General features: G+C 34.9%; 2 protein-coding genes across 4 annotated transcripts; both read left to right on the forward strand.

The window, feature by feature from the left end:
* Positions 1-30771: 30771 nt before the first annotated feature.
* LOC110729320 (ethylene receptor-like) lies at positions 30772-38782 on the forward strand. 2 transcript variants are annotated; one of them, XM_021909049.1, is made up of 7 exons: positions 30772-30934; positions 31232-32182; positions 33629-33997; positions 34432-34698; positions 34808-34935; positions 35508-35705; positions 37982-38782. In XM_021909049.1, exons 2-7 carry the CDS (start codon positions 31277-31279, stop codon positions 38337-38339), a joined length of 2226 nt encoding a protein of 741 aa, XP_021764741.1. In that variant the 5' UTR covers positions 30772-30934; positions 31232-31276; the 3' UTR covers positions 38340-38782. The 2 variants fall into 2 exon arrangements, with proteins under 2 accessions (XP_021764741.1, XP_021764742.1); XM_021909050.1 differs by having other exon boundaries at positions 30793-30930.
* A 3417-nt stretch (positions 38783-42199) lies between these two features.
* Positions 42200-59750, forward strand: LOC110729321 (CAAX prenyl protease 2-like). Of its 2 annotated transcripts, XM_021909052.1 has the most exons (9): positions 42200-42314; positions 42409-42644; positions 47664-47723; positions 47881-48087; positions 54847-54958; positions 55439-55510; positions 56372-56434; positions 59046-59123; positions 59462-59750. In XM_021909052.1, the coding sequence occupies exons 2-9, from the start codon at positions 42417-42419 to the stop codon at positions 59596-59598; spliced, it is 957 nt and encodes a 318-aa protein (XP_021764744.1). In that variant the 5' UTR covers positions 42200-42314; positions 42409-42416; the 3' UTR covers positions 59599-59750. The 2 variants fall into 2 exon arrangements, with proteins under 2 accessions (XP_021764744.1, XP_021764743.1); XM_021909051.1 differs by having other exon boundaries at positions 42213-42644.
* Positions 59751-72089: the final 12339 nt, after the last annotated feature.

Genomic DNA, 72089 nt, shown 5'->3' on the forward strand with positions numbered 1-72089 from the left:
TCCCCCCTGCCCACACCACCCACCAGTCCCCCCTGCCCACACCACCCACCAGTACCCCTAACCCATACTAGGAGCCCACACCACCTTCACAAATCCACAACTACCCACCACCACTACAACCCACCACCGTCGAACCACCCCCACCCACGAACCAACAACAACATTGAAACAACACCAAAAATCGAAAAATAACAAAAAATCGAATAACAATACAATTATTTTCTGAAATTAATCAACCAAAAACAACCAAAAATCTAAAAAATAACCAAAAATCGAAAGATAAAAAAATGAAATCAAACAAAATAAATAATATACAATTATCTTCTGAAATTAATCAAATAACCTTACAATTCATACAAAAACTAATTATAATCTAGATCTAATATTACAACAACCAAAAATCAAAACAAAAAAACCTAGATCTGAAGGAGGAACGACAAGCCGTTGTCGTTGTTGCTTGGGCTCAAACCACCAGCAGAAGAGCGAGTCGTTGCTTGGCGAGAAGGAGGACGAAATACGAAACACCGAAATAGGCGGCGAGAAGGAGCTGAGGAACGAGGAACAAGGAGGAGACTTTAAAAATGGAGAAGTAAAATGCAGCAGAAGAAGAGAGGAGAGAGAAAACTAGAGAAGAAGAGAGGAGAGAGGAAGAAAGGCTGGGAAATGAAAGGTCCGTGTATTTAGATTTAGGTTTTGTTTTGTTTCTTTTTCTTTTTTTATTTAATTATAAATCCGTGTTTTTTTTTTAATTTAATTCCGGTAAACCTTCCGACGGAAATTATTCCCTCGGAATTTAAATGTTCCAACGGAATTTTCCGTCGGAACAGATTTTTCGACGGAATATTCCCTCGGATTTTTATATTACGAGGGAAATAAAATCCGTCAGTATAATTCCTACGGATTTTTCCGTTGGAAGGTCCATTTTCCGAGGGATATTTCCAACAACACAAATTTCTGTCGGAAATTTCAAAATTTCCGACGGAATTATAGTCCGTCGGAGATGGTCCCTCGGAAAATAGCCTATTTCTAGTAGTGATCTAAGAAAACTTCTTCGTCCTCTTCAATCATCGTCACTTCGTTAATAGCAGTTATATAAACTGCTTCAATCATAGGATCATCAATAGGTGTAATGACGAGAGAAGGATCAAAGTTTATTTGATCTTCTACGATGGTTAAGAACTCAGAAAGTTTATTATCATCAATCAAATCCTAGATAACTTCTTTGAGTTTCCAACATTCCTCAGTATCATGACCTCTCCCTTGGTGTGGTACTTACAGTGTCTATTAGGATCCCACTTAGGTGGTCTGGCCTCCGAGACTGGATCCTTGATAGGTCCTATGGGCATGACCAGTCCTTTGTGGTGTAGTTTATCAAAATAGCTCATGCCAAGTGGAGTAAACACTCTCTTTGACCTTTGAATTCGTTGCTTAAGAGTGTCTATATCATGTACTTCATTAATGGGAGAGGAAGAAAAAGGATGGTCGTTCTTCTTTCCTTTCGCATTGCTATTGTTAGCAGCTGCCAACTTCATAAGGTCGTCTTTGATTTCGATGCCTATATTATAGACAACTTGAAAGTGTTTAAAAGTTGATATTTCAGGTGCTTTTGGTACTTGTCTTGAAGGTTCTTGATGAACATTCTCACAGAGTCTTTTTCGTATGGGGCCTTGATCATCCTAGCAGAAATTTACTTCCACCTATTATAGAATTTGGTGAAGACTTCATTATGTTTTTGTTTCAAGATTTCAAGCTCTCTGTAATCAGTCTCTACTTGAATATTACATTTGTATCTATTAATGAAAACATGTGTAATACTATCCCAAGTAGCAATTTTCTTAGAACCTATAGAGAAGAACCATTGTTGGCATACTAGTTCTAAGGAGAGGGAGAAAAGCGATCGAGGGGAAGATCTTTTTATCAATCCCCTTGATCTCCATGGTTGTCTCAAAAGCCTTCAAGTGAAAGTAAGGATTGTCAGTAGCTTTGAACTTAGGGATGTCATTGGCAGAGAACTTCTGCGGAAGAAGGTCTTTTTCCACTGAGAGTCCCTTAGAGCTTATGCCGAGGTACTTATAGTCCTTGGAGATTTGACTTAGGCTGTCTTCGATACGGTTGATTGTCTCATGTGGAACTTGTTTATTAGGATCTTCAATTTTCTCCATTCGAATGTTGAGTCCTTTGACCATCTTCGCAAGATTTTCCATGGTCTTTTGAAGTTTGTCAACATCTTCCTGCTTGGCTACCATTGGGTTTCTTTTTCCTTCCAACCGTGTTCCTAAAGAAGATCTCTTGAATATAAGAGTTGTCTCGAACTAATCGTCCCTCTTTCCTTGACCAAACGTTGTGGAAAGTGAAACCGTGGATGTTTATTGTCAATTTACTTAACTCGAACTCGATTCAACATGCATAGATGGGGAAAGATCATGTGTATGAGGAGAATGATATGTATCGGGAAAGCATGAAAGAGGAAAGTATGCAGGGAGGTATAAGTGTGTAGAGAAAGTATGTGAATGTGGAAAGTGTTTAAGAAGGAAAGTGTGAGGTATGTAATGTATGAAAGTGATGTAAAGGGAAAAGATGTGTTTGTGGAAAAATATGGAAATTTTCGGGAATAGGATGGACCCTCAACTTCAAATGACAGAAGGGATGACTCATGCGTGGACCTAAGGCATGGTCATGGTGTGAAGAAAGTATGTACAAAGTGTGTGCAAAGAAGTGATATTTAAAAGGCTTGTGTCATGACCATGTGACTAGACATGTGGTTAGACTCATACAAGACCAGGCAAAGACCAAGTACGGACATCAAACTGGTTAATCCTAGCAGTGGGACTCGACACGAAGACACGGAAAGAAAACGGCTGAATCATCGCATAGCGATGGAACTATTGCGTGGCGTTGGCATCAACGCAGAGCGACAAGGCTGTCGCGGCGCGCTGAATATCAACGTCGTGCGTCACAAATCGAAGTGACACGCCAATAACTGGAACGTTTCAGCGATTCTTTCAAAGGTTTAAGTCTAAAGGTCTCCTAGGTCGAGCATATTTATACTAAATGAGTTCATTTTAATTAACCAAATTAGTTAAGCAAGGTCCTCTTAGCTTTAGGTTAGTATATGTAAACATATGTACAAGAATCAAACCAAAGCAAAGGGTTAGTGTAATCACAAACAAGGGGTTAGTTTAATTACAAACAAAGATATGCACAAGTAGTCACAACATGATGCAATGAGTTTGCCACCTAACCATGGCTGTAATTCTCTAAGGTCAAGGATTATGGTGTCCAAGAGGGTCCATGGTTAAGAGTCCGAACGAATCGCGCGAAAGACTTACCTTAGAAAGGTTGGCGTGATGGACAGGACCCCGTGAGTTAAACTGACCTCCATGGTTTGGTGAATTCAATAAACTCGGAGGGCACCCATTATTGCACGGAGTGTTTGTTAGGGTGGACGGAGCTTGAATTCCCAAGGGCTAAACCCATATGTAAAACACATATGGGTTCAGAAAGGTCAAAAAAAACTTAATCAGGAAGTAAAATTGTCGAGACGGTACTAGAATCGGGCGAAACACGAAGACAAAATTCTGGCGCAGAATCGGCAGATCGTATCGCAGGACAGTAGAGTCCAACGTTCGGCGACAATACTATCGCGTGACGTTGGTCACTGACGCCACGCGATGGTTCTAACGCTCTGCGGCAGTTTCTATTTTCAATTTTTCCGATTTTTCATAGCGTCTTTTTTAATTTAGTTTTGAAAAATATTTCCGGCTTTTCCTACGTGTATATCCTATGTTTTTGACGCATTACGGATGGTTTTTCCAATGCGAACCTTTTTATGCTTATGCCACAATGGTAATCAAAATTACGCACATGATATCTAGAATCTTTCAAGTCTCATTCACTCATTCTAAATCAATTGCTAAACAAATTAGGAATCAATTAGAAATCCTCCCAAGCAAAGTCGCCAAAAACTGTAGGGAGTATTTCAACTCGAGCCCTATTGTGCTTCATGCTTTTAGGAATGGCGGCTTTCCAAGGAAAATAAGCTAGAGATAAAAAAGTCGTCAACAAGTTTTAGGAACTTGTAAACTGTTCACGGGTAAGAAGGTTACACCCTATTCACGATCACAAAGATCGCTTACTCCATAGTGGCCCGGAACCATGACTGGATGTTCGGGGATGATGGTACGAATGCAACCTAAAAGAGATTGAACCCGCCCTAAATAGGCCTGTGAGGAGGGTATGCCCATCATTACGCTTTTTTATAAGAAACTAATAGGGAGTCGCCAATGAGTTTTAGGAAAACTCATAAACCTCGTTCATTCCTTTCTCCCAAGTAGGTTTCAAGGGATATTTAGCATGAATCATAAGTTTACCCATGCCCAAATTGGTCTACTTGTACCAGAAATGAGTTTCGGAGTGAGGGTCCTAAAATAATGTTCCTTTTAGAGAGGAATCGCTATTCTAGCCAAGTGCGACCTCTACTAGCTCTTCCTTTTTTCACAATTTCATTACCAAACAATATATGCAACGTGATACGTAAAACTAAGTTAATTAATTTTATTTACACACGTTAATCACATGAAGATTACATTGCAACGAATGTCGTTGTTCGTATTTAAGTCAAATTCGTGAAAGGAACAAAATAAACAAGATTCACCTTGGCTTAGTTGATAAAACAATCAATTAATTATCCAAATTCTAGTCTTGATTAACGCAAGAATACTATGTGAAATTAATTAATTAAAGTTTATTTTAGGTGATCAAACAACACTAATTAATTGATTAAAAGTTGTTTAAGCAAGAAAAGAAAGGTGATTTATCTAAGTGCTCGGGAATTTACCATATTTCCTTGCTAGATCTTCGTTTAAAACACTTATGGACTCCTTCTTGTTCGGGAACCTCCACCGTAAGAACAAACAATTAAAGGGTGAGTGTTTAGGACAAGAGGGATGATTATTTCATAAGTTCACAAAGTTTCTGCTGACTTTTAGGTTTATTACTGTGTGTTCAAAGCTTGTATTGAACCTCTTTTTATAGGGAATGGATGAGTTTAGGGTTTCGGACATTCTGCCGCAGCAGGTGGTGCGCGCAATTCAACAGGTTGCGCGCGGCTACTGCGCGCAAGTGATTAAGTCGCGCTGCCTATATGGTCTTCCGCGTGGCTTTATGGTAAGATTCAATTTAGTATTTTTATGAAATTCCGAATCTTCCGCAAGCGCATCATTGGTGGTTGCGCTGGGTGGCACACGTAACCTTGTCACTTGGGCGCGCCAGGCCAGTGCGACTCCTTGAGTTACGCGTGGTTTTTCCTGCGGCATCCCTAGATTTTAACCTAGGCACTTCTAAATCCGTCAAAATTAGGTTTAATCTTCGGGATTAGGCCTAATTGCTGATCGAGCTTAGTATAAACAAGCTTTGGTCCATTTCATTTTGGGTCAAGCTAGTTGGTTTATGTGTTTAGGCCTTAATCAATAGTCCATATGCATTCTTCACTCCAACCTAGCACAAAGATAGAATTATTTATCGTCATAGCACTTCCGGTCGGGACAGGGGACCAAAAGTAGATGTCTACAGTTAGCCCTCACTTTGATCGAGTCTAGAATAGACGATGATCAAAGTAGCCAAGGAAATGAATTCGAGACTCATTCTGCGAAGCTCCTTAGGGTTAAGGATTCTTTCAGTAGTGTTGAGAATGTCGAAACTATTCTCGATTCGCTAAGTGTTCAAGACAAGTAGCTGCTAAGACGAGAAAAGGTTTTTTATGGTTTTAGTGCGCTTAAAAATCTAGATTGACCCTTTGCTAGCATAGAATGCTTTTACAAGTAAAGGATGTCCTGGGTGATGTCATGTTATGAGAAGGTACCGAGTTTAAAAAAAAGTAAAGAGGATGATACCCTCTCAACATGTCATCGGCGGTCTAAAGTCCCCTCGATATGTCAATGAAACTTTAGTCCATGATTTTAACAAATTAAAAGATGATAAAATAGGGGTGTTTCGACATTTGTCGCCTAGCACTTGAATAAAAGATTGACATACGCTGTCAAAACAGATACTCGATGTCCACAAGATAGAAATACATTGTCTCAGGACTAGAGGCACATATCCAAATTTAGTGAAAGAGAAGAAAATCTACAACTCTCTCAGCAGTTTTGTCCACTAGATAAAAACACACGTCTCAGGACTGGGGCACGTGTCTATATGGGTGCGGCTTCAACAGGGGCCACTCTTTATACAGGGGGTGGACAGACACCCTAACTGTCCGGTAAAGCTAGAGTGCTTCCTAGCAAACCGTATTTGCTTCAACCGGGGGGCGTCTGACCCCGATGGTTCGGCGCGCTCATTGACTCATTTAAGCTAACGCCTAATGACAGAAACAAAAGTTCTTTCGTTTCTGACGGGAGGCAGATCACGTTGCTAGTGTAATTTTACGCAGCACATACGCCATACAATTTTACGCTGTATGATAACGCGGTATTTTTGTTATGGACGATAAATATACGAAAAACGTGAAATTTTTAAAAGGGCAGTACAGGAAAATGCCAAACTGCCTATGGGAGCTTTTACGTAAAGCACCGCTATGGGATATTTTAAGACGCTTCACGAAAAATATCCAAAACGTATGCTTGGGGCAGGCACAAAGCACGGTGTGCATGCATGATGATGCAATAAAAAAAACTATCAAAGAAGAAAATAAACTACAAAATGCAAAGCAATTAAAAAGATTTGATGATTCGCGCGTTATTACGTCTAACAATGCACAAAACTGTTAGAAAAAAAAAATCAAAACGGATCAAAATCCGGATACCGGTCTTTTAAATTACCAGTATCCACGCGCAACTAAGTAGGTCGCATTGTCCAAGCGCGCGCAAGTATCTGAGTTGCGCTATTGCGTCACGCGCAACTTAGTGAGTTGCGCGCAACATTTAAATCAGTAAAAAGAAGATCGAAGAGCTCTATTTCAGTTCGCTCTATCTCTTTCCTCTTTTCGCCATTTTTGACTCCTTCTCTCTCCACAAAGCTTGGTTTTTGTTGCTTTTTGAAGCCAAAGAAAGGAGATCTAACATCCCACTTGTTTTTGCCAAAATCCAATGTAAGTTTTCTTGTCATTTTTGCTTGTTTTTGGCCGAATTTGGGGAATTTCGAACCAAAAAGAAACCTAAATTTCGAATTTAGGGGTTTTCGATTCAATCCATAATTCTTGAAATTATTTGTTCCATGTTGTTACGGATGTTTAAGGAGTGTTTTGCAACAAATTTCATGAAAAATGGCTGAGTATTGAACCTTTTATGAGCATGTCTTTGTTCAAGTTCGTTCTTTACACTTTTCTTCAATTTTGAGTTCGAATTTTGTTGTTTTGCTTGCTCAATTGGTTTATAATTGTTGTTCATGAGATGAAGTTATAGGATTATGTCTACAATTATGCTCATGAATCATGTTTTGAAAACTTTGATTTCAAGAAATGGCGCGAAATGCACTTTTTATGTTTTTTTTTTTTGCCATTTTCAAGCTTCAAAATAATTGTTTGGTAAACGATAACTATATTTGGATGATTGTTATTCATCTATGAACTGTAAATTCCCAAGATTCATAGAAATAATCTCTAGAATAGTTAGTTGAACTAGTATTGGTTGGCTTTGTGGGTGTTTGAGCCCCTATTTACTGAGTTCAATTGCAGGTGTCGTAGTCCCCAAGTATTGGATGACATTCGACTTAGTATTTTGCCCTTTTTTTTTGGAACAGGTTCCGCGGGAGACCGTGAACGACATGGTGAGGACCCTTTGAGCTTTTCGAGCTGCTTATCGGAGGGCCCTTGTGGATTTGTCATGCCGTGATCATCGGATGGTTGCGGTAAATTTATTTTCTTTCTTTTTTTTTATTTTTATCAAAGTTATTACATGAATGTGTATTAATCTTTGAATTGGATTTTACAGGATGTGCAGTAGTCTTCCGGGAGCCGCCGGGCACGTTGATTCCATTATGTATATATTATTTTATTATTATTATTATTATTATAATTATTATTATTATTACTATTATTATTACTATTATTATTATTATTATTATTATTATTTTGATTATTGGAAAATGTTTTTATTTTTTATTTTTTATACAAACAACCTTTTGTACATACGACGTATTTTATATATATCGCCATTAGTCTTTTGTCGCATTTTTATTGTCCATAAATATGTGTAAAAAGAATTTGCAAAAATTTCCGAGGAAGGGAAAGGGTTCCCCAGTGGAGTCGCCACTGTAAGGAGGGTGTGCCCATCGTAGGGGATCCTTCTACTCTATGCCCATGTCCCTTTTTTACACAATCGACCATTAACCATCCCATAATGGGATGCGAGCGTTCTCAAGGCGCGCTAGTCCTTAGATGAAGTATTTGCAAGATATGTGCCATGAGTAAAATATTGGAGGATATGATCATACCAGGGGCTTTCCCCTTCGATGTCATTTAATTCCTCTATTGTGTTGCAATAAGCTGGTTCATCTCTTCTTTCAACGCATAATGGCATCATATTTAATTGATCAGGAATGTTGATTATTGAGGCTAATTTTGCTAGGGCATCAGCAAATTGATTTTCCTCCCTTAGGAGATATTTAAAATCAATTAATCAAATTGCTCGATGAGTTGCTGTAGGTGTGCTTGGTATAATATCATTGTGGAGTTTTTGATTTTCCATTTTTTGAGTATATGATTTACTATTAAACTGGAATCTCCATATATCTCTAATTTTTGCACACCTATGCTAGCTGCTGCTTCCAATCCAACAATGCACGCTTCACGTTCTGCGGCATTATTAGTAGCCTCAAAGTCTAGTTTGGCAGAGATTGGAGTATGTGCTCCCTCTGGACTTATGAGTAACACTCATACGCCGCACCCTTTTTGGTTGGATGCACCATCGAAGTACATTACCCATGTGTCATCTTGTGTCATGAGAATTTCTTCATCCGAGAGAGAGTGGTTTCTTCACGACTTGTTTGAATGGGATGTTGGGCCAGAAAATCGGATATTACTTTTCCTTTTATTGATCTTTCAGGAATATATCTGAGGTCAAATTCGGCTAACATCACCAACCACTTGGATGTTCTTCCTTGTATGGGTGGTTGTTCAAACAAAGACTTTATTAGATTGTGTTGAGAAATCACATGAGTGGTGTGGAGAAGCATATAATGTCGTAATTTTTTAGTTGCCCACACTAATGCTAAACACGTTTTTTTTTCTAAAGTGTTATATCTTGTTTCATATTGAATAAACTTTTTACTTATGTAGTATATTGCACGTTCTATTTTATTTACCTCTTGTGCGAGCATGGCTCCTGTGGCCGTGTCTGTGATAGTGATACAAAGTCTAAGAGGTAGTTTGGGTACTGGTGGTGCTAAAACTGGAGGACTTTTGAGATAGCTTTTTACCTTCTCAAAAGCCTCTTGGCATTGGTCGTCCCATTCATATTTTTCTTCTTTTTTCAATTTTTGAATATTGGCTCACAAGTCATTGTCAACTTATTAATGAATCGACTAATGTACTGTAATTTGCCAAGAAACCCCCTAATTTGTTTTTCTGTTTGTGGGGGAGGCATGTCAATAATTGCCTTTATTTTTGACAAATCGATCTCAATGTATGTGTGCTTACTACGAAAGCGCATTTTTGTGGGTTCAATCTCATCTTGTACTCTTTTATTCAAGTGAAGAATTTGCGTAAAGCTTTTGCATGACCCATTCTATCTTTGGATTTTATGATCATATCATCCACATATACCTCTATTTCCTTGTGCATCATATCATGCAAGAGAGTCGAAGCCGTTCTTTGGTACGTAGCATTTTTAAGACCAAATGACATGACTGTGTAGCAATAAGTACCCCAAGGGGTAATAAAGCATGTCTTTTCTTCATCTTCTTTTGCCATTAGAATTTGATTGTAACCTGCGTATCCATCCATGAAGGATAACATCGCGTGTTACGGCCGTATTATCCACTAATATATCAATATGTGGTAGAGGGAAATCGTCTTTGGGACTAGCTTTGTTGAGGTCCCTAAAGTCGACACACATGCGAACTCGTCCATCCTTTTTAGGGAGTGGGACGATGTTTTCTACCCATTCTGGGTAATTACATATGCGAATGAAAACCTGTGTCCAATTGTTTATGTATTTCTACTTTTGTTTTTAAAGCAACGTCAGGTTTCATTCGTCGAAGTTTTTGTTTTATTGGTTTAGACATAGGGTTCAAGGGAATGGTATGTTCCGCAATTTCCCTATCTATTCCAGGCATGTCCTTGTATGACCAAGCAAACACGTCTTCGAATTCTTTTAGCGTTGATATATATGAGACTCGATCGCTCTTCCGGATTTAAGGTTAAGCCAATTTTGACTTCTTTTTTGTTTTCATTTGTTCCTATATTAATCGTTTCAGTTTCTTCGATCACAAGATTCTTTTGTTCTCATTCATTCATTAATTCAATCAATTTATTAATAACATCATCTTCGTTAGATTGATTATTATATCATTCAAAAGATTCAAGAGAAGGCATATACTCAGAAATAGAGCTCATATTATTGAAATCAAAAGAAAGTACATCAAGAGAGGAATCCTTTTTGGGATCCTCATCCTTAGAACTAGAAAGTAAAGACTCAGTAATGGCTACAAGGCCTAAATTCTCAGCTTCCTTAAAATCTAAACTAGACTCGTCGTCAGATTCTTCAAATATTTGCCCTTGGCCTGTGGTGATTTCTAGCTTGTCACCCTTGTGGTTAGTCCACTTGAAGGTCTTTCTCCATCCATTCTCAAAAGTATTATTGAAAGAGGTGATCAATGAAGTAGGGTTGAAAGCTTCGTCTTGGATGGCATTTTAATTGGTTATGATAGCAACATGGTTTTGCTCTAATCCAAATAGCAAGTTAAAGGCTTTCCTATCATGGCACCCTGGAGTTGGGTGTTTTGATTGAGTGACACTTAATTCATCATTCAAGAAGTAGCAATCGTGAAAAATCTCGAATCCGGGCTTCTTGATACCTTCAAGAACTAGTGGTTCTGGAAAGTCATAGCATGGGTAATCCTTCCCCTCCTTAGTGAATTTTCCATTAAGGGTTTGATTGTAAGATGGGAGTAAGGAAATTATCCCTTTCTTGTTGTTGTTCCTACATGCCCTTATTTTGGCATCATGAGCTTCAAGTTCTTCTTTGGTTGGCTTATATCCCGATCCAAAGGAGAAGCTTTTATTTGGGATAGGAAGTAAGATAGATTTCTTCATTCCTATTCCAAAAGGCATCCTAGGAAAGTAACTACTCTTGGACAAGATGTTGTTTACTATTGGGGTGGAATATGGATCAAGTTGGAAAGGGACTTCATCCATTTATATTGTGCAGATAGCCTCCACGACAAATGCCCACATATCTTCTTCATCGTTGTCATGATTTATCTTTAAAAGAGATTGATCGTTTATTGTGACTTTGAGGGGAGAAGCATGTATAGTCATAGGAAGACCTTGATAGTTCACCCTAATCATTTGATGGAGCGAAGATGGTATTGCTCCAAGTTCATGTATCCAAGGACATCCAAGAAGAAGGTTAAATGTAGGTTTTATGTCCATGACATGGAATTTAACCATCTTTTGTATAGGGCTTGTGGTAACTGGTAGCTTAATAGTTCCACACACCGATCTCCTTGAATTATCGTAGGCCCTAATGCTATGTGTTGTTGCATGAAAATATTTTTTTGGGTCTATGCCTAGATATTTTGCTATTCGTAATGGGCATACATTAACGGCGGACCCATTGTCAACTAAAGTAAGAGGGATGTTGTATCCCTTGCACCCCATAGTTACATATAATGCATTATTGTGAGTTGTGTCTTTTGATGGCAAATCATCACTAGTAAAGATGATTGATTTATCAGATTTTTCGCTAGTAAGCAAGCTAACGAGATCCTCAGGAGTTGTGTCCGTACTTACAGACAAAGCAGTTAAAGCATTCATTAGAGAATTCCTATGTTCCTTAGAGGTACTTAGGAGTTCCCAAATGCTAACATTCGCCTTAGATTGACGAAGTTGTTTGACTAATGGATCCTCTACCTCAGGGTGAGGTGGTATTGGATTTTGAGTTTGACCTTGGTTGGTCGAAGATCCATTTGGTTGTGCTTGGTAGACTCGTCCAGAACAAGTTAGGTGATCAATCTCGTTTGGATTAGTTTTGGTACTCGTGAACCACTTTTCTTCTAGAGGCGTTGAATGTGCCTCCATTTCTAAGTGTTCCATGAGTTGTTCTTGATGTCATTGTTCATCTAGGGAAAGGTTTGACAAATCTTGTGATTTTCCCAAAAAATGATCCCAATCAAGCGCTCCACTTGTTTCAACTTGAAGACAAGGTGGAGGTGGGACACCAGCATATTTTGAGACATTTAGGTCTTTAAGGTCGTCCTCCCATAATCCACACACTTCATTAGTTGCCCCTATGAGTGTCGTGGTTAAAGGTTTCCCCTATGGGAGTGATGTAATCCAAGGGATTAAACTCATCACTCCTCACATGGTCCTCATCAATGTGAAATATTCCCAATGGGGAAACATTATTATTAGGCTTAGGCGTGGGAATTTTCCCATCGTCTACTAGATCTTGAACCTTGTGTTTCAAAACAAAGAAACGTTCGGTATCATGCCCAACACCCCTATGATAAGTACAACAAACATTGCCATCCTATTGAGGATTTCTTCTTTCTATGGGAGGAGGAGGTGTTGGCCCAGTTGGTGAGAGTAACCCCTTTTCATTTAATTTTTCCAATCGTTCTTTATAAGTTATAGGGAATGTGTAAATCTTCTTTCTCTTGTCCACCTTTTTCGAGGATCGTTATTATTATATTGTATGGACGTTGCAAAAACATCAATAGAGGATGAAGTGTTATCATTTCCCTTCTTGTAGTTGTTCTTAGGTTGATGATGATGAGGCTTGTTTGCCTTTTCTTTGACAAGATCATCTTCAATCCTAGTGGCCACGGAATAGACCTTTTGAAAAGTGTCTAGACCAAGGTAGCGTAGATGCTTGTTGTACTTTTCATGACAATTGTCAATGAACTTTTGTACTAATTCGAGATCGGGCGGCCTTCGGGCAAGGTGAGCCGCCTTTTCACGCCATCTACCATAGAAAGAAAGGAAACCTTCATCGTCGCCTTGCTTAAGCATTTCAAGTTCACGCAAAGTTGATTTGAACTCCACGTTACTCTCATATTGGGTGATGAAAGCCGAAACTACATCTTCCCATGTGTTTTTGAATTTGGCATCTATCCCATAGTACCACTCTCTTGCGACTGGGTCTAAAGATAAAGGGAATGTCAAAGCATAGAGCTTAGGATCAACTCCCTTTAGAGCCATGGTGCCAGTAAAACTCATTAAATGATTTTTTGGATTATTGGTCACCTTGAATATTGGAGTCTGTAGCTACAAACTTTTCAGGTAGAGTAAGCCCCACAAGAGGAGCAAACTTATTTGCGTCAAAGTACTTGTTCCCCATTGTGGAGCGAAAAACAAGTTTCTCCAACGTCTTCTCTCGTTCGGCTAAAGCATCCATAATTTGTTTTATAGCTAAAGCCTTGGCCTCTTTCTTTTCGGCCTTTTCGATTTTCTTAATTCTTCTAGCCTCGGCTTCTTGAGCCTTTTCCTCTTTCATGCGAATAATCTCTTCTTGGAGTTGTTCGAGGGTTGACATTGTTGAACTAGGATGAGTTGACAAAGGGAGATGGTTCGAAAGGGGTGGATTGTTTGATGGTAAACATAGAATGCGAGTGCCCGGGTGTCTTCGTTCCCAAGCTTGGTAACCAACCCTAAAGGAAGTACGAGAAGTTAAGAAAACTAACACGCTTGCTTTTGAAAAGAAAAGAAAGAGAAAAGAAGAAAAAAGACGCAAATTACATTAAAAAAGATATCATCGCCAACAACTCATAAATAACGATATTGTTTGGACAAGCCAATAGTTCATGAAGAATCAAAATGGTCTCGCAGCAGAAGGCGCGCACAAGCTACTAGGTCGCGCGCAGTTGGCACGCGCAGCCCCGGCACTTGCGCCAATGAGTTGAGCGCGCCACGTGTTTGAGCAGATTTTTTTTTCGAACAATGTTATTTTCTTTGTTATTATTTTTTGATTATTTTTTTGAACGTTTATTTTAATCATATGGTATCCCTTAAACGTGACTTAAAACTACGAAGGGACAACTTCGTAGTTGGGAACCTAAGTTAAGACTAAATCACATGATGAAAAACTATCCTATACACGTCGCAAATAATCATGTAATTACATAAGCATACGAGGAAACCATTAAATCACATAGTGCCTGTAGACACCTAATTGTCTTTCCCCAAAAACCAAACCCAGTGATGAGTACCTTTCAGGTCTTTGATTATCGAGTTAGGTGAAGAGTTGAAAAGTCTCGTGAATTTCCCTTTAGCCTTGACCATTTCTAACCTTTTCCTGAAATGTTTTAAGCTAACATTTATTTCGTGTCCTTAAACCCAAAATCATTCATTTTGTGTCTTTGAAAATCATTCATTTCATGTCCAATTTATAAAAACGTCCAAACCAGTTTATTTTGGTCCATAATCCTGGTCCAATAATTGTGTAGTTAGATGGGGCTTGAAAAGGGCTTTCTAACGATATATATCATAAGCCTAAATCTGACTTATAACGAAGGAGTTATGGCCAAAATACTAAACCAAGCCCAAACCGGACCTTTGTCTACCTTACCAACGACCTAATGATCATGTGGAGTGTCCAAATACCTTAATCCCAATCCTAAACTAATTAGGATTCATTAGGAACTTCTAGAAGTCTCTATAAGGTTCTAATCTATCCATTTCGAAAGATAAAGATCAAAGAGTTTGAAATTGAATAAAACTCCTCTTTTTGAAAGTCCTTTTTCTAATCGAATTTAAAGACGTTCAGATAAGATTTCGTGCCCTTGAAATTATCTTTCCAATGATATATCATAATCCCAATTCCGAGCTATAACCGGAACAATATGAACGAAATACCAAACTCTATCCAAAACCGACACTGTTCCACTATTTCGATCATATCTTTTATTCTACAGAAGATATCAACCTGATTCAAATTGGGTTGGAAAGTAGACTTCAACAGGATCATCACGCCACAGCAAGGTTGTCGCGCCGCGACGAGCCTGTCTTGCCGCGATGGAACCTGTTTTACTTTGATTTGATTTCTAACTCTTTTATGATCCTTCGACCCCCTCTTTTTCCTTATAAATAGAGGTCGTTTTACCCCGTTTTCAATCATCAACAAGCTTGATCACCAACAATCATCTTCTAATCCTCTCTCTAAGCTAAAAGATTTTCTCTCTCTCTCTTCTTTCTTGATTTCTAGCCTAGTCTAAACACATCCCAACACCTTCTTGATATTCTCTTCAATCACACACCATACCTTCTTCACGAGCCTCGAACACTCCTAGCCAATCTCGAAGTTGTCTTCTACCTTGACGTGAAAGGTTAATAGTTCTGAGGGTTTGGTCCCAAATCTATATTTCAATTCTTATTTATTTTACTTTGTTTGATTTAACCTTTCTTGAAGTTACTAACGTGTGTATTGTTTTGATAGAAAGAGGTACGAGGCATCAAAGTAAGTAATTCGTTACTTAATTATTCTTTTGATATAGAAATCATGTTAGGTTTTGATTTTTCTTTCTAGCATCATGTTTAGGGTGTTAATTAATATTGCTAATGTCATGCTTTCTAGTATCATGTTAGGATGTTGATTTTGATTTCTAGTATCATGTTTAGGTCAATGCTTTGATTATGACTTTTATTTAGTGACATGCTAAGGTTTGTTATTAATCCGTTTAGTATCATGCTTAGGATCTTGCTAATCATGTTTTAATTATATTTTGATGATATTTTTATTATGATGATGATTGTTGTGTCAATTATATGTTGCTTGATTATTCATGATTGATTGTTATTGCTTGATCACGCCCTTTCTTGCAGGTTTAAAGAGAATTTGTACTTGAAATCACGTCTAATAAGATAATTAATAATTTATTTTAGGCTAATACGACTTTAATTCAAGTGGTCACCAATAATAGATTTATTTGTGCATTAATAATTAACCAACATAGATTAAATAAGCTTAGGATAAACTTGTTGTATGTATGTTGATCGAAAAGCATACATGAATATCATAAGAATTAAGTAGAGGCCGATTTAGGGCGGGTTCAATCTCTTTTAAGTTGGATTCGTACCATCACCCCCAAATATCTAGTCATGGTTCCAGACCACTATGGAGTTAGCGATCTCCGTGATCGTGAATGGGGTGTAACCTTCACACCCTTGAACGGTTTACAAGTTCCTAAAACTTGTTGGTGACTCTTCTATCTCTAGCTTCCTTCCCTTTGGACGCCACCATGCCTAAAAGCATAATCATAGTGGGGCCTAAAGTTGAGTTTGAAAATTTTCCTACAATTTTTTGGCGACTCCACTGGGGAGGATTTCTAATTTTGATTCCTAAAATTTATTTTGGCAATTGACTTTAGAATGAGTGGATGAGACTTAAAAGATTCTAGATATTCATGTGCGTAATTTTGATTAACATTGTGGCATAAGCATAAAAAGGTCCGCATTGGAAAGACCATCCGAAATGCGTAAAAAACATAGGAAATTTACACGTAGGAAAAGCTGGAAATATCTTTCACAACTAGAATCGAAAAGATACTACGACAATCAAAACTGCCGCAACGTGTTGGAACTGTCACGAGACGGCTGAGTTTATCGCCGGATGATAACTTTATCGCGGCGCGATAGAGTTGTCGCTGCGCGACAACCTCTATCTTCTCGCGCCAAGTTCTTGCGACATCGCGCCAGGAGTCTGTCTTCTTGTTTTGACCGATTTTAGTACTTCCTCGACGATTCTACTTCCTGATTTAGTTTTTCCTTATTTTCTGAACCCATATGTGTTCTACATATTACCTTAGCCCCCCTGGGAATTCACGCTCCATCCACCCTAACGAACGCTTCGTGCAACGATGGGTGCATCCGAGATTGTGAATTCACCAAACCATGGAAGAAAGTCTAACTTGCGGGGTCCCATCCATCCGCGCGAACCCTTCCAAAGGTAAGGCTTCCGCGCGATGCATTTGGACTCATAACCGTGGACCCTCTTTTGACTACCATAATCCTTGAACTTTAGAGAACTGGAGCCATGGTTAGGTTGCAAACTCATTGCATCGTGTTGTGACTACTTGACTACTTGTGCATTCCTTACTTGTGCATATCTTACTTGTGATTAAACTAACCTTTTGTGTTGACTTATTTTCTGTAAATAAAGTCTTAATGAACTAACCAAGATTAAAAAGGACTTTGCTTAATTAATTGGTTAATTAATCTGAACTTATAAAGTCTAAACATACTTGACTTAGCATGACTATAGGCTTATACCTTCGAAAGGATTACCGAAAACAAGTTAAATTGGCGTTCCATTAATTGGTGCGGAAATTTAATTTGTGCCGCAGAACGCCAGGTTTACCGCGTCGCGACAACCTTGTCGCGCCGCGACAGTTCCATCGCTACGCGATGGTTCGGTCTTTTCTTTCCGAGTCTTTGTGTCAAGTTTAATGTATAAATGAGGTCTTAACTTAGTCTTTGCTTTGAGTCTAATCACATAATTAGTCCCATGGTCATTACACGAGTCTTGAACATATCACTTTCACTCACGAGTCTTAGCACACACTTTGTACATACCTTTTTCACATTATGGCCATGTCTTAAGTCCATGCATGAGTCGTCCTTTCCGTCATTTAAGTTGAGGGTCCATTCTATTCCCGGATTTTTCCATATTTTTCCACAAATACATTCTTTCCCTTTACATCATTACATACCTTACACTTTCCTTCTTATAACACTTTCCATATTCACATGCTTTCCCCATACATATTATTCCCCTCATACACTATGATCTTTTCCCATCTATGCATGTTGAATCGAGTGTGAGTCAAGTAATTGACAATGAGTGTCCATGGTTTCCCTTTCTACAATGTTTAGTCTAGAAGAGAAGGACGTTTAATCAAGGACAACACTTTCGTTCAAGTAGTACTCTTTGATAAACCAATTTAACAGAGAAAAAAGTTCGTAATAATGGCCAGTCAAGAAGAGTTTGAGAAGCTTCAAGAAACTGTGAATGGACTTTCTAAAATGCTCAAGGGACTCACCACTCGAGTCGAAGACCCTAACAAGCAAGTACCCATTGAAACCATCAAGCGCATGGAGGATAGCTTGAGTCAAATCTCCAATGACTATAAGAACTTTGGAATAAGCTCCAAAGGGGTCTCAGTGGACAAGGATCTTCTTCCGCAAAAGTTCTCTACCAATGACATCCCTAAATTCAAAGCTATTGACAACCCTTACTTCCACTTGAGGGCATTTGAGACAATCATGGAGATCAAGGGGATTGACAAGAAGGTTTTCCCCTCGCCCTTCCCACTTTCTCTTGAGCCAGTATGCCAGCAATGGTTCTTTTCCATAGACGCTGAGAAAATCGCTACTTGGGATTCTATTATACATGCTTTCATTAATAGATACAAATGTAATATTCAAGTAGAAACTGATTACAGGGAACTTGAAATGCTTAAGCAAAAAGAAAATGAAAGGAAGTAAATCAATTACTAAAGAACTCCATACCACTTCATACTAGAGTTTGCTTGTGCATATCGAAGGTGTCGAGCATCCACCACTAATCCTACAACAAAAATAAAACGACCTCTGTTATTAAGCACTTTCGGTGGTGCGGGTGGAAGGGGTGGTGATTTTGGTGGTGGGGGAGGTATTAACGGTGGCCGACGGGGAAAAGGGCAGGGAGGGGGCTAGCTGTGGTGGGAGGGAAGGGGATGGAAGAATGGGAACGAGGATGGGAGGGATGACAGAACGGGAAAGGGGAAAAGGAACGGGAAAGGGAGGGGAATTACGGAATTGGGATTTTTTTTATTAATTTTTTTTAATTAAAAAAATTATATTTTCATACCAATAAAATGATGACACGTGTCCATATAACCTATTAATCAGGTTACCAACAGGTTACAACTTGTTTAAAGCGGATACTAGGTAAAGGTGGTATTATTTAGAGATAATCAAAAGGTCGACTTGTTTTTAGCGGACGGGTGAAAGGTGGTATTATTTAAAGCAATTTTTCCACTAATATTTGCATAAAATATGATTATATTCAATCATTTCATATAGATAATTACAAAGAAAGAATAGGCACCAAACTGGGCAATTGTGTTTGATAATCCCTGACTTTGCCAATGTTATGCTTTCCAAGGAACCCCCAAGAGCAGTAAGATGTTCTTTTCCTATAGTTATTATAACTGCAGCAGCAAGCTCAGAACTTGTGATTATGTTTGTAGCATCCCATGCTCCTCCTAACCCAGCCTAACATAAGCACACATAAACAACAAGAACACAATTGCACCTGTAGACATAATAAAATTAAGTAGTAATTACATATAAAGACTGTAGCGGCAAGAAATTACCTCAACAACTACAGTATCAACATTCTGATCATCAAATAGAGTAAATTCTATAGCTGTAAGGACCTAAAATATTTCCATTCATTAATTGAAATAAAAAAAATTATAACAATAATTATAGGAGTGCAAATGAAGAGAAAACTTCCAAATGTTGAATGAAAGTAGGACATCAAGATATGTATTCCAAACCTTCTAACAGACACAGGAACTAATGTGTAATTTGTCAAAAACTATAAATACGAGACAAGTTAACAAGGACAAAACCTAGGAATGAAGAGGTCTAGTAACATAGGGTGAGAATATTCTATAGCATAAGAAACATAAATGAAGAATGAACAAGACTATCTATTTTCTTAACCACACAATGTCATCAACAGAGTATGTCTTAAGGTGGCCAATCCTCTCAGTGGTTAACTTGTACTAGATTTAACCTCCATACCATAGCAACAAACATATTTTAATCATTTAATGAGTCAAGGGACAAACAGCAAAAAGGTTGGTAACTCGGATCCCAACTCAATCTATAGACAAAAGAAGCAAATAAGGATGATCTACTGAAGATACACTCAAACAATTTCTACTACTTAATCATTGCTTTAAACTATACAGCTAATTCAAATAATCTGAATGCTAATCAGAAAATTCTAATCCAAAAACTTTAAACTCTTCAAACCCAAAATTGCTTCAATCTTTCGAAATTTCAATTAGTTTAAACCAATTCAATTCATTACCTTCAACTCATTAAAACCCATTTAATCCCTTGCAAACTTCTCTAGTATAATACCCTACATTAAGCTCGAATATAATACAAAACAAATTAAAACTTTAAGCTCTAATAGCTAAATACCCTACCTCAAGTCTTCGACAATCGGTTAAAAAAAAAAAAAAAAAAAAAAAGTCTTCAGCAATCGTAATTCGAAAATCTGGATTAGAATTTAGATTAAAAAAAACAAAACTATATAACAATCGACAATCTTGATTAGTAATTAATTTCAAAATATTCATCAAGCAATTGGAATAAGAAAAATTAAAAAAAAAAAATCAAATAACCCTAGATTTGAACAACAAATCAATAATCCAAAGAACTAACAAAAAATTTAAAGATTACCTGAAACGGAAAGGCTTCGACCCATTCCGTGAGTAGCAACGGCCACCAGGAATGATAGATGGAATGATAGATCGATAGACGATGGACGTGTGGATCGTTAATTCGTCACTCAACAATTGAGGCCTTCAGTGGTAAGTGTGTGGGGACGTTGGGTGGCCAGTGAGGCCTTTGTTGGCCAGTGGGTTGGAATCGGCGTGGGGTGGCCGGTGGGGCAATGAGTGACAAACTGGTGAGTTTTTAAGAAGGGAAAAATTGAGATCAGGGAATTGCTAAAGAGTAAAGGAGTTAAGGAGGATAGAGAGAAGTCAAATACTTCGTAAGAATGTTTTTATTTTTATAATTTGTTTTTTTTAATTATTTTTTACTCGTAACATTTACCACTAATACAAAAGTGTTACAACCAATTGCTACATAAAATCAAAGTGTTACAACTAAGTGCTACCTAATATTAAAGTGTTACAATCAAGTACTACCTAATATAAAAGTGTTACAACCAAGTGCTATATAAAACCAAAGTGTTACAAGAATGTTACTTATATATCAATTAACTTTACAACTTTGAAAGTGTTACCATTTTGTGTTACCTAAGGTCACTTTTGTAGTAGTGTGAGGAAGTCCTAAAACTTCATTTTTCACCAAAACTTTACCTACTTTTCATTTTCACGTCTTTCTTTTCGGGAGAAAGTCGGTACCCTCCACAAAAATGACGGAAATTTTTTGCTTTTTCTTCTTTTTCAAGTGCACGAGCAAAATGACAATACAATGCACACACAAGTCATGTACATTGAGTCATGTCATATCATCACATCGAGTTGAGTCAACACGCTATACACACGAGTCATGCACATTGAGTCATGTCGTGTCATCACATCGAGTTGAGTCTTCACACACGTGTCAAAACACATTAAGTCAAAAAGTGAGTCAAGAAAGCCTTGGGTCAACCTTAATAAAACTATAAATATGCAGGTACACTAAGTCCCTAGCGGGCGAGCAACCTTTATAGAAGATTTTAGGCAATCTGATTGAGCACAAATGAACGAAAAAACGCGAACAACAGAAAAGTCTCGTACATGATGAGCGAATTGTTTTTCTTTAAGCCTCGTGATGAGCAGTTTACCAAAGATCTTGATTTGATTGATGATCGGCCCGATAACGATCATATTTGATTGATGATCGGCTTGATGACGATCACATTATTGATTACCTGTTGATTAAACACATTTGAGTATTGATTAAGAACACTTGAGTAATGATTGATCATAATCACAAATTTCCTAAGATGGAAGATTTCTACGGAAATTAATTTGAGCTCAGTAAAATTTTGAAGAGTAAGGTTTTGCAGTAGGTTTTCCAAGACGCGAGAAACTATCACTTCCAAGGCATGAAGATGAGAAGATTTGAGAAGATGACTCAAGGCGTAGTGGTCTTTGACAACATTCCCTAAGATGTGGAGGTTGTCACTTTGATTTGAGAAGACGGCTCAAGGCGTAGTTGATCTTCGACAGCGCTCCCTAAGAATGTGGAGGTTGTCAAACAAAACAACTTTGACTCAACAAAATTGATTGTGTCTCGAGGCGCGGACGATTCACGTTGCAAGTTTCTCAAGGCGTGGGAAATTGTAGATCATTGGACATTTCTCAAGGCGTAGAAGCCGGCGATTGTGTCCCAAGGCTTGGATACTTAGTGTTATTCCCAGAATATGGAATTTCACTTGTGAGCTACTCGAGGCGTAGGAGCTCACGATAGGGCTCCCAAGGCGTGGAGACTATCTCATATTAGACTTCCCGAGACGTGAAAAATCATCAGTCAGTTGGCTGCTCGAGGCATAGGAGTCTACGACATGTTGCCCGAGGCGTGGAAACTTGTCACCTTTCCTTTGTGAGTTTCTCGAGGCATAGTGGTTCACGATGGAATTCCCAAGGCGTGGAAGATCATCATCCAATGGATCGCCCGAGGCGTAGAGATTCACGATAAAATTCCCGAGGCATGAAAGATCATCATCCAGTGGATCGCTCGAGGCGTAGTGGTTCACGATAGAATTCCCGAGGCGTGGAAGATCATCATCCAATGGATCGTTCGAGGCGTAGTGGTTCACGATAAGGTTCCTGAGGCGTGGAATTACCTCATATTAGAATTCTCGAGGCGTGGAAGATCATCATCCAATGGATCACTCGAGGCGTAGTAGTTCACGATAGAAATCCCGAGACGTGGAAAATTATCATTCGGTGGATTTCTCGAGGCGTAGAAAGCTACCAAAATTGTTTGTCACCGATACACTGGTGTCAGATATGCATTCCTTCTCCCTTAACTCCTTTATTTGTGGAACTAACACTTTTCAGCAGGTATCGGCGTTAAAAGAGTGATTTAGGATCGCAAAATGTTTTGAATCATTCTCCGTCCCTATCGACTTACTTTGACTAGCATTTTTGAAACTTGCGTTTCTCCAAACTCAGTCAAAGTGGGGGCTTTTGTAGACACCTGATTATGTCTCCCCAAAAACCAAACCTAGTGATGAGTACCTTTCACGTCTTTGATTATCGATTTAGGTGAAGAGTTGAAAAGTCTCGTGAATTTCCCTATAGCCTTGACCATTTCTAACCTTTCCTAAAATGTTTTAAGCCAAAATCATTTATTTCGTGTCCTTAAACCCAAAATCATTCATTTCGTGTCTTTGAAAATCATTCATTTCGTGTCCAATTTATAAAAACGTCCAAAACAGTTTATTTTGGTCCATAATCCTGGTCCAATAATTGTGTAATTGGATGGGGCTTGAAAAGAGCTTTCTAACAATATATCATAAGCCCAAACTGGACCTAGATCCACCTTACCTACGACCCAATGATCATGTGGAGGGTCCAAATACCTTAATCCTAAACCAATTAGAATTCATTAGGAACTTCTAGAAGTCTTTAGAAGGTTCTAATCTTTCCTTTTCGAAAGATAAAGATCAAAGAGTTTGAAATTGAATAAAACTCCTCCTTTTGAAAGTCCTTATTCTATTCGAATTTAAAGACGTTTAGAAATGATTTTTGTGCCTCATAATTTTTTATCCAAATATTAGATGGTTGGATAGCCCTTGAAATTAAATTTTCAATGACATATCATAATCTCAATTCCGAGCTATAACGAAAAAGATATGAACGAAATACCAAACTCTATCCAAAACTGACACTATTCCACTATTTCAATCATGTCTTTTATTCTACAAAATATATCAACCTAATTCAAATTGGGTTGGAAATTAGACTTCCATAGCTTTCCAACGATATATTAGTCATCTTATTCCAATTTCTGGATAAAAACAAAAAACCGCAAAATTGCAGGATCATCGCGCCTCGGCAAGGCTATTGCGCCGCGATAAGCCTGTCGCGCCGCGATGGAACCTGTTTTACTTTGATTTGATTTCTGACTCTTTTTTGATCCATTGACCCCCTTTTTTTCCTTTTAAATAGAGGTCGTTTTACCCCGTTTTCAATCATCAACAAGCTTGATCACCAACAATCATCATCTAATCCTCTCTCTAAGCTAAAAGCTTTTCTCTCTCTCTTCTTTCTTAATTTCTTAGCCTATCCTAAACACATCCCAACACCTTCTTGATATTCTCTTCAATCACACACCATACCTTCTTCACGAGCCTCAAACACTCCTAGCCAATCTCGAAGTTGGCTTCGACCTCAACGTGAAAGGTTGATAGTTCTGAGGGTTTAGTCCCAAATCTATATTTCAATTCTTATTTATTTTACTTTATTTGATTTAACCTTTCTTGAAGTTACTAACGTGTGTATTGTTTTTATAGAAAGAGGTACGAGGCATCAAAGTACGTAATTCGATTACTTAATTATTCTTTTGATATAGAAATCATGTTAGGATGTTGATTTTTCTTTCTAGTATCATGTTTAGGGTGTTAATTAATATTTCTAATGTCATGCTTACTAGTATCATGTTAGGATGTTGATTTTGGTTTCTAGTATCATGTTTAGTTCTATGCTTTGATTATGACTTTTATTTAGTGACATGCTAAGGTTTGTTATTAATCCGTTTAGTATCATGCCTAGGATCTTGCTAATCATGTTTTAATTATGTTTTGATGATATTTTTATTATGATTATGATTGTTGTGTCAAATATATATTGCTTGATTATTCATGATTGATAGTTATTGCTTGATCATGCCCATTTTTGCAGGTTTAAAGGAAATTTGTACTTGAAATCACGTCTAATAAGATAATTAATAATTTGTTTTAGGCTAATATGATTTTAATTCAAGTGGTCGCCAATAATAGATTATTTTTGTGCATTAATAATCAACCAACATAGATTAAACAAGCTTAGAATTAACTTGTTGTATGCATGTTGATCGGAAAGCGTACATGAATATCATAAGAATTAAGTAGAGGTCGATTTAGGGTGGGTTCAACCTCTTTTAGGTTGGATTCTTACCATCATCCTCGAATATCCAATCATGGTTCCGGACCACTATGGAGTTAGCGATCTCCGTGATCGTGAATGGGGTGTAACCTTCACACCTGTGAACGGTTTACAAGTTCCTAAAACTTGTTGGCGGCCTCTACTAGCTTTTCCTTTTTCACAAATTTCAATACCAAACAATATATGCAACGTGATACCTAAAACTAAGTTAATTGATTTTATTTACACACGTTAATCACATAAAGATTACATTGCAACGAATGTCATTATTCTTATTAATTCAAATTCGTGAAAGGAACAAAATAAACAAGATTCGCCTTGGCTTACGTGATAAAACAATCAATTAATTATTCAAATTCTATTCTTGATTAACGCAAGAATACTATGTGAAATTAATTAATTAAATTTTATTTAAGGTGATCAAACAACACTAATTAATTGATAAAAAGTTGTTTAAGCAAGAAAAGAAAGGTGATTTATCTAAGTGCTCGGGAATTTACCACTTTTCCTTGCTACATCTTCGTTTAACACTTATGGACTCCTTCTTGTTCGGGAACCTCCACCTTAAGAGCAAACAATTAAAAGGTGAGTGTTTAGGACAAGAGGGATGATTATTGCATAAGTTCACAAAGTTTCTGCTGACTTTTAGGTTTATTTCTGTGTGTTCAGAGCTCGTATTGAACCTCTATTTATAGGGAATGGGTGAGTTTAGGGTTTCGGACATTCTGCCGCAGCAGGTGGCGCGCGCAACTTAACAGGTTGCGCTCGGCTGCTGCGCGCAAGTGATTAAGCCGCGTGGCTTTATGGTAAGATTTGATTCAGTTTTTTTATGAAATTCCGAATCTTCCGCAAGCGCATCATTGGTGGTTGCGCTGGGTGTCACGTAACCTTGTCAGTTGCGCGCGCTAGGCTAGCGCGTCTCCTTGAGTATTGCGCAGTTTTTTCCTGCGGCAGCCCTAGATTTTAACCTAGGTGCTTCTAAATCCGTCAAAATTAGGTTTAATCTTCGGGATTAGGCCTAATTGCTGATCGGGCTTAATATTAACAAGCTTTGGCTCATTTCATTTGGGTCAAGCTAGTTGGTTTATGTGTTTAGGCCTTAATCAATAGTCCATAAGCATTCTTCACTCAAATCCAGCACAAAGATGGAATTATTTATCGTCATAGCACTTCCGGTCGGGACAGGGGACCAAAAGTAGATGTCTACAAGGCCTCTACTTGATTCTTATGATATTCATGTGCGGTTTTCGATCAACATACATACATCAAGTTAATCCTAAACTTCTTTAATCTACGTTGGTTGATTATTAATGCACAATCAAATCTAATATTGGTGATCACTTGAATTAAAATCATATTAACCTAAATCAAATTATTAATTATCTTATTAGGCGTGATTTCAAAAACAAATTCCCTTTAAACCTGCAAAAGGGGTGTGATCAAGCAATAACAATAAATCATGAATAATCAAGCAACATATGATTAATACAACAATTCATCATCATAACAACATCATCAAAACATCGTTAATAGTAAGATCCTAGGCATGATACTAAGCAGATTAATAACAAATCCTAGCATGTCACTAATAACAAAATCAAAACATTATCCTAAACATGATACTAGAAATCAAAATAACATCCTAAAAATGATACTAGGAATTAATATAACATTGTAAACATGATTTCTACTCCAAAATCAAAGAATAATAATAAGGGTGATTGAATTACTCACTTTGATGCCTCAACCTTCTTGCTATTAAAACAATACACACGTTAGTAAACTTCAAGAAAGTTAAATCAATAAAGCAAATAAATCAAATATGAATTGAAATATAGATTTGGGACCAAACCCTCAGAACTATCAACCTTCACGTCGAGGTCGAAGACAACGTCGAGTATGCTTAGAGTATTCGAATCTCGTGAATGAGGTATTGTGACTGATTTGGGAGAGTATCAAGGATGTATTTAGGCTAGCCTAAGAACATAGGAATTAAGAATTTTGGGTATTATGATGATGATGATGGTAATTATTGGTGATCTGAAACGAGGGAAAATGACCTCTATATATAAGGAAAAAAGAGAGTTTAGACGATCAGAAAAGATCAGAATTTGGAACGGAATAGAACTGATCTTGACGCAGGGCGACAGACTTATCGCGGCGTGATGCAGCTGACATGTCGCGTTGGTTCTGTCGTTTTGCGATGATTTCTAAAGATAATAAAGCTGTACGGAGTTTGATTTCTAATGGGATTAAGTTTGTGAAATATGTCCGAACGTCTTTTAATTTGAACGGGATAAGGAATATCATATGAGAAGTTTTATTCAATTTCGGACTCTTTTGATCTTCATCTTTTCGGAAAGGATAGATTAGAACCTTCTAGAGACTTCTAGAAGTTCCTATAGAATCCTAATTGATTTAGAATTAGGAATAAGATATTTGGACCCTCGCATGATCATTGGGTTGTAGGTAAGGTGGGTCCAAGCTTAGTTTGGGCTCGGTTTAGTATTTTGGCCATAACTTATTCGTTTTAAGTCAGATTTGGGCTTATAATACATCGTTGGAAAGCTCTTTTCATGCCCCATCCAACTAAACAATAATTGGACTGAGATTATGGACCAAAATAATCAGGTTTAGACTTTTTAATAATTTGGACACGAAATAAATGATTTAAGGGACACGAAATGAATGATTTTGGTTTAAGGACACGAAATGAATGACTTTGGATTAAAACTTTTAAGAAAGGTTAGAATTTGGTCAAGGCTTAAGGAAACTTACAAGACTCTTCAACTCTTTACCGAACTCGTTAATTAAAAACGTGAAAGGTACTCATAACTAGGTTTGGTTTTTGGGGAGACACAATCAGGTGTTTATACCTGTTGAAAAGGTTAAAATTTTTTTATTTTTTTTGTTAAATGCCACATGTTCAGAGTTAATTAGTTAAAAATATTAAACAAACAAAACAATAAAAAAAAACCAGCCCCTTACCCCTACCTCCTTGACCACCCCAGCCCCACTGCCCACCCAGTCCCCTCCCCTGTCGGACCATCGCCCACCCTTTCCCCCTCATCTCGTCGGCCAACTACTCCTAGACGTCCCGTTGTCCCTCCCTCTTCCCCTTGAACCACCACCCCTTTCCCTCCTCTCGTAACACCCACGAAACCCCTCCCCCACCCCTCCAAACACCCATGAAACCCCTCCCCGGCCTAGGTTTTTCGAGGATGGGTGGAGGGGTTTCGTGGGTGTTTAGAGGGGTGGAGGAGGGGTTTCGTGGGTGTTACAAGCGAGGGGAGGGATGGGGGTTATGGGGAAGGGGGTGGTTCAAGGGGAAGAGGGAGGGGCGATGAGATGACTGGTTGACGGGGAGGGAGTGGGTTTTCTTGTGGGGGAAGAGGAGAAGGGTGGGTGGGGGAAGGGGTTACGGTGGGAGAAGGGGAGGGGCTGGGGGGTTTTTGTTTTTTTTTTAATGTTTTTGGACTAATCACAACTTGACACGTGTCACATAACCTGTTATGACTGGTCATTGACTTTTATGGACTGGTTTGGGATTGAAGAAAGTAAACACCCCATAAAGTTCGGATTATTCCAGAATAATCCAAAAGCAGGATTATTAAAAGAAAATCGATCAAAATTGGGATTATTAAAACCAATTTTTATTTTTTAGAAGGTAAGTAGGAGGCTAGATAATTTAGGAATGGGACCCTCCTCCGCAAATTTGCCTTTAAATGATCAAAATAAATCCCTTTATAAACGTTTCACTACCAACTGTAGTAATGTAGCATAATTAACTTAGGTGTCGTTTGGTTGATAAAAAAAAAAAAAAAATGAGAAGTTGAAATTTCTAGGAATTAAAATTCTTTTGTGTTGTTTGGTTGACAATTTCATGGGAAGTAGAAAAACCTAAGAAGTTCAACTTCCCACGAAATGGAGGAATTTAATTACTTAGGATTACTTAGGGAGACCTAGGTAAGTGGAACTTCCCACTTCCCATGATTTTTTTACCTTCATTTTCAACCCCAAAAGAACTACTACATGCGTATAAATTTATATTTCCTCCTCCTCTTTCAAATTGGTAAAATATCTTATTAAATTTAAATATTTTGTCATAAGAGTACCAAAATCGATTTAAAATATTAATTGGGATTGCAATGGATGATAATTTTGACTTGGAAGATCTTGGAAATAATGTAAGTTTTTCGTTATTTTTTTTTCCGAGTACACTTCATGCAATATGAGCAAAATAGACTAGTCCATTTCGATTAGATTGAACAAAAGCTATGCTTATACTTTGCACATTTTGAACAAACTATTTGATTTTAGGTGGAAAGAGAGAAGAACCGAAAGAATGAGAGGGTAAAAATATAGAAAAGTTCAAGACTTTGCATCAGAATTAATCAACAAAAAGTTAAATATGTTTGAATATGTTTGAAACATTGTATCCTAGGAATTTCCCTTTAGTTTCATTATTCTATGAATCTTGTTTGCTCATTCAAACTTTTGGTTATTATTTGTGAATAATCTTAGGTGAGCATGGAGGTGAGAAGTATTTGGCATTAAAAGAGTAAATAAATAAAGAACATAAAAAGGTTGAGCACTAAAAAGATTGAAAAAGTTAAAAGCGTTAAAACTAAAAAAAATAAAAAATAAATAAATAAATAAAAAATAAAAAATTAAGCACTTGTATGTTAGGTGATTCCCTCGACAAGAAAAAGGGTTAAATGTCATAATCTGTTAACTTTTATACTAATTTGTTATCAGTGAAAATTTTTATACCAATGTGTCGTTAAGGTGCTATATTTTATATTAATATGATCAATTAGCCTATTTTTCTCGAGCTTATGTTATCTAAACTTATATTTTCCTAAAATGAAGTGAAAATAATGTGAAGAGAGAAGCCCTAATCTTTTAAAATAATTACTTGCTAATACTAAATTTATGGAGTAGAAAACTACTACTATTTGACTACCTTAGAAGAATAAACTCAACAAAATGAAAATAGTTGACCACTTTTATTAATTAATTAAATTAAATTTTTACATCACAATAATCCAAAATAGTATATTTATGTAGATCTTGAACAAATGTTGGTCGTAGTTCTAAATTTCTACATTTCAAACCCTAATATAGGCAGATAATGGTAACAAACACATTAGCATTGAGACTTATATTCACGGGATGACAAATGCAACAGTCAACGTATATATAGACTACTGCTACAAGTGCAAATCATTTTTTTTATATATAAAATTTAGTTTTTCTTTTCATGTTCTATTGTGATTTCGCTACTGATTGAAAAAGATTTTTTTCTCCTCTGAATCAAATTTAGCTTTATTTTATCTAGTTTATCCTTAGTCAATCAAAATCTCACAAATTGAATAAGAGCGTAAGAGACTAGTACTCTACACTATTTGACTTTTTAAATTAAAAAATAATTAACCAAAACTTTCTTAAAAAAACTTAGGTACAACAATAATATATGTACAGTTCTTAAAAAAAAAAAATGTACAGTAACTCAAAAAAAATAAAATACTTATCTTGATAATTGGAGCACTTGCTAAAACATTACATATTCTGTTTCTGTCTGTGACTTAAATCAAATATGTGGCCCCCACATTTCTCAAGTAACTCTAGTAGTCTAGTCCTTTAAATATGTGGGCCCCACATTTCCTCTTTTAAACCAATTTCAACGGACAGTGACAAATGTCACCATCAGTTATTTTATCTCAGTTGCACCGCTTTTCGTAATAAAAAGCAAAAACCAAAAAAATTTAACAAAAATTGTCTTCCTTTCTTGTGAAAATTATATACCTGGGGGGTCTAACTACTCTCTTACTTTCTCTCTCATGATCGTGTTTCCCTCTTCAAATTTTCGAAGATTAATTTTTGGTGGGTAAGTTGACTGTCTTTAATTTTTACTTAATTTATTATTTCATCTGATCTTTTCAATTTTTATTTTTAAAAGATTTGATTTTGATTGTTTTGTGTGATTTTTGAGTAGGGTTTTTGTATTTATCTGGAATTGATTGTTGGGTGTTCCATTTTTTGAAGTTTTTGGTGGAGAATTGATTGAGATTTTGATTGGGTATGGAGTATTTATTACTCCATCGATTCGGAATTGGTTGTCGATGTGATTAGTAGAGTTGTCGTATGGAAGTTGATTCTTTGATGTATTTGTGTATTATGACAGGCATTAGGAAGCAGCAGTTGATTGAACTGGTGTTGTTTGTTCTAGATGGAGTCGTGCAATTGTATTGAACCACAATGGCCTCCTGATGATTTGTTGATGAAGTATCAGTATATATCAGATTTTTTCATAGCCCTTGCATATTTTTCGATCCCATTGGAGCTGATTTACTTTGTTAAAAAATCTGCTGTTTTCCCTTATAGATGGGTGCTTGTCCAGTTTGGTGCTTTTATAGTGCTTTGTGGCGCAACACATCTAATTAACTTATGGACTTTTAGAATACATACCAAAACAGTTGAAGTAGTTATGACCACTGCAAAGGTTCTAACCGCTGTTGTCTCGTGTGCAACTGCACTGATGCTTGTGCATATTATTCCGGATTTATTAAGTGTAAAAACTAGGGAATTGTTTTTAAAAAATAAGGCTGCAGAACTTGATAGAGAGATGGGCCTCATCCGTACCCAAGAAGAAACAGGCAGGCATGTTAGGATGCTAACTCATGAGATTAGAAGTACTCTTGACCGGCATACAATTCTTAAAACCACTCTTGTGGAACTAGGTAGGACTTTGGCTCTTGAAGAGTGTGCTTTGTGGATGCCAACACGTACTGGATTGGAGCTTCAATTAGCTTATACACTCCGCCAACAAAATCCTGTTGGATTTACTGTGCCCATTCAGCTTCCTGTAATCAATCAAGTATTTAGCACCAATCGTGCTGTGAAAATATCACCAAACTGTCCTGTGGCTAGAATCCGGCCTGTCTCAGGGAAGTACATGCCTGGAGAGGTAGTTGCTGTGCGAGTGCCCCTTCTTCATCTTTCTAACTTCCAAATAAATGATTGGCCAGAGCTATCAACAAAACGGTATGCGTTGATGGTTTTGATGCTTCCTTCAGACAGTGCAAGACAATGGCATGTTCATGAATTGGAGCTTGTTGAAGTTGTTGCAGATCAGGTTCGTTTGCACCAAGCTATTATATCATGTTGGATCCTCACATATGCTAAATGTTAAGTTTCACTGCTATGCTTTCTAGTTGACCTGCTGTGTGATGCCTTTCAAGCTTATGAACTAGCACATGATAACAAATTATTGATAAATATATTCTTGTTAGTGAAACAACATAGGTACAGGCCTATATGATATACATGTTTTTCAGAAAATTAACCCAATTTTTGTAATTGACTCTAAAAGTGGACAACACATAGATACTTTACCCTTTTGGAATCACATTGTCCCAACCTTGTCTAATTTAAGAGCATCAAATTTTAGTTACAACTACATAATGTTGAGTAGTTGTGGAATATTTTAGTAGACACCGCTGTATTGATACCACCTTGAGAGGTTGAAGGTTTGTATTGCTGTTGAATATTGATGATTTTGTCAAGTGAACTCAAACTAGAGCCAACCTAGATAGGCAATCTTATGAAATAGCTGGAGTATGTATAGTCCATGAAAGTTAATTCTAGATTTTAAGGGCACACTGGTTAGGCGTTGTTATTTCATTTCATATGTCATTGTATTCAGTGCTAAGAATTCATTTTATGATTGACATCGCTTGTGCTAACATGGTTTGTACTGATATAAAATTATAGAGAGTTGATTAGTCAATATCCGCTACAAACAACTTAGGTTTCAGTCAAGCATTGACTTAGTAGTGTAGTACTTGGGCAACTTCTCACTTATAAACTCTGACGTCTATTTTCCATCCTTTTTCTGTCTTTATCTGTTATGTTCTTTCTTTTCCAACATATAGATGAGTAATTGTTTTTTCTGTAAATTGTGCAAAAAATGGAGCTAATATGATACCTGTCAAAAAATAGAAATTTGAAAGTAGAAGATGGCATGCAGTTTTGAAAAGCTATATTATTATGAGTGAACTTCAAGGTTGATATCAGAATTAGCAGTCATCATTTTTGTACATGGTCCATTTTCGTGTTGAGCTAAATTAGCTGTTTTATTTGACTATTTGAGAGGGTTTAATTGAGTCTCAGATATTCCATCAAAAAACAAAATTAGAATTTCAGGCAGAGCTATTGGTTGGGTTACATATCAACATCCCTAGTTTAGGAGAATGTATAGTGACCTCTCACATATCAATTTTAAATTACTTCTATGTTCTTAAAAACTTCAAACGAAGTATTTTAAAAAAAAAAAAAAAACTAAGTAGTTTTAATTTTGTGTAAACTTCTGTTTTAATTTCATCTTCCTCATTTAACATCTGCAATATAATAGTGATAGCATAAGATTCAAGTGGTTTCTCTTTAATCTGCCCTTTCCCTCTTGTACTGATTGTGGTTGAATGTTACACTTTTTTCATTGACAAAGCAATAATTAGTTAATTAATTTTCTATTTTCGTGGACCTTTATTCATTCATGTATTCGATATTCTGAATGATATAGGTAGCAGTTGCTCTGTCCCATGCGGCAATTTTGGAAGAATCAATGAGAGCTCAACAACAACTTTTGGAGCAGAATGTTGCACTTGACTTGGCTCGCAGAGAAGCGGAGACTGCCATCCGCGCTCGAAATGACTTTTTAGCTGTGATGAATCATGAAATGCGGACTCCTATGCATGCAATAATAGCTCTTTCCTCCTTGTTGCAAGAAACTGAGCTGATTCCTGAGCAACGATTGATGGTTGAAGCAATTTTAAAAAGCAGTAATCTTCTCGCAACCCTGATAAATGATGTTTTGGACCTTTCGAGGCTTGAAGATGGAAGTCTGATGCTTGATAATGGAGTATTCAATCTCCATTCTATGTTTAGAGAGGTGAAAATAACAGTTTCTCCCTTCATTTGCTGTTTTACCTTTTCAGTGCATTTAGTCCATTTGCTGCCACTTTCATAATTTTGCTTCCCCTTTTTCTTATTTGAGTTTGAGTTGAACGCCTTAATCCCATTAGTGGGGTCGGCTACATGAACCAACATGAGGATTTCCCAAGAGTCACCCATCTTAGTACTACTCTCAATCATTGTGGCTCATGTCAAGCGATGTGACAAAGTTTTACACTGGCTGTCACTGACCTACCGTAACCCTCCTCCTTTATCCAGGTTTGGGACTCGCAGCGGAAAACCCACTAGCAGAGTTTTGAATGTTCCCGTTAATATTCAGTTGATTTGTCAGTATCAAATTATGTGGTGATATTGAGGTTCTTTACATGAGAATGGCTTTCAGTTTTCTAAGGTGCATGACTATTGATGCAGGTTCTTAATTTAATCAAGCCCATAGCATCTGTCAAAAAATTGTTGATATCAACAACTATGGCTCCGGATGTTCCAGAGCTTGCTGTTGGTGATGAAAAACGTCTAATGCAAATTCTATTGAATGTTATTGGTAATGCTGTGAAGTTTACAAAAGAGGGAAGTGTCTCAGTTACTGCTCTAGTTGCAAAAGCAGAATGCTTAAGAGATGCTCGGACTCCTGAATTCATCCCAGTAGCCACAGATGATCACTTCTATCTGCGAGTGCAGGTTAATTTCGTTGTTCTTTTTCTTAAAAATAAAACTAAATCCTTTTTTAATTTTTTTTTATTTTTTACGTCCTTTATTTATTCGACTCTACTGACTTCATCAAGTTTAGGTGAAGGATTCAGGACCTGGAATCAATCCGCAAGATATTCCGAAGCTCTTCACAAAATTTGCTCAACCTCAAACACCTGCAAATCGAAATTCTGGTGGTAGTGGACTGGGCCTCGCCATTTGCAAGCGGTAACTTGGCTTTTTTTGTTGAAAAGACTATGTCATTAGGCAATCTTATAAAAATGTACAACCTTTTACATTATGTTCTCAACGTTTATTGTTTGCACAAGAATATAGGCAAAGGAGAGAAAAAATATAAAGATGTTGGTGGCTGTAAGAAAAAGGTGGATACAGTAAGAGAGATAGTGTCAAAAGGTTGGGTGGGTGTAAGAAATAGGTGGATAAGGTTGGAGAGAGTGAGTGGAAAGGTGTAAATATTGTGAGGTAAGAGGAATAAGGTAGTAAAAGGGTTTTTTTTTTTCTTTTTATTTTTTTATTTTTTAAATGGCATAAAGTAGATATGTAAAGAATATTATGAAACAGACAAAATTAAATATGATAAGAACATTATGAAATAGAGGATGTAATAAATTATTAGATATTGATGCTAAATTATTTGCAATCACACAATTTCCTAGTTTCTCACGATTCTGTTTCTAACAAAGCCTCGGGCTGTATTATATCAACTGTGGCTAATCTGTTTGATATATATTACGTTACTCTAGACTGATTTGTTATGTATTGGATAATTTTTAAATTAGGTTTGTAAGTCTCATGGAAGGCAGCATCTGGATCGAAAGTGAAGGTCTTGGCAAGGGTTGCACAGCGATTTTTGTAGTTAAACTTGGAAGTCCTGATCGATCAAATGGAGCCGTGGTCCCTTTTGCATCTAATCCATTGGCAAATCATATTCAATCAAGCTTTAGTGGCCTAAAAGTTCTCATTATGGATGAGAATGGGTAAGTTGTAGATAGTCCCTATTTTTTTGTTGTTTTGTGGGGGTTGAGTCGTTGGGGTTGGAGAATGAGGGTACTTACATGGCACTTTCAAATTAGTTAAAGGTTAGCCTTCTATGGTTTTATGCTTAAAGCACTGTCGGGGAATGGAATATGCCTACCAATAATTATGGAAGTAAATTCGATAAATAATAGTAGAAAGCAACAAACAATTGACGCACAAGATCTACCGGGATCATCCTCAATGTAAGATATAAACCCAGATGATAAGCAAGCTTAATACCCTAAGATACAGCGAATGTAGAAAATAATTTTAAAAGGGTTGCTAGGAGCATGTTGGGGAATTGAATCTCTCAATTACTCTCTTTACCGATGAGGCCATGCTTGTATGAGATAAAGTGTTTACAAATGAAATCGAGTAGTTGTGACATGAGGAAAACAGAGAAATGGAGGAATCTTTATCCTCATAATGAGGGTAATACTTGCACATCCTCCCCCTTGTATTACTATTACCCCCAAAATGAGGGTAATAGTTCCCCTTTCTTTACATCTTACCACACCGTCACCACTTACAATCACACCATCATTATCTCCTCCTTCCCAATATTCACTTTAATTGTGTTCAGTTAGCCTTTTATTAACACAGCTATCAATTGTGTGTATTTTTGTTTGCCCCGCATGTGCATACACATCCTTTTCCCTGGCAAAATCTCATCTCTTTTAAAACTTTCACTTTTTTTTTTTTTTTTTTTTGGGGGGGGGTGGGGGGGATGTAATTGCTGACTTTACTAATCCTGTATGTAGTAAACATATTAACAGAAAAAAATGTTACTATGTTTTTGGGGTGGGAATTACAAAACATTGGTTGCTGTTTGTTTAATACCAAAAGGAGAATTTTAGTTTGAGAAATTATGAGGTTGCCTTGTATGTCAGGAGTCTTCTTTTTAAATGTCTACAAGTCATGGGAAAATATATTTTCTTATGAATAAATGAACCTCTCTTTTATACATTTAAGCTATGTTACATGGACTCGGGAACGGGTGTCGGACACAGACACATGTCCAAGTGTCCGATCCGAAAATTTCCAAGACACGGGTACGGGGACACGTCAATACGTCACTTAAATTTATATAAATAAATTATATATTACAAAAGCTTTATATTATTCATTATGTCTACCCCTATTTTTTTTTTATCATAATTCTTTCCTCGGTAAATTCTCCTAATAAATGGCAATCTTCTTCTCTCTATCTTCTCTATATTAATAGTGGTTTTCGAACAAGATATGTTTTTCTTTCATGTTTCTTGTCTTTTTTCCTCTCCTCTCTTATTGGAAGTGTCCGAGTGCACAATGAAGGATCGGACACGTGTCCCGTGTCCGTGTCCGTGTCAGTGAAGTGTCGTGTCAACACGGACACTTCGCGATATTAGCCGTGTCCGATTAACATAGCATTTAAGAAGTTTTAGCTGACGCTTATTGTTATTTCTCAGGTTATCATAGGCTAGCATGTGCATAAATTAGCTTTTATTCTGCTGTTGTGAGCTGTCTGGATATCAAGCTTCAAATGCATAATTTTCATTCACTAATTAACTAGGTCAATTGCATTTTACCAATTTAATAAGACTTTTACAGAAGGATGCTGCTATGTAAATATAGTAAACATCATATCGCTGCTCATTATGTTGTACTTTTTCTGGCAACTGAAGAGATTTTGAGGCGAGGGATATAGAATCATGCTTCTCTTTAGCTGACACGTGTAAATAAACGTAGGAATTAAAAGCAAGTAATGCGCTTCAATTGTTGAATAGACTTATCAGTGGTTCTGCAAGTACCCTTTGCTCATATTTAGTATTATAATGGGACATACTTTTGTGCATTATATGGGACATACTTTTGTGCAGATTTCTCTTTACTGATCCCTATATCACTTGTTGTGCATGTCCACTTTGCTCATATTTAGATTTATAATGGGACATACCTTTTTGCAAGTATCTTTTTACTGATCTCCATATTACTGGAGCATTATTTATCAAGTAGTCTGATTCTGCAATTACCTGAAAGGAACCATTTCTGGCTTATAATCTTGCTTGCTTGAGTTTATAACAGCAGATTATTTTTGATTGGATTTCTGGCTGTCCTTAGTTTTGCATCTAAGTGTCATGATGTTCTCTCTCATAGATTGTTCTATGCTTGGTGCCTGATTAGTCTAGTAAATGCTACTAATTAGTATTTACCAACTGATTGCTCTCTAATGCATACGTCGGGTAATTATCTACAGGGTTAGTAGAACAGTTACAAAAGGTCTTCTGATGCACCTTGGATGTGATGTTACAACTGTAGCGTCGAGTGAGGAATGTCTGTTAGCTGTGTCCCGAGAATACAGGGTGATATTCCTTGATTTGTCTATGCCTGGATTTGATGGGTTTGATGTTGCTGCTCAAATTAGAAAAAGGTTCTCAAAGCGTCATGAGAGACCATTAATTGTGGCACTCACTGTGAGCACGGACAGGTTGATCCGAGAAAATTGTGTCAGGGTGGGTATGGATGGTTGTATATTGAAACCTATATCCGTTGATAAAATGAGAAGTGTTCTATCTGAGCTCCTTGAAAGACGGACTGTGTTTGAGCCACTGTAGTGTGTTGTAAGACCCGAATCAATGTTGTAATGGACGGGAGAAACATTGATGATACTTGGCATGATTAGATGTGATGCCAAATTTCTCCTCTCCTGTTTGTATCATTTTTCGATTTTTTCTTTTTAATCAATCAGGTGCCTGGAGGTGTCAGTGTCAATGTCCATGCCGACAAGCAGTTCCAGGTGTTCTTTCTATGTACATACTAATGATACCATAGTGTCGAGAATAGTACAAAACTACAGAAGAGGCAGTTATCAAGCAATGCTAAACTGACATAGTACTTGCAAAGTTTCTACTTAAAGATTGCCCCTAGGAGCTGAAATTGGCAATGTTTTTTTTTTTTTTTTTTTTTTTTTTTTTTTGTAATTAGCTCTTTTTAGGAGTATTTATTTTGGACAAAGGTGCTGCAAGTTGGTAATTACAGTGTAACAGTTACCTGAATATATTGTTGTGTGCAGAAATTTCAACCTAGAGTCAAGAGTACTAAGCCGAATGGCTCTGAGCTTTTGACTCGGTTAAAGCTTGGCTCCTGAGCAGATTCACCCAACCAAGCCAAGCCTGAACTGGGAAGCTTAGGTCTTGTTATATGGCCTTTTTTCTCTAGTTTTTCTCTTTTACACAATTTATATATTCGTATATACTATACTAAAGTAATCCCCAGAAAAATTCGTAGATTACACATGTTAATCAAAGCCTTAATCCCATAAGTGGGGTCGGCTATCATATCATGAGATGTGACAAAGTTTTACACTGGTCTACCGAAATCTTCCTCCTTTATCCAAACTTGGGACTGGCAGCGGGAAACCCACTGGCGGAGTTAGATTATACATGTCAACACCACAAAATATATTCCCTTCAAAATATTTTTTTTTTTGTTTTTTTTTTGTCATTATTTTCATTAAAAAATAAATAAGTTAAAGTAAGTTTTAAAGCTTGATATTTAAAAGCAATCAGTAACTAAAAGTTAATTTTATTAGGGTAAAAGATCAGATTGAAAATTTCAATTTTAGCATACACAATCCTATGTTCAATTTGACCAATTTAAAAAAAAAATTACATATATTTTGATGATTGTAGTTATTTATTGACCAAGTAAATCAACATACAAAATTTATTTTCTATATTATGCATAAAAATAATCCAACTACTCCGTATGTATTAATTGAAGTATTCGAGCATAGCTCGAGTATATACTAGTTATATTTGGAAATGATTCTAATTTTGATGAAAATTTTTGACAAAAAAATAAAAAATTCTTTCAAATAATAATAATGATGATATCCTTTAGTACATTGAAAGTTTTTAGTGCCATAACTTGTGTGGCCTATCATCTAATCCATGCTCAAGCATTCGATCAAGAGTCAATTTTGACGGAAAAGTACTAATTGAAGTTGATTAGAGCAATTCCAACGGTGCGAATTGAAGAGTTGCTTGCAAAGTAGAGCTAATAGCCAATCGTTGGAGGGAATTGTGAAGCTATAACTGGGCAAGCTATTCGCTCAACCAAGCTAATTAGCTTGAGAAATTGAAGAAGCCAAAAGGCTTCTACTCTTTGCTTGTGCGTGAAGCCCACCACAACAAGGGAAAACGGAGATTGATGTCCAAACGCAATAAATGAACTAGCTTTAAGTGTTTTGTTGATTGGCAAGTGGGACCCATTTAAAAAGGAAAAGTCATAGCTAACCATGTATATTATAGCTGAAAATGGGTGTAGCTTGAGAATCTGATGTGGCATGTCAAACAATAAAGTAAGTTATCCAACTACTGGAGTTACTCTTAAAGACCTGAAATAATCCAATAGATTGGAACTTGACCATCAAAAAGCTAAACTAGGACATGACAAGTCTTGCGATAACTTATAATTGAAGTAACTTATAATTGATGTTGATTTGACCCGACCTGAAAGGACTTGACTCAATTTAACCCAAGATAACTTTTACAGTCTCTTTACCAATTTTGAATTCTTCACTAATTAAGAGCAGTTTAAGTGGATCATTATCTATCTCAAGTTCCATACTCTAGTCTCCATAGAGAATATCGTGAAGGCTCCGTTTTGTTTTAAAGGAAAACAATTGTTTGGGAAAATGATTATTCTTGGAAATTTTCAAGGGAAAACACAATAATAAAAATAGTTTCCTTTGTTTGTTTTTATGCAAGAAAAATTATATAGGATGAGAAAAATTGAATTGGAAGGAAGAAGACGGATGAGAGGAAAAGGTTGTAAAAAGTAAGGATGAGAATGTGGCATACCTTCCTTTTAGAAGGAAATTCCTTTACTAACCAAACATAATACCTAAAGAAGTTATTAGCTTTTTTGGAGGTAAACTCTCTAAAAATTTCTCATATGAATCAAAGTGGGTTATATCTCTTAATACAATAGTTATGTGACAAGTAGGTTTTTTTAATTTGATAACTACGCCCTCTAGCTTGCGGTTTTAATTTTTGTAAGATAATACCTTTATTAACGTCACTTTGCTTATAATTAAATTTGCTTTGTTGAATTTTTTTATTGTGGCTAGCATTTGCTGCTGCAGAATAAATCAATTTAAAAATAGGTATAACATGCTCGATAAGGCATGAGTTCTAATATCATAAGTGTTTCGGAGTAGGAATGACCGCGTATCTGATCAATTACTCTTCGTGCTTTGTCAACAGACATGGATATAGAATGACCTCTTGTAGTTATCTCATCACATTGTCCTGGCTCTGGGTGACGTGATCTGTATAGACGAAAGACATCAAATTCTGATTTCTTTTCTTTTTTTTTATTTATTTTTATTTTTTTTATAAAAAGAAACCCATAAAGTTTACCTCCATTAATAAATGATAAGCATCTATTTTTTTTATATTAACTTAATTAACTTTAAGTTAAACTTAACGACGAGACTTATTATCGTTTTTTGTATGTCCCTGGAACTTTAGAGTTAGTGTAAATTCGCCTAATTTATGACCAACCATCCGATCGGTTATGTAAATGGGCAAGTGTTCTCTTCCATTATGGACAACGATTGTATGTCCAACCATTGTGGGTATAATGATAGATGCCCGTGACCAAGTTACTATTATTTCTTTTTTTAGACTTTGTGTTAAGCTTCTCAATTTTATTAATAAATGATTCGCTACAAAGAAATAAACGAAACGAAGCCGAAGTGTATTCCGTCAAAATAAATAGAAATGAAGCCGAAGTGTTTCTTAAGTTACTATAATATGAAGAATGACTTTATAATATACTAAAGTATTTATATTTACATTTAGTGTTTACTAGTAAAATTAAGTTCCATATTTGAAGTTTTTTTTTTATATGTAAATAGAAAGACCCTATATTCCTTGCCTACAAAGAGCATAGACCAAGTTTACCTCCATATTTTATTTTGAGGCGGCCCCAATTATTATATTAATAAACAAAACTTAGTAATCAAAGGGTTAAAATTGTAATATTACAGGCAAAACCAATCAAGTAGCGGTTTTACCCCTAAATCGCTATCTCAAGTAGCGATTTCAAAATCGCTACTTCAAGTAGTGGTTATACCATAAGAAAGTTGCATTTATGTACAACTTTGCCATTTGTGAAATATATTTGTTTATAAATAAGAGAAACTTGGAATTTCTCGTAATCCTATTAGCTTATAGAGATACATACATTAGTGTCTTTGACACAAATTTTTTAAATTAGACCCGACCAACCCAAAACTAACCAAATTTAAATTTCGACTTATATGGGCACATTAATTAAGCTTGATTCAAACTTGAATTGCACCCGACCTGACTAGACTCAATCAAAACCGACGTATTTATCCAAATTGACACCTCTAACTTTGATTCTCGAGAGTTAAGTTGATTTTTTTTTTGAATAAAAAAAAAAAAAAAAATCATTAGCGTATTTTCAGTCAACCAGTGGAGCTTGACTCAATTAAGCGGCGCACTCAAATTTCTACGTCCTCTCCCAATCAAAGATTCCTTCATTCATTCATTAAGGTACTACCAAAAATTCAAAATCATAAACTGCTACTTCCATACTTCCATCAATTAATCAATCAATTACTTGAATCTTCATCTTCTTCTTCTTCAGCTACAACAATGGAGGTCGGAGAAGAACTATCAACAATGGCGACCATATCAAAATCAACGGCAGTTACAGCTTGCGTCGCCATGACTTTGCTTTACGTCGCAATTCTCTACGCTCCGACGCTAATCTTCCGGCTTCCTCCTCCTACTTCCTACCAACAATTCATGATTCGACGCTTCGTCTGTGCCGCCGCTTCTTCACTTCTCTGTGTCTTCATTTCCTTTTTTCTACTACTTCCTGTATGCTCTCTTTCTTTTCTTTTCTTTTTATTTTTTTTTATTTTTTTTTTTTATTTCTTTTTTATTTATGGTAATTTGTGTTGAAATTCTGCTTAAAATGACCTTAGTTTTGCTAAATTGAAACTGATTCTGCGGATAATATTTGATTTTTATTGGATTAAACTGCTTAAAACTTAAATTAATTATGATTTTACTGGAATCACATACTGCGATATATTTATTGCTGTAAGTTTGATTCCGAAATTGTCTTTGATTTTTTGTATTGTGATTTTACTGAACTATTATTTCCAATAAAGTTGATGTTGTTTTTGTGTATATTGTGTTGAGAAACTGGTTACCATTAGGTGATTATGAGTTGATTAAGTATTGGTTGTGGTTTTGGATATGTGTAGATTTTATTGCTGAAACTTTGATTCCGGAACTAACAGGAACGAATAAGCCTTTGATGTGTGGTAATAATGATCAGTTGAGTGTGTTAAAGGTCTAAATGGTAGTAGATTGGTGATAAGAATTCTTCGGTTTTGGAGAATTTGAATATACAGACTTTTGAAGTACTGTGTTTAGTAGAGGCCTCGAGGGAGTATACTATACGAGATTTAGTTTGATTCTTTGGACAGTAATAGATAGGTAAGAAACGCTAGGAATTTTGAAATTTTCTGAAGTTATTTGTTTGGGGTTTGTTGTGTTAAGTTCAGGTTACTCGCACTTTTCATCTCACATTGTAAGTTAGTCGAAAGAACGTAGGAAAGATGACTTTTGAATAAAAACACATTACATTTTACCAATAAGTATTCGTTGCATCCTAAAGCATGCCAAAATTCCAGCAAGTGTCGTGTAAAAATGACACTCTTGTATTGAATAATTATACACCTATTTGAAAGTTTGAAACTGAGTAATCCTTTTGGTTCCTTCTGTTAGGTGGTACCCTTAGAGAAGAGCTTTGTGCCTTTGTGGGGTTAGTGAGAAAATTGTACATATGACCTATTTTTGTTGTTTTGCATGAGCAGAGCACTTCTAGGTAGCTTCTATTGGAAATATTTTTTTCATGATTTTTTTAACCATTTATTAGAATGATCATTATCAGAACACACAATGGACATTAGAGTTTAGCTATCATCAATTGCTACTATAGTGATTTGTGTTGTAGTGTCTCAAAACTGGCTTTTATGTAGTCTTAGAACAAGTTTTGTAGTTTGTCTTGAAGCATTCAGGTTCCATGTTGCTTAAACTCTTTAGTGGGCATGGTGTTGGTGATGCTAAACTTAATCTATTTCTTATCTTGACGGTATCTTTACAAGAGTATGCAGGCAAAGTTCAAAGATGGTGGCAAGCTATTCCAATTGCAAAATATGGATTCTTGAAACACCAGAGATTAATTAGTCATGCCATTTCTGTGACACCATTGCTTTTTGTTAAACAACAAGAATCAACTCTTTTTTTTTTTTTTTTTTGAATTTCATCCCTCGGTTCTCTTATGCTTGGGGCATATATACTGAGAATCATGGCCTGTAGCTGTTTGGGAAAACGATCATATGTAGTATGCGGTAATTAGGTAAGTAATCAGTTAGATGAAGTGACAGATAATCAAAGTTTTCGATTTAGGAGTTGTATTTAGACATCCTGCCTGGAGTTGCTGAACTGTGCAAAAGGCTAAGAAAATTTGTTGTGGTTAAGTACAAAGAATTATTTGATGATGCTGGCTTAACTGTTAGAACTAGAAGGATTAGAGCTGACACTTGTGATATTTTGATATTCCACATTTTCCTCCTATACCTTATGAAATCAAACAAGAAAATCCTTTTTTACAAGGGTTTTCCATGCAAAATCATTTTCTATCAAATATGTTCTTCATCAAACCAACAAGAGCCTTCATTTCTTTAGTTCTACCTGTTCTTTCTTTTGTCTACAACAACAACAACAAAGCCTTAGTCCCAAAATGATTTGGGGTTGGCTAACATGAATCGTCATAAGGAATCATACGATATAAAAAAAAAAAAAGACATAACAAGAGTTTGAAAAAAGGTGAGTAAAGTGAGTAAACGAAAGAGCATTTAAGAAAAAAATTAAGGGAGTTTTAAAGAAACCAAAAATAAAATTCAAAAAAGTTTTAAAAGAGTGGTTAAAACGTTGAAGTAGAAAACATAAAGGTTTGAGAAAACTTTAGTAAAGGAAAATAATATAGTTCCTAAAACATTGGTGGGTTATAAACAAAATTAAATACAAAAATATATTCAGAAAGTATATATAACATGACACGTCGTTGACGTGAATTTTCTCCCTCCACACCGCCTTATCCAACACCACATTTTCCTCAATCCCCAAAGCACTCATGTCACTCTCAATCATAGAATAAAAATGTGGTATCGGTCGCGATCGCGGGAACGGTGGCGGTGTTGCGGTAACAGATACGATGCGTTGATCGCGGACAGGGTTGCGGTCATCGCGGTAGAAATTTTAAAAATATTTTTAGATAATTTATTCAAATATTTAAATAGATATTTTCTTATCCAATAGATTTAGATAGAATTTATTATAGAATAATAATTGTAATAATAAGAGATTGAAAAGTATTGTAGTACAAGTATGTAGTAATTACAGTACTACGGTAGTCTAACAATTTTCTTTCACATCAAAAAATTAAAAGTAAAAAAGAGAGGTTGAGTAGTCAAAAAGTCAAATATAAAATAAAACCAAAGTGGAGTATCATATACCTGTCCCAACCCAGCTCAGCTGTCCCACTTACCACATATTTTTACCTCGTTCTTATCAACCCTCAACCCCTCCACCTTTTTACTTTAATTTCTTCTTCTTTCAATCTCTATTTCTCTATGATGCGGTTGCTATGGCTTGCTATACGCCGGCAACAATGGAGTCTGCCACAAAACTCCGACCAACTCACGCCTGGAAAATGCGGTAAATCACCCTCCTCCAAGTTTTCGGGCGTTTCAGCCGTGTAGCGGTCGTATCGGTTGAAAATGCGGGGTTTTTCAAAACTCCGTCACAAAACGATAAATCTCGTAATGGCAGCCTTTAAATCCGTTACATCTCGGCCTCATCGCGATGTAACAGGCGAGTTTTTATTCTATGCTCTCAATCACCCTCCTCCAAGTTTTCTTAGGTCTTCCCCTACCTCTCGCTATCCCAACACTTGTGGCAATGCTTTACGGCTCAACATTCTGTACCATATAGCAATGCAGGCCTTATTGCCGTTCGGTAGAATTTCCCCTTTAATCTATGGGGTACGCCTGGATCACATAAAAAAAACTTGTCGCACTCTTCCACTTCAACCAACCCGCTTTGATCCTATGAGCTACATCTCCATCCAATTCTCCATCCTTTTAGATAATAGATCCTAGATATCGGAAGACAAAAGACCTTAGATCTTTGAACACTCTTCCCATCCAAGGTGATCACCCTTGCCTCATTGTTTCCCACACCGCTAAACTTACATTCCAAATACCCCGTCTTACTTCTGTTCACCTTCAAGCCACAGGATTCCAAAGTCCGTCTCCAAAATTCCAACTTACTTTCCACGCCTTCTTTCGTCTTGTGAATCAACACAATATCATCAGCAAACATCATGCACCATGGCATATCATCTTAATTAAACTCGTCAATTCGTCCATGACTACAGCAAAAGAAAAGGACTAAGTGCGGAACCTTGATGAACTCCAATTGTAATTGGGAACTCTTTGGTCTTCCCAATAGTGATCCGCACAATTGATGAACTCGAATTCTTCTTTCTTTTGTATTTTTTTTTTCTTGGTTATACTCTATTGTTAGGGTGTTGAGCATAATGGGTATGTAGTAAATCTAGAAATTAACATGAAAAAAAATGCAAGAAAACAAAAATGACACACAATATTCAATGTGGGAAAAAACCCTCCAACATAGTGGTAAAATACCCACAGATAATGAGTAGCCAATAATCAACTGTATGAAATTGTCAGTGTACAAATGCTCCAAAATTAATATGGTAATGAATTCTATATAACTTACAATATTTGTAAATAAACTAACCACTCTAACATGCCACACCAACCTGACCTAATTCTGTTGTGTCAAGGGTCATAGTTGAAGCACTTCAGACCATGTAGAAAGGACCTTAGGGCTTGAACGAAGAATGGATTTTGGCCTATTTAGTTTTTCTTAGCTTGTAGCAAAACATGACAACCTTTTTTCATTTCATTAGTTCTACAAAGTGCGTGCCTGGGGTTGTACTTAATCGAATCATAAGTTTGTTGCATATAGCCAGATTCACCTACTTTCTTCAAAAGATAGAAAGACCAATTTGTGTGATTTTCACTAACTTGTACTAACTTAGACTTTGGTGCTTCATAAGCTCATAGATCTAAATTGTACTCTAGTGTTTTCAAATCCCTACAATGCCCACATTGATAGCTAAAATTTACTTTAAGTATTTTACTCCCTCTGTATTTTATTACTTGCTTCATTTCTCCATGCGCGGAGTTTTAGGAGGAATAGTAGAAAGTAATAAAATATGATGGAAGTGGGATTGGTTAAGGAATAAATAATCTAAAAAAGCAAAAGTGAGTATAAGTGGGGAGGAGAGAGAATATGAAAATTATTAAAATATGATATGAGGGGACCACTAATGGGAGGAAAATAGTAAAATATTATTAAAAGTTTCCCAAAAAGAAAATGGAGCAAGTAATAAAATACGGCTCAAAAGGAAAGTGGAGCAAGTAATAAAATACGGAGGGAGTATAACAGAATGGTGAAACAAAATTAAGGTAATGTGTATGCCTTTATGGCATATACTATACTGGATTTCACACCTAATGCCTGTTTAAAATTTTCTTGTTTTCATGTTCGCCTTACTCTTTTCCTTTCCATGCGACACATTTTATGCTTGTATATATGTATATGTATATGTATATGCCGTTGTCGTATCCACTTTTTATGGCCCCTTTTTTTTTTTCTTTTTTTTTTTTTTTTTATTATTATTGTTATGAGTATTGACAGTCTGGTATTGATCTTTACTCAATTTTATTGCAGGTTAAGAGCTGGAAAATAACATATGTATTAAACCTTTATGGTATTCAAGCTGACAATGTTGTAAGTATCTCTGGGTGGCTGGTATCTACCCTTATCTCTATTTGGAGAACTGGATTCTGGCATATGCAGTTATCATATTCAAATTTGATGCTCTGCAGATAAGGAAATGATGACTGATAATTTTTCCTGCTGAATTGCAATTTTGTGTATGAAACAGTGGCATGCAGTGATCTTTCCACTTTCATTGACTTCTCTTGTGTATGCGGGATCCCTGGTCCTTAAGTGTCTGTTATTGTTGGATTCATGGATCGAAGATGGGAGTGAAGGCATTACACTCAACTGTTTACATAATTTGCTTCACAAGATTTATTGTGGGTTCATATCAGTTGCTTCCAACATTGGAGCTTGGCGTAATCTTGTTGTGGTCAGTTTCTTCACGCTATTTTCTGTATGTTGAACTTTCACGTCTAGATCATCGCTGTCATGTCCCATTGTGATTTAACATAATTTGTCTTCTTAAGACTCACTCTCTCTATATAAACATTGCTAGTTGGTGGATGGCCTATAAATAAGTTTTCTCAATTTCTGTATGTTGGATTATAAACTGCAAATTGTATTTTCTTAAGTATGAAAAAACTGCAATTTTTTTAGGTACTGTTCCTAGACCCTGAACAGCTAGCTGTGGTCAATTTCTTTAAGACTTCTTGTGCTCTATGTAGGTTTTAATGGCAACGAAACACCTTGGGGGTTGCGGGCTTTAACCTATAAAGTAGTATTTTTCACAGTATCCCCCTTATAAACTCGTAATTGGTAATATATGTTACAGAAAAACGCCTTAATTGTTGATAATTTCAATATTACTTTTTTTTTTTTTTTTTTTTTTTTGGCATCCCAGAAATCTGCTCACAATTTGAAAATGGAAAAAAAGGGCGCATTAACATTGGCCTTTTCCCGCTCCATTAACCATCTTTATTTACTAATGCATGATAATATCATAGCTTATTTGGTTTTGTCATGCAATTGCAAGATACAAGATATCTTGAAATCGTATTTCCTAGTAATGCAACAAATATGAAAAGAAATTACATTACATAACATTAATAAATGAAGGAAGTGACAAGAAGTAGTTTTTGTTTAATAATGCAGCAAAATTGTCAATTTATCACTATGATAAAAGTCCAACATGTTAAACTACCTAATTTCTAAGATTGGAATAATTTTCCTTCTTAAATCATGTTGACTAGATAAACAATACAAGAGGGGGGTGAATTGTATTGTAAGGAACTTAGGGAAACTTTTTGCGGAATTAAAAATAAAACTCAAGAAACTCAAAGTAACAAGAGAGATTTTAGTTTGGAAAACTTCTTAGCCTAATCAAGAAGAAAAAACATGACCCAGTCGGGATTTTAAACTCAACTCTTAATAATTATAATAGGGCAAACTACCTAAGACTCAAGCTTAAGTTCCTCAACGAACTTCAGCACCCAACGACTGATCCCTTAATCAGTTGTACTCTCAAATCTCTCTTTCTCACAGCTTCACTCAAAGCCTTCCTTTTTAGAGTATACTCGAACCCTTACCCCAAATTACAACTCAAGATTACTCTACTATTTAGCACAAGGACACTTTTAGACTCAAAAGGAATAACTCTCTTAGAAAATACGAATGCTTAGAATGTTCAATTGTGTTTTTGCAACTAGTAAAACGTCCTATTTATAGTACTCAAGCAACATCCACTTACATCGTTTATTCAGTTCCACGAACAGCATTTCCCTCGACTTTAGGAGCACGTAGTAGTGGAACTTGGGCTGCAAGTGTACGCCACTTTCCTTAATTTTCTCAAAAACGTTTTGCAACTCCCACACTTTTTTTTAACTAATTTTTACGAAGTAAAACACATTTTTCAAAAGATATTTTCCTTAACTTTGATTTTCCATAAAAGATAAATATTTTATTTCTCAATAAAATCTCTTCCAAAGATATTGAAACCAAATATTATCTCACATAAATATCCATTTAATAAGGAAAATAAAATTAATAACACAAAGACCAATTCCACATGACTCCTACTTATGTCATTATACTAAACACGCACACAAGAAGCTTAGAAACTAAAACCAAACTATCTCAAGCTTCATATAACTTCTAGGAAGAAGGAACTTTGATTCTAATTTCCTTCAATGAATTCTTCACTCTTCATAAGTTGCCTCTGACTTGTAATATGCTCCCTCCTCCGGGTTATCATCATGCATTGTAATTTCCTCATGAAACCTGCAATCACAAAAATTCACAAGCTAGTTAGATTAAGTTATGAGTTTGCTTAATCATCAAAACTAAGAGGTATATTGACATAAGTAGGAGTCAAAGTGGAATTGGTCATTGTGTTTATTAGTTTTATTTTCCTTGTGGATATTTATTTGAGATAATATTTGGTTAAAATATCTTTTATGAAATATCTTTGGAAAAGATTTTATTCAGAAATAAAATATATATGTTTTATGGAACATCTGAGTTAAGGAGAATATCTTTTAAAAACGTGTGTTTTATTTGGTAAAAGTCAGTTGAGAAAGTGTGGGTTGCAAAATGTTTTTAAGAAAATTAAGGAAAGTGGCCTACACTTGCAGCTCAAGTTCCACTACTGCGTACTTTTCCTAAAGTTGAGGAAATGCTATTAGTGGAACTGAATAAACGGTGTAGTGGATGTTGCTTGAGTACTATAAATGGGACGTTTTACTTGTAGCAAAAACACCTGAGCATTCTAAGCATTCGTATTTTCTAAGAGAATTATTCTACTTGAGTCTAAAGTGTCCTTGTGCTAAATATTAAGCAATTTTGAGTTGTAATCTGGGGTCCGTGAGTGAACTCTAAAGAGACAGGCTTTGAGCAGAGGGAGATTTGAGGGTACAATTGTTTGAGGGATCAATTGTTGGAGGTTTTAATAGTTGTTTACCCTTTTATAATTATTAAGAGTTGGGTTTAAAATCTCAAGTGGGTCGTGGTTTTTCTTCTTGATTAGGGCCAAGAAGTTTCCAGGCTAAAAATCTCGTTACTTTGAGTTTTATTTTTAATTCTGCCAAAAGTTTCCCTAAGTTCTTTACAATACATTCCATTCCCCTCTTGTATTGTTTGTCTGATTTAACAAATCACTTTTTAGAATTCTTAAGCTCAATATCTTCGTCTAGAAAGGTTTCTTTTGGAATACTGTAGTGACGGTCTAGGCCTTAAGTGGAGAGACAAAGCTATACTTCCTCCGTTTTTTAAAATGTGCAATGTGTCCCCTTGTCATGCATTTTTAAGAGCTGTTTAGAAGAGGTAAACAAACAAATTAGGTAATATAATTTGAACATTGGTAAAAGAGATATGTTGTGTTATTGGTGTTTATGTTATTTTAGCTAATTTGTCCATTTGTATTGTATAATCTCTTTCTCATAATGTGTGCTGCGGCATATGTTGCACTTATCTTAGACTGTGATGATTGTTTAAGTGTATCTAGAAATAGATGAGCTAAAGCAACTCTAAAGCACTTGGGAAATTGAGAATGTACAGAATCTTTTGGCTTTTGTGAAGCTCACTTAGTAAATGTTTTTCTGTGACTATGATTTACTAGTAACTGATCTTCATCACCATATCAGATTTCACTTTCTTTTAGTGACTCAGTAAGGGGATGCTATAGATTTGACAATGTGCTCAATTGCACTTAATTTCTCAACTTTGCCATTCACAAGGCTTTCGATTAACCAATATTTCTCCTACTGTTTAACAATCTTCCAGTCATGGTAACAAAGCTGACTATCTGTTGATATATGCCTCCATATCTTTGCTCATATCCTTGCCATGATGTTATGTTAATCTACAAGAAACAAATTCTACAAAGTGAGACGAAAAAACATTATCTATGAATAACACTTCATATCCTATCTTAGAATCATTGATTATATCAAAAGCTGAAAATGAAATTTGAACAAAATGTATTATATCCCCAACAAAATCGAAACTACAGACCCAATATCTTTGAGTTTCCCTAGTAATCCTTGAAAGCCCCAGCTGATTTATCCCATTATGAAGCGATATAAATTGATATATCCCATTAAAAAATTTCTTAGATGATGAGGCTTGTGAAAAGAGACACGAGTTGTGTTTCAAGTCTTTCAACTACACACCACCACATAATTTCAAAGTGTTGTGTGCTACAGAAGCTTCTCTTTTTCCTTTCCAAACCACACAAGCCAAGCCAATACATATAATGGACAAATGCAAGTTCTCCTTCCGAAGGTATCTTGTCACCTCACACCTCAACATGAAGAAAAACATGTGAATAGGCTTGTTATAAATTCAGCAAAGCATATAGATTAAAAGGTGAAATAGCCAACCCTAGTTTTGCTTTAGGAGCATGTCATTAGTATTAACTCTATCCAAAGCCAATGTCTACACAAAGACCCTCACCTTAAGAGGAAACTTTGCCTTTCAAATGGAGATTGCCCCTGGAAAAATGCTTGATACCTTAGGGGGGTTGTGTCAAGCAACAACTAAAAGACTTACAAGAAAGGAACCAAAAGTATCCTCTGTGAGAACCCTAGTATCCTCCAGTATAGCTTATTGTAGAGCTAGACCTCAATCATAGAAGAAAGCTCCTCTAATTCTCTCATAAACTAGTCATAATTAGGTTACCTAGATATGGTTCATAACATGATTAATTTTGGTTCAGGGAGGCTATAGTGGCATGATACATTGATAGTATTACTAGAACCAAGATGTGTATTCATGCTAAGAAGTCAGAAAGAAAGAAGTAAATGAATGTTTTGTACTTTCATAGTGGCATGCTGTAGAGATATGAGAATAATTTCCATCAATCAAAGCACTTGTTGCTTGCTAAAAATGTTAGGGACACTATAGTCACATACTCACATGATCCATGTTCAGATTCTAGGGTTGGGCTTTGGTAAAGTGGTGGGTGAGATGTCAGTGGAGGTGCTTATGTGTCCTATATTGCTTGATTGGCACATCAGATTGGGTTCAACATGAGTTTTAAGGAGGTGCCAAAAAGAAGAGGCAGATGTTGCAGCCAGTACTCTCACTGTGGGGCAGTGGCTGCAGTCTTGTAGAAGACAGCCAAGTGGTTGGGATTAGCAATTGTTGTGGGGCTAACTCATCGAGTGACAAGATGCAAAAGTTGGTGCATGAGGTGGCTTTTTTGGATGGATATTACATGACATCAGTGAGAAACTTAGACTTTCTAAGTCTTGTAAGAATATCCCAGTCAACCATGATTTTGAATTAGATAAGTTGTTATAACACAGTCATTGAAATGTCCCTACTATTCAATAGTTACATTCTACCCAAGCTACCTTTGTGCCAATCAAAATATTATATGGAAGGCTCTTGTTGTTCAAAGTGATAGCCCTAAGATGATGTTGACCCTGAAATGAGGTAGGTGCTATGAATGATAAGGGGTGAAGAGTGGGAGGTCAGTTAAAATATATTCAAATTTTCTTCTGAGAAGATATGTCGACAGCTCTTGTTTGGTGGTGGATACAACAACACGACAATGCCAATGCCTTTATCACAATATGATGAGGTTGGCTGGTGTTCTGTTAAAACAATGGTGGGGAACTTCATAATTCAGACTCTTACTGGCTTGCTGTAGGGGTAATGACCATTCTTTCTTTTTTCTTTTTATTTTTTTTTCTTTTTTTATTTTTAATGATATATGGTCTACCTTTGGATAAATATAGGCTTTCCCATGTCTCGGGAATACAATGAATGAGCTTGGAAGGTACCTGGTTAAATACTTAAATGTATGGTCTACCTTTGTATGCTGAATATGAGTATGGTTATTGATCAATATCAGGTGCAAAGAATGGATGATTTGTTTTTACTGAGAATATTATAGCCTCAAGGAGTTGACTACACAACATCTTAGCATTCCCCTCTCCCCCCCCCCCCCCCCAAACAATGGATAGGTTTGGTGTTGTGACTTCCGTGGAAATTAGGAGGCAGAAGATTGAATTCTGAACCTTCCTAGAATTTGGAGTTACAGGTCTGATCACCTGTGGATATAATTGAAAAATCAAGTTGTAGATTTTCTGTAGTAAATAAATGGAATAGAGAATCAGAAAATTAAAAATTGAAATAAAGTGTAAATTATGATGGTGGTCTGTGGTCTGAGGAAGGTTTTTCCTTATCATATAGATACAATAATTATGGAACCTATGCAATTGGAAACTGATGGCTCTAGCTGTGACATTGACTAGACTACACTGCAATTAGGGATGGAAATGTTTCTTACTAGTTATACACAGCTACAAGAGTTAAAGAGAATACATTTCATCATCTTCATTTAGTTATGGACGACAACAATGGCAGTGATTTATTTGATTATTTCAATGAACAAAATATGAAAATGAGAAATCAAAAAAGGAGTTGAGGCTTTTTTTTTTTCCCCACATGGCTTTGTACATCTTTTCACATATTTCGTGTTGTTTTGTCCCCAGCCTTTGTTTAGAAGATGGGCTCATTGCTACCTCAAATCAATGTAGAGGGGGTCCCCATATCAGTATTGTTGATTGCACTCTTGCTCGACTTCCTCTTACATATCCTTTATAGGCTGTAGCTCAGCTATACACAATCAGAGTCTTCTTGTTCTAAGCACCTCCAGAGAACTTTCCTTGTATTTGGTCATATGCCATTTGGCCAATTTCCAGTTAATAAAGACAATACTTCTGTGGACCTTTATTCTGTCCACAGACTTCTTGACATACCAGATGAAATCCATAACTTGTCTATTTTTTTTTTATTTTTTATTTTTTTTTTTATTTTTTTTTTTTTTTTATATCTGTACGCCAGCAGAGATTCTGTCTAGTATAAAGTCTAAAATCCAGATTGATGCTTTCCAGTTCATGTCTTTTACTTGGCATCTTTACTGAAGTATCTAATTGTCATATATGAGTTTGCTGTAGCTTTTCTTGAATTCTATTGCTATGTAATTATGCATTCATGTATGGCATTGGTGAGGTATTGTATGTTCCATGAAAACATTGCACTTAGCAATGACTGTATCATGTCTTTCTTAAGTTGCTGCTGTACTTGCACCATCCAATGGAAGTACTTGTCATATGTACCTCATATCTAGATAATGTGACTGATTATGAGTCTCACATACACAGTCTGTGATGTTACTTAATAGGCGCCAATTACCGAAGAATTGGTGTTCAGGGCTTGTATGATACCTTTGCTTCTATGTGGAGGATTTAAGGTGCAAGCTGTGCTTCTTCTGTGCCCTATGTTCTTCAGCTTGGGTAAGTAGAGTCAGTTCACAACTTCACATAATTGTAATATTAACTTATCAGGTTTATGTTGTATTTTAAAAGAGGAAAAAATTTAAAGGGTAGTTTAGTATATTAGGTGGACACCACAACCTCACCCCTTGGCTTATACGTAGTATATAATATACTTGTATATAATTGAGATCTTCTAGCAATGACACTTGAAAATTACAAAGTATATTTAAGAAGCCATAGCAGAATATTGCATCCTCTTTCTTTATCTCTCTTTCTCTTATTTTGCATTTTGCTGGTCCATACTCTGATAGTGGTAATTTTTTTCTGAAATACTCAGCGTATTCTGTCAATTTGTTTCTTCTAGCAATGCTGCAACTGTTTCCTTTCTCTTTTTGGTGGCTATTACATTTAATCTATTGAATAATCAGATATCTTCTCTAATTCTCTGGGTCTAATCTATCATCGTTTTCTTTTTCTTTTTTTGTTTTTTTGTCTCAGCACACTTGAACCATCTCTTGGAATTCTATTTCCGGAAGAATCATAGCCTTTTGAAAACCTCCTTAGCTGTCGGTACGTACATCTTTTAACACCATTGATATACGTCCTTTAAAAAGCGGACAAAAGGATGAAGGCTGACAGCATCCATAATAAAGCTGACGCTGCTATACTTTTGAGTCTATTGTGGATGTTACCTAAAGAAGCCTTCTACTAAAAGGGCCGACTTTATTTTGAATTTGATGTGCTTTTATCACAAAAATTCTACTGTCCCTGTATGCAATACATTGTTACGAGAACGCTCCTCTTTATGTCTTACCTTTCAACATATTTTTTTCCATGGACTTTTTTTTTTTTTTTTTGCTTGCTGTCTTTTCAGTGTTCTTATCACTTGTTTATAAGGAAGCAGAGATAGAGCTGTTTTTGGTGTTTCTGACATTTTGTTGTGAATCTATTGTCAGTTGTGCAAAATGTCTTTTACTTTGTGATTTTTTCCAGTGTTCTCCTTAATAATAAGCTATGTGGTTGGAACAGTAATATTTTTTTCCCATTAATGTCTTATGGGAGACCCCTTGTCCTATACTTATATACTTTTTTTTCGTTGGATTTAATGAAGATCTTTAACAGATTCTGTGGACTTGTGTATTAAGTTACTTCATGAGTCTATTTGTTACACTATCATTAGTAATTACGAATAATAAACTCAAGAAAGAGGGAGGCTCCAGTAGTATTAATCAGGAATTGTACTTAGGTGAAGTAGTCAATGACATGATCCTCTGAACTTCGGGGGTATTAGCTTCTGCAATAACAAGATTTTTTTACTCTGACTTGGAATCATGCAATAGTTTTGTCTCAATGTTTGTCTTTGATGCATTGGGAACTTGCTACATCTGTGAACCTGAATATAACTTATGTCTGATTGTGACTGGATTTCAGGTACCCAGCTTGCATATACAATGATTTTTGGCTCTTATGCTTCATTCCTGTTCATTAGATCAGGTATGCTATGGCTACTTTGTGTTTTCATGATGAAATTTAGTATGCCTCTTAGTTTTAGTTTCAGTTTCGTTACTTGAAATTTCATTTACAGAACACTCTTAAATATTTGGTTAGTGCTTAATATCAATAAATAAAATAGAAAATTTCCCTATCTATTGCTCTTTCTCTACTATTCTATTTTACTATCATATGATCACCTTAAACAAAGTTTGGGGGAAACAACTAACCATTCTATTGTAAATACGATAATGTCTTCTAAAATAGTCTAGCCAATGGTTATTAAATCAATCAAAAGAAAAGGGCGAATATAGAGACCTTGGCAATAGATTGGAGAGGAGAGACACACAAAGTAAGAACACCTTACCTGTTAGGGTTGGTGAGTGCACAGTGGAAGCAAATTAAAGATTTAGAGATTGATAAGTTCGATGGCAAGATCAGTTCAACATTTGGAGGATTCTTATGAAGGCCTTTCTTGATTGGAGCGGATTGGGGACGTTTGATGGCGTACATAAAAGTTATACACGGTGGATCCATCATTCAACCTCGGTTGGCGTTGCATCCTCGTCAAACGAGTTCGAGTATGTCACAATTCTCTTCACCCCGGATGTTGATTGGGTTTTCAAGTGACATATTACATACCCTTTTGGTTCATACGACGAGTACATGCATATGGAATTTGTTCCAAGGTGGAGAGTGTTGGGTTAGAGTGGCCCAAATTCCATAAGCCCAATTAATTATGTCTCAAGGTATCCAAAAATTTCTAGAAAATTCTCGTACATTGAGAAATTGATGGAGTGTTGTGGAAAAATCTAGAATTGATGAATGGTCATGAGGATTCTAGATTTATGTGGTAATTTAAAGAGCATGTGTGTAGAATTTTCCACACACTTCTTCCACCTCCATACATCACCTATTAATATAAGGTGTTGGGCATCATTTGGGAACATGCATCCACCTACATATCCTCCAATACTCCGACACCATACACTCTATGAGTGTCCCTGCATACATATCATGATAGGATTTTTAACATATACACAATCTCCCTAATCCACTTTCCTTATTTTTTACTACCCTTTGTGAGTTTTCGTTCGTGGAATTTTGATAATTTTTCCCACGTTAAATATTGTGTGTCCATTTCCTTATTACTTATCTTGCTTTCATCTATCTCCTAATAATTTTATCAATCTCTACATCTTGAATTTGCTTCCGCTATGCACTCACCAACCCTAACAACATGGGAAAAATTAAAGATGTCTTTAAAATTTTTTAACCAGAATTTTCTAGAAATTTTTGGATACCTTGAGACATAATTAATTGGGCTTATGGAATTTGGGCCACACTAACCCAACAATCTTCACCTTGGAACAAATTTCATATGCATGTACTCGTCGTATGAACCAAAAGGGTATGTAATATGTCACTTGAAAACCCAATCAACATCCGCGGTGAAGGGAATTGTGACATACTTGAACTCGTTTGACGTGGACGCAACGCCAACCGAGGTTGGATGATGCATCCACCTACATATCCTCCAATACTCCGATAACATACACTCTATGAGTGTCCCTCCAAACTTATCATGATCGGAGTTTCTACATACACACAATCTCCCTAAACCACTTTTCTTATTTTGTACTACTCCTGTGTGAGTTCCACAGTGAAAGTTCTCATGTAATACTCACCCTTTCAAGGGTTCTTGTACTCTCCTTTTGTTCATATAGTGGATAATTTTGGGTGTTCGCCGTTCGTGGGTTTTTTTTTTTTTTTTTTTTTTTTTTTTATAATTTTTCCCAGGTTAAATATTGTGTGTTCATTTCTTTACTACTTATCTTGCCTTCATCTATCTCCTAATAATTTTATCAATCTCTACATCTTTAATTTGATTCCGCTGTGCTCTCACCAACCCTAACATTACCTTTGGAAGCTATAAGATGATGGAGTTGATTGTGTGAAAGAGATAAATTCAAGTCAAATTTATATGTAAGACGCATGGAAGATGAGATGTTGATGGTTTATTGTATATGATTTTCTTGAACTAATATATAAGTTTATATTTTGCAAAATCTAGATAGACTATTATATGATGGATATTAATGTAATTTGTGATTATTCATCTACTGCCCAAAAAAAAAATACTTAAGCCAGCTCATAGCTTCTTCCAATATGGAACACAACTCTTTTCTTTGTAATAGTCAGTGTCACAATTTGAAGGAAACGGAGGGAACATATACGTAGTACAAGTTTTTTTCTTAATCAGTAGATATATTGAAATAATATGTTGTAATGGCTTTGGTTAAGTTCATGTTACTAAGATCTTAGACCTGCATCATGCATGGTTACTGTAAAGTCTGTAATATTAGTTTGGCAAACATGTACGACGAAGATATACTGATTTTGTGTAATCTAGCTATAATGTTGTAGTAGTATACAAAAATTTTCTTGATCAGATAGGTATCCTGTGATGTTCATTATGGTTTTGCATATTTACATTTGTGTTTCCTGACAGCTGGAGTAATTAAATACTCATCTAGTTACCTTTCATTAAAATATGTTGTTTTCTTAAGGTTATTTAACTTGCTTTTGTTGCATGATTGATTCTCTTTGACAGGGCATCTAAGTGCTCCATTAGTTGCACATATTGTCTGTAATTACATGGGACTGCCTGCAGTATATGCTAGAAGGAAAGGTATACATTCTAAGTTATCATCACTCAAGTAATTGATTTTTGCAACTTTGATATTTTTCTTCTTGACATCAGGGATAGATACCACAATCTCTTAAAGTATATTGTCAATAACTTGCTGGTTTTAATTGTTTAGCAGTGTCGCCCATTCGAGTCCATATTACAACTATAATTTGACTCCTTAGCCTCTTTTGTTTCTACGAAAGGGGAGAGTGAAGTAGGTGTCTTGATATTTCTTGCCCTCAGTGTCACATTTGCCATCAACATATTCGAAAAATTTGTTAAAGCTTCTGTCTCAAATCAAACCTAACTGGGATATATTTCTTTTTTCTTTTTTTCAGGGGTAGTAGTAAGTTTGGCTTTCATTTCCGGGACTATGGCTTTTGTTCGTCTCCTTTTCCCCTTGACTAGTCCAGCTCTGTACAATAATAGGACAGATAATTGCCGTTGTTGGCATGGATATTGTAGTTGGAGCTAGAACTTCCTATGGAATCTGGTAATTGTGTTGTAACTTAAATCTTGGAAGCAAGATTATTCTAGTTTTCATGCTCTCAGATCATTATCTTGCTCACTCTTCTGAATGCCCACTACAATACTGGAAATTGGCCTCCCTCAAGTGCTTTCATTTTACTCCCTTCTTTTGAATTTCGTCGTCACAGTATTGGTTAAATTACACTAACAATGAGACTATTTATGGATAATATATTCCCCTTAAGTTGTAGGAGGCATGCAGATGTCCCCGAGTAATGGGTTGCCGAGTTGTAAGTAGCAAGGAAACTGCTGGTCGGAGAAAGTAGAGTTCTGGATTCTAAAGGGGCTTGATGTGGTCATTAGCGAAAACTAATTCATCTGTTTAGGCAGAAGATGGGGGAGATTATAAGTTTGAACAACCTTTTTCGTTATATGTTTGCCTATTATTTAAAGAATTTTATTCCAAAACTCTTTAAATGCCTAGCCACTTAGCTTAACAACTCTTGGATGGTCTAGAGAGGGCAACTGGGCAATTAGACACCTCTATTACAATCTTCCTTCAAAGCTGTGCCTTTAGATGTAATTTTTCGATCACTAATTTGTTTGAAGACTTAGGTGAAGCTTTTGATGCATTCTTTGAAGTTTGAAGGTTAGTTCAGAGAAGTTCTAATAATATGATTTCGAACAAATATGTTAGTACATTATACAAAATCATCTTACTTAGAAATTTTAAACCAGATCATACCACCTGTTTTTATTTGTGTGTTTGCCTATTTGTGCTTGTTTTTAGAAAGAACGATGTCTTTGCTATTTTCTAATGATTCAACCCACCCATAGTTTTATAAATTGTTAGGGAAATTCCCAACTGTGCATCTGCGTTTCTGGTGTTTTCTAATTCTCCTAGTACATTAACTTCAATCTTAGGAAATCAGAACATTGTGATAGCTATATAAGCTGTGAAGTTTTATATAAATAGTACTTAAAAAGTGTAACCTTTCTTACTTATATATATATATATATATATATATATATATATATATATATATATATATATATATATATATATATATATATATATATATATATATATATATATATATATATATATATAATCCATGTAGAAAATTATTATCAGAATAAGTGGTTGATTCTTAGGAAGGTTAATAATTTAACGCGGGAGCCCAATTTCTAACGTTGATAAACATGTTTTGTTAGTTACAGGTAAATAAGTGGCCTAGATTTTTTTAGTGCTAATTTTTAAAATATATTTGCATTTTTGGCTAGTTGTGTTTGACATGGACGTAACATCCGTTTATTCAATTCCTTACTCTTCTTCATCTTCTTCATCCTCTTTCTTCCTCTAATCCTTACCCACCTTCATCTTCTTCTCCAAGCTGCTTTGACTTCAATACCAACACCACCACCAACACCACTAATTCCGAGTAACAAATTGAGGAACCGATTACAATCGGTTCCAACTCTAATTCTCAAATCTTGGAACTGGAACTAATTGAGTACCCAGTTACCCGTATATTAAAATATGTGTTTTTAAAAACAAATACATGTTAAATGTATCTTATTTATAAAATGAAAAAAGTATAATTAATGCCTACAAAAATAAAATAGCATAATAGCTTATAAATGACATAGACCAAAATAACATTATAATTTGTATTATTTTTCAACAACTATATATATGATCGGGTACCTAGAAACCGAAACCGATATCCGGTGGTTTCAATTCTAATTTCAAAATTTCAAGACCGATTTAGGCTGGTTTTAATTTTGGTTTTGAATTTTAGGATTCGATCCTAGCCAATTTCGGGTCCATTTCCTAAAATTTTGACTGGGTACCCGGTTTACTCACCCCTAACAATCACACTTTTATGTTGATCTTTTCCCTTGTCCTCTCAATACATTGTCATCATTGTTCGATTCTAGTGTGTTAAAATTAGAGGTGTAAAAAACCGAGTTGACTAATCCAAAATCGAGTCGACTGACCCAAAATCAACTCAAATAAAACTCAATTGATATTTCGATTTGTATAGACACAATAATTTAGTATGACTCAAATGTGAAATAGACCCGATATGATCTCACTGAACTCGACCCAGATACCCAAATTGACACCTCTAGTTAAAATCACCTACATTACACTGAGATAATACTTAATAAGTAACTTATCTCACAAGTGTTTATAAGTCAATATCCGAGAACAATCAATCCTACACACTTAAACAATGGTATTGCTAACTTACACATATGTAATATCGAATATTATCTACACTTATTCACATTTGGTAAACCATATGAGGAGTTTCAGAGTTTGGTTGTGGACAAAAGAAGGCAAGGCAAGCACACATAAGCATAAGTGTGGGTAGTAGATTGTAGAAGGACATGCAAATGATTATAATAGGTAGCTAAGCCTAAAATTATAATGGCTATCCCCTTACTTGTAGCTGGCAGATATAAGATGGATTTGTTGACCCAGGTAAGAGGTAAAGGTAAGGAAGTATTTCGTTTTCTTTGGGTTTCAGAATTTCTCATTATTAGTCCCTCTGAAAATCCTATGAGGACAAACAGTAGTTTCAGATTTCCTTTAATTTATTTTAACCTATTAAATATAAAGCTGAAATGACATAATTGTATTACTTATTTATTTTATTTATTAATTTTTGGGTATTTTATTTTATTTTAATGATTTAGTCAACCTGGCAATTGGCATATTGACATGAGGCCTATGTCATGGTTTTATTTTTTAAGTTTGATTTTGTGGGACCCACCTAACAAAAATCAAAGTTAATTAAACTTTATTGACTTCATTCACTCTTTGCAGTTTGCAATTGCAACTTCTGACGTTACCTCTGATTAGATTTTCACATCACTCTCTAGTCGGACAGGATCTAAATGAAAAGCCTCCCTTTTCCATTTCTTCAACTCTTTTTTATTTTAATTTTTTTATCATAAAAATAAAAATAAATAAAAAAAAATAATAATAAAAAAATAAAATAAAAACATATATATATAAATATATTGTGTCAAAATTTAATCATTCAGTATATCAATCATCGGAATTCAGCAAGAAAGAGTGATCATTTATTGATTTAATGCATGTCAAATTACAAATGTCCTACACTAACTATGAGGGAAAAGCAAGGTTAGGAATTTTCTTGCACTAATTCATTTGATTCAAAAGCTAGATTAACAGCTATTGTAATGTGTAGTACTTATTTTGAATGATTGAATATGATTTATTACGACGAGAAGGGTATAGATAGTATAATGGAAATTAAACTATTTTTTTCATTAAACCATTACGTCCAAATATATCTAATTTTCACATTATTTATTTGGTTTCTTTACTTATATTTTGAGAAATTGAGGGATTTCAAGCTTAACTGGTTTTAAGACAATTCTATTTTTGACCTAATTCCTAGCTGCTTGAATATAATTTCTAGACTTTATGAGATGAACATAGTCAATTACTTAGGTAAAGTAATCACCTTTTAAAGCTATAAAAGAAAAAATAATACGAAGTATGCATTTTTAGTATACCAAACTTACTAATTAGAAAACTATTTTGAGAAGAATTGAATCATGGCTATTCAGTTACTCATAAAGTTTTAAGTTCCTTATGCTCTTGATTTTCCATATACTAGAGTATACCCCCTCCGTGTTTAAATAAATAAAACATTTGACTTTTTGCACTTTTTATCTAATTTACTTTGACTAATATTTGTGATTTATAGATAAGAATAAATATAGTCATATGGGTTTTGTTAGAATTGTCTCAATGAATAGTTTATTAATATTCAATTGTTAGAATTTTTTACTTTTTGATAATTAAAGATATCTTCAGTCAATAGTTTTACATTAGCATATGTGCACAAAAGAAACGTTTCATTTAGTTAAACACGGTGGGAGTACATAGAATTGAGTCCATAGTTTTTTGGTTTGGGGAAAGAGTTTGAGTGAACTCTTATTGTAACTAGACTTTGAGTGAAGTTTAAGGTATTGAGAGAATACTGTAGTTGAAGTAGTGAGCAATCTGAGCATGGTGGTTTGAGAAAATCACTATTGGAAACTTGAGTATTTTAAAGAAACTCAAGAAAGATTTGACTAGGTTGTAAGGTTGTATAATGAAAAGGATTTGATTGAATCGGTTGGAATAGAGTTAGAGTCCATTCCATCCATTTTATTGTTTGTTTAAGATTTTTAAGCATAAAATCTCATACCAATGGGTTTCTGTTATGCCCTTCTTCCTGCAAATCCCATATCCACCTCACCCCCAAAAATTCACAATCCATTCTATAAATGAGATTATGAGATGTAGAAATCATTCCAATAATAAACCAAACAACATTAGATTAGTATAGTATTTTGAATCCATACTTTCCTAGTATGAGATTCCATACCAATTCATTTAAATTTAACGAACTCCTTAATAGGTCAAAGTCTTACTTTCAGCTGGACCTAGAAAAGTTTCCTTGTAAAGATCTTCGTGCTCTTTAAGTTTCTTTTAGCTTTTTGTTTTAAATTTTGTAGAATTTTAGTAGAGTAAAACAACAATTCCCCTTCCTCAGCCAAAAATTTATAATTTACACATTGAGCAATTTACCAACTATAGTTCCCTCAAACATTTGAGGTATGTCACCAAAAAGTATCCAAACCAAAATTGGTGATGAAATATTGCAATCTCAGACCAAGAATCTCTGGTGTGGCCTCTTAATGTGTTTTTTTAGTCTTACTAAAATTTAATGATGCATCCTAAAACAGTAAAACCCCTCCCAATTCCTAAATCAAACACACCAATAATTGTACAATGCACCATGCATAGAAGCACCATATGCATGCATCATAAAAATGGTTCACATACATTTTCATCATATGCACCTTATGGAAATTTCCTATATGGCCGTACATGCCTAAAATCATCTTTACCAAAAGGATGGAATGTTTTATAAGAGCAAAAATTTATTGAAAAAAAAAGGTAAAATGTGTTTTTCTCAACTTAATCCGACTTATATAAAATTAAATATATGATGAACTCACGTAAGTTATGTCCACTCTACTTTCTCATTTCCTTAATTTAAAATATGAATTTACAATAAGTGAGAAAAATATATTAATATAAAATAAATAACATAAATAATGGAAAATATAACATCCACTCTAATTCTCCTACACAACTAGTCCAAAAACTAAGAAACAAGAAGAATTAAAATAGGGAAGCTTTAGTGGCAGTGGTCCTTAAAATAAAGTTTTGTTCAATGATTAACCCCAAATCCAATGTAGAATAAATGAAGGTGAAATGGGTTTTTATGGATAAATGTAATCAATTATTTAAGTGGTGTTATTATTAAAATTCCAATTACCACCCTTTAACATTACATACCTTTATAATAGTTGGAAGCATAATAAAACATTAGCAGACATATTCATGGATTTAAAAGTAATAAAGCTGAATTGTCTCTTTTAAACAACAGAGATTAATGAATTTTTTCTCCTTTTTGATTCATCATTTTGCACAACTCCCACTTAGAAAATTTTAACTAACATATACAATAAGAAGATTAATCTTTAATTTCTCCAATCTTTTACTCCTACAAAGAATGTTAAAATTAGAAAATTAATCATTTTTCTTTTCTTTTATCATTTTCTGAAAATTAAATAATTCCTAACTTGTCTAAAGTGAAATCTCCAATAGATTTTTCTCAATGATAATTGGCAAGTAAAAATAATCATTGATTGGAACTACCAAAGATTCTATTTTCTGTTCGTTTGGGTCCATTTTTTCTGAAATTGTTTACAGTTGGAAATGGAATTATTCATGAACAAATTAATTTCTTAAAAGCTAATATTTTCTTTTTATAGCTGGAATTTTGTAAATGATTATTAAGAATTTTTCCTCTAAATTTTTACTCTTACGAAAATGATCAAATAAATTAGAGTTGTGTTGGTATTCAAATTGTACTATTAACACGAGTATTGTTGGGAAAAAGGAATGCATTAACATGAGTACTGATGTCAAAATGATCAAATTTAGTGTAGCTCAATGAAAAACCTCCCTCCAAAATTCAGTGTTGTATTGATATTCAAATTACTCCATGTAATATTAACACGAGAACTATTATCGAATGAAAGAAATGCATTCACACTACAAATTTTTAAATGGACGTGGTTCACACAAATTTATTGTAGACCACTAACATTAGAGATACTATGATTGTTTTATTAATAAAAAAAAAAGGTCACTACATTAAAATAAAAGTTATTTTGTTGAAATAAAAGCGATTGTGACATTATAAAAGCTATAAGAGGTTAATTTGTTGGGATATAAACAAAAATAACATTAAAGGTCACACAAGTTTTAATAAAGGTTACTATGTTAAAAATAAGGATACTATAATTAAATTACGGCCATTATGCTCCAAATAACGTTAATTTTGCGTGTATATTAATCTCAGATCCACGCAAGAATTTCAAGAGTAGTAACGTCACATACTATAAGAATTTCATTAACACGGAGTATTAATGTCGAATGTGAGGAGTGCATTAACGTGAACCAATATTCCGTTTCATTTTTTGACCTTCACTCGTAAATGAAGTGATTTGATATGTTAATTAATACAATGAAGAAAGAGTAGTAAATAAGAGTAATTATATTCCAATATTAGCCAAAGTTAATACACCATCATCACCCACCAACTAAACAGATTGAGATAGAATATATTCCTAGAACAAACTGCCCTTCCGCAAAATTATAATTTATGCTACCACCTTCTGCTTTTTAGAAATTTTTCACAAAAAAAAAAAAAAAAAAAAAAAAAAAAAACTGATAAAACAGCTACCTCCACTACAACTACTTCTACTACAACTACTACTAGTATTTTAGAAATTTTCACAAAAAAAAAAGAAAAAAAAAAAGTGAGTTGAGGTGGTGTGGGGCCCAAAAGGATGCTTCCATTTATAGAAAATGCTAATTGCTTGACTGATGATGATTTGGGGAAGAAGTTGAGCAACAAAGAGTGAATTGTTCAGAAACAGAGTTGTTGTTGTTGGTGTTGCTCTGTTTTCCTCCTTTGTTTGTAATTCTCTGTTTAATTTCTGAGAGAAGTTGCTGGTTTTCTTGATTCAGTTTCTGTGCTTTCTTCCTTAGCCTCTCATTCTCTTTCATTATGTAACAGTTTTGCAAATACAATTCTGAGTTCAATCTCTCCATTTTTGTCTTTTACCCTGCAAACAATAAACCAAAATATAATTAAGTAAATTACAATTGATAAATTAAACAAGGCTCTAAGTCTTCTAACTACATTTTTTGTCAAATTTAAATAAAAACTTGAACAAGCTGAGAATATAATAGATATCATGATATAATAGAGAAATTTACATACTTTAAATAGTGAGGTTAATGTGATACATAAAACTTGCACTCAATAATAATGTAAGAGTTTTCTTGCAACTTATATGCATTAAATCATGCATTAAACATGAATATATATATATATATATATATATATATATATATATATATATATATATATATATATATATATATATATATATATATGTGTGTGTGTGTGTGTAAATGAAAGGTTAGACAAACACATGTATGTTGCAAGTTTTTTTTTTACCATTTTTTTTTTTAAATGAAATCCTAAATGGCAAGGAAAGAATAAGTTTTTAGCAAGACAAGACAAAACTTTAATCTAGTAAACTACAATACACTCATGCATCTCAACTAAAATCTTAAGAAATGATATATAATATTATAAAAATTAAAACTTTTTCCTAGTAACCAATCAAAAAAATGGATATTTTTTAAAAGAAAATATTTTATATTGATTGAGAAAAATTAACAAAGAGAAAAATGTAAAGAGTTGAAGAAAGTTGGCATGCAATGCAACACATAAAAACATTTCCCTCCTTTACAAGCCAAGGCATATACCCTTAAAAACAAGGGCAATTTAAAATCTTTTCATTCATTCATTCTCAAAAACAGAACAAATTACAAACAGAGCAACTACATTGATAGTTCTTACTAATATTTATGCTCTAAAATTAAGTGCTTTTTATTTCTAAATTTGTAGAGAATTAATGAATAAAACAGAGAAATTGGAAGAAGATGGGATAAGGTATCCTACAAAATAAGGGAAAATTTAAGCAAAACAAGGTAACTACATAAAAAGTACTGTATTATAGATTGGTGTCCTACAAAATAAGGGCATTTTTATTAATTTTTTACGTAGAAAATCTAAGAAAAATAAGAGAGAAGTGGGCCTATCTTTATGTTTTCAAAAAAGATCACCTTTTTAAGAGAAGGAAGTTGAAGAAGAAGAAGAATGGAGAAAACAGAGGAGCTCTGGCCGAGGATGAGTTTAACAACTCTGATTTTGTAAGAAAACAAAGTGAAAGTGGTGGGCAAAATTGCATACAAAGGGTGGTTATTTATATAGACAAAATAATTTTTTAAAAAAATATTAATTAATTTATTTATTTTTTTAAAAAAAAGGAAATTAAAAAGGAAGATGAAGGAGAAAAATCTTGGAAGAGAAAGAGGTAAAAAAAAAAAAAAAAAAACAAAAGGGGGACATGCCATCTCTCCTCTCTGCCACAACAATCATGCATGTGTAAGCATGGAAGGCGGCCGGTTTAGGGGTCAGGATTTATGATCTCAAATCATTTTTTTTCCTAATTAGATTTTCCTCCTTTTTTTTTCATTTTTTATGTATTTTTTAATTATTTAATTTTCTAGGAGAGTACAAAAAATCCATCTTGTACCTAGAAGACTAGAGTAATAAATTATAATACTAGTGCTACTAATTGCTACTCCATAACCATTATGCTATTTTCTTTATTTGGATATGCCAACTAATTTGTTGATAAGATTTTCTTTTTATTTGAATAATCTTGGACATAAGTATTTTCATATTCCTACTCCATAACCATTATGCTATATAGGATTAGAGACTTACTCGTCTTATTCAAGTATGTTAAGATCATGACTAATAAGGGTCTGTTTCGATTTACTGAAAACAACTAAACTGAATTGAATTGAACTGAACTGAATAGACCTGAAATGAATTGTTTATAAGATAAGGAAATTAGAAACTGAACTGAACTGAAATTAAGCTAAACAGAACAGGCCCTAAGTTTAGATGATAAACCAAGTTTGAAAAAGGATAAAGAAGTTAAAAATACACAAGTCATGATAATATTCAAGTGAATGGATATACTCGACCTACATAGATAACCTTTCGTAAAGATCTACTCCGTAATGTATGTATAAGTCATAGGGATGATCTCAATATGACAATAAACATAATCGAAGTTTAGTTCAACTAAATTGAGTTTGGGACTTAAATGAATAAAATCGAGCGAAGTAGAGTCAGAGATAAAACACGTGGCCAAGCTCAAATGTGTAAACTATATGACTTGTGAATATTGTGTAATAATACTAATTACTCGATAATAAATGCCACCCCTTAAATTAGCATAAGTTATGAATGAATATTTCCTCATTTTGAATTCTTTACTCATGCTTGAACTATTTGAGTTGACTTACGTGCCAAGTCAATTTAACCTTAATTCAAAGAAAAGTTTATACAACAATTTTTTAATGAGAAGATCTTGTTTATACATTTTTAAACCTTTATATGTCATATTACATAGTTTATACAATTAGATTGTTTATTCACATAATCCCTCAAAGAAAAGAAATCTACAACAAATTTTTAATGAGAAGATCTTGCTCTAGTATATATAATTACAAAAGTTGTATTTGTAAGGTATTATAATTATCACCTCCAAAAAAAAAAAATAGAGATAACGTCATGTGAATGATGATGGATTTAATTTACAACTTACAAGAAGAGGGTAGTTTGGTAAGGTAAAATGTATTTGGATTTTGGAGGGCTTTCTTTGTTGTTTGAGTATAGGGGGTCCCAAATGATGAAGGAGCTAAGCCGTCCCAAGATTCGCAATGATGGTTTGGATTGTTTTTGAATTAATAACCCAACAAAACAACTCTTTCTCTCTCTAACCAACTCCTTTCTCTCTCTAAAACCTTACCTTAACCATACCTTACCTCTTCCCCTTCATTTTCATCTATCATCATGATCTCCACATCCTACATTATCATCATCACTACCATCATCATCATCATCATCTAGTATAATTTTACTTATTAATTTTTATTTTTAATTCTTGTTTTTTTATTTTATGTATTTTTCTATACACATAATCTTAGCCACTAAAAGAAACCAAAAATCTAATTGCCTTGTACACTTAATGATGGTTTCCTTTTCAAAAATAATTTAATTTTTTTTTGCCACTAATTAGGAATGCTTCAAGATAAGATCTCTTTTATTTTTATTTTTTTTCTTGTAATTATTATTGGTCACATGACTCAAATCTTTTGAGTGTGCTCTAGAAGGTGTTAATTTAATTTAGTAATTAGTAACATGTTATGATGTTAGTAAACACATAATTTATTGTTTGAAGTATTTTGTAATTTCTTTTGTGAGATAAGAAAAATTTAAGTATAAAAAACAAATTAGAACAAAGAGAGTATCATATAATTGTGAGAATCTATTTTTATACTCTTCACGTAATTATATTAGCGGGTACGTTTAAAATGTATAAAGGATGTATAGTGATGGACTACTACTTTATTAGACAGTTATATTAAAGGGTACATTTAAAATGTATAAAACTACTACTTTTTTAGATAGCTATTGAATTAAGAGATCTAGTAGCTACTTGGGAATGGCTTGATTGATAGATTTCTTGAATAGATTGTTTGTAATTGATAACAATGTACCAAAATAAAGTTCTTCCATGATGATTATTATGTGTGTGAGTTAGATGAAAATGATTTAAAGACTAAAGGGAGTTTTCGAGTTACTATCATTTAGTTGAGTCATATAGATGGAGTAATATAAGTTGGCAAGTAGTATGGGGGCAGCTTATTAGGCACATGGTATGTAACAAATATAATAAATTAAAGATACCTAAAGGTTAATTATAGTGATTGGAGAGAGCTTCTATGTTTGCTTAAAGTATTATAAGATGTTGCTTTGTATATCGGATTATATATGTTCAAGAAAATAACAAGTTGTTTTCTGAAATTAAATAATGCATTTATAATTCTTAATATAAATTATTGAAGCTTTTTATTGGAACAAATTCGATCTTTTACATGGATATTATTTTTTCATACATGGATTGTCCTCTATAACAAATTAACAATTCAGATTGGCATGAATGTAGATATAATTGTATAGATGCTATTTCATATTATTTTTGTGTTAATTCATCTTTATATGCATTAAAATAAGCTTGTAATGTAGCAATATGTAGTGCTTGCCTTGCTATTTTACTGGGAGCTATAAACGATAGTAATTACCATATTGATTAATAAAATCATAATTGAAATTTATTGTATATAGAATATAAATTTAATTAGTTTTGAACCTCAATCATTAGCTTAAACTTTTGGTTGAATTGATCCTATAACATGGTATTAGAGGTATATATAAGAAAATAGTTTGGCGCGTTCACAAAGTTTTTAGTCTACCTAAACATAACAATAACTCAATAATTCGAAGAACACGTTTAAAGGAGGTTGCTAATGCTATAATGTCGAGATTAGGTTACTCATTGGCATGTAGACAAAAGGTAAAGAAGAAGAATGATGGCCAATGATAAGCATTTCAAGGAAGAAAACTCCCTACTCATTAATTTTCCATCAAAAAGTCCAAACAACATATTCCATAATCTTATCGTAAATGATGGCTATTCATTTATAACATTTCCTTGCACGAGTTAATACCCTTAAAAATAATGATTTACATCACAAAAGTTTTCAACACTTTTTTCTTGTTATTAAGCTACACAATAAAATCAAGAGCATTATGTTTTTATGCTAATTAAGCTATTCATTTTCATGCTCACCATTTCTCTGTGTATTATTAACGTTATAATGATTATAAATGTCTAGTAACTAAAAACATTTTCATGCCATAATTAAGGACAAACTGAAATCATTAAAAATTTGAAAGTTAGCTAAAGAAAACCTCATGGGTTATATGAGTGCCCTTAACGTGGAACATCATAGTTGACAGTTGTGTCTTTAAATTGATGGAACTTTCCTTACATTTCACATATTCTCCCCTATTTTGGTTGCCCCTCATGGGGCTCGTTCCCTTAACTAAGGCCTTGCTATTTAACTAACTCCAATACACTCCATGATTAACCTAAAAATAATAACAATAATAGGAATGTGATAGAGTATGATGTTGAGGCCCACGAATATGTTTTATACTCTATCATGTTAGAAGACCAATTCAACCAAAAGTTTAAGCGGATGGCTGAGACCCATGAATATGTTTTATATTCTATCACACCCCCTCACACGAGAGCCGAGCTTAAAGTGTGGATGCAGCATGGGCCCTCTTCATACCCAACGCTTAATATTCCACTTAAAGGTGGGGGTGG

The sequence above is a fragment of the Chenopodium quinoa genome, unplaced genomic scaffold, assembly GCF_001683475.1.
Source record: "Chenopodium quinoa cultivar QQ74 unplaced genomic scaffold, ASM168347v1, whole genome shotgun sequence".
NCBI classification, from domain to species: Eukaryota; Viridiplantae; Streptophyta; class Magnoliopsida; order Caryophyllales; family Amaranthaceae; genus Chenopodium; species Chenopodium quinoa.

Coding starts and splice junctions, on each gene's coding strand:
- LOC110729321 (XM_021909052.1), top strand. CDS start 42,417: ATGGAGGTCGGAGAAGAACTATCAACAATGGCGACCATATCAAAATCA. Junction 42,645..47,663: donor CCTTTTTTCTACTACTTCCT/GTATGCTCTCTT, acceptor ATTTTATTGCAG/GTTAAGAGCTGGAAAATAAC. Junction 55,511..56,371: donor GAAAACCTCCTTAGCTGTCG/GTACGTACATCT, acceptor ACTGGATTTCAG/GTACCCAGCTTGCATATACA.
- LOC110729320 (XM_021909049.1), top strand. CDS start 31,277: ATGGAGTCGTGCAATTGTATTGAACCACAATGGCCTCCTGATGATTTG. Junction 34,699..34,807: donor ACTTCTATCTGCGAGTGCAG/GTTAATTTCGTT, acceptor CATCAAGTTTAG/GTGAAGGATTCAGGACCTGG. Junction 34,936..35,507: donor GGCCTCGCCATTTGCAAGCG/GTAACTTGGCTT, acceptor TTTTTAAATTAG/GTTTGTAAGTCTCATGGAAG.